Below are 72,089 nucleotides of genomic sequence, written 5' to 3'. Positions count from 1 at the left end.
GGAGCACTGTTATGACTGGGGGGGGGGGGGGGAAGAGGAGGAGGGGGAGGAGAAGGAGGAATTTGGGTAGGAGGATTTACGCTAAGAGGGTTTTATTTTTTTGGGGGGGGGGGGAAGGTTATGCTAGGGGCAAGGATTGGGAGGGGAATAATGGGGAAAAACTTTAGTTGGCTCCTAGAATCAAAGCACATTTGTGGGGCCCCGCAGTATTTCTGTAGCAGTATACGGGGTATATAGAAGAACCTACTGATCGTCGGTCTCGATGGGGCCCCCTCGGCGTGCCTCTCCCTGGATGGACTCCATGGCGGTGGAGTAGAGCGCCTTCTGTGTGATGGGTTTCCGGGAGTCGGCCTGTGTGCCGGCTCCATCCGTTACCGTGTGCTCCCTCTGCGCGTGGTCCATGTTGTGGACGCCGACCAGTAAACTGTAGTCCATGATCTTAAAGCTCTGCAGCACCTGGAGGGGGGACAGACATGGGTCATGTGATTATTGTCAGAAGAGGGGGTGAGGTCACGTGATCACCAAGAGCCAAGGCGGAGAGCCCTCACCAGGCAGTCTCTCTGGATGGTCTTGCACAGGGCGCTGTGCATATCCGGGTCCAGGAAGAGCCCGTCCGGCAGGTCCTGCATGAAGTCCAAGTCCTTGTAGGTGGGGAAGTTTTTCTCCCGCTCCTTTGGCGAGGCACGCCTCTTGTAGGTGGAGCCCTTCAGGTCGTACTTCAGGTGCATCTTCACTGACCTGGGCAGTAAATTGTTCATAACTACGATCCGGATGTTCTTCCCGCCCGCCTGGACGCAGTACAGTCCGAAGAATTTAGGTAGGAGGGTGCGGGGGTTCTGGTTCAGGTTCTAAAACAAAAAAAAGAATCGTGCCATTACCTCCTGCTGACCCTAAATGGGTGTGAGACACACAACTCAGGGTAGTCCCACCCCACATGGTACGACCCAGGGCACATGAGACACGCAGGATACACCGCCCTAAGCAGACATAGTATGGTCCAGGGCATGGGAGAGACAATGCAGGGTGCTCGGCGTACCCACCCAGCACACGTAGTATGACCAGGGCTGTGGAACACATTGCAGGGTAAGGCAAAACCCCTTCCACCCCAGGCACATGGTATGACCTGGGGCATGGGACACAATGCAGGGTACTCTGCATCCCCCAGCACACATGGTGTAACCAGGGGTGTGGGACAACACAGGGTATCCCGTCCTCCACCCCTGAATACATGGTATGACCTGTGCTATGGGTCACACAAGGCAGGGTACTCCATCTCCCCCCCCATACTTGGTATGACCCAGGGTATGAGACACAAAACACAGGATACCCCCCCCCCCCCCCCCCTAGCATATGTGGTATGGACACAGGGCATTGGACACGCAATGCAGGGTACTCTGCTACCACCCCCTATACAGATGGAAAGACCCAAAGGACACACATTACACAATACTTTGCCCCCCCCCCCCAAGTACATGTGGTATGACCCAGAGCTCAGGGTATTCCATCCACCCCATGCACACAATTTGATCTGAGGAATAAGACGCAATTGCAGGGTAGTCCACATCCCCCCCCCCCCCCCAGTACACCTGGTAAGACCCCAGGTATGGGACACACTATATGTAACAATACACCCACCCCCCAGACGCATAGGACACAAGACCCAACCCAGGCCATTTCCCCACCCCCTCCTTCCCAGCACATGTGTAAAGACCCAGAGCATGGGAAACACAGTGCAGAGTACTCCACCCCCCCCCCCCCAGCACATATGGTATGACCCAGGGCATGGGACACACAATTCAGGGTACTCCCAGCACACACAATTTAGGGTACTCCCAGCACACATGGTATGGCCCAGAGCATGGGACACACAATTCCATGTACTCCCAGGGCATGGGACACACAATTCCAGGTACTCCCAGGGCATGGGACACACAATTCCAGGTACTCCCCACTCCCAGCACACATGGTATGACCCAGGGCATGAGACACACAATTCAGGGTACTCCCCACTCCCAGCACACATGGTATGACCCAGGGCATGGTACACACAATTCCAGGTACTCCCCACTCTCAGCACACATGGCATGACCCAGGGCATGGAATAAACAATTCCAGGTACTCCCCACTCTCAGCACACATGGTATGACCCAGGGCATGAGACACACAATTCCAGGTACTCCCCACTCTCAGCACACATGGTATAACCCAGGGCATGGAATACACAATTCCAGGTACTCCCAGCACACATGGTATGACCAAGGGCATGGGATACACAATTCCAGGTACTCCCCACTCTCAGCACACATGGTATGACCCAGAGCATGGGATACACAATTCCAAGTACTCCCCTCTCCCAGCACACATGGTATGACCCAGGGCATGGGACACACAATTCAAGGTACTCCCCTCTCCCAGCACACATGGTATGACCCAGGGCATAGGATATACAATTCCAGATACTCCCCACTCTCAGCACACATGGTATAACCCAGGGCATGGGACGCATAATTCAGGGTACATCCCACTCCCAGCACACATGGTATGACCCAGGGCATAGGATATACAATTCCAGATACTCCCCACTCCCAGCACACATGGTATGACCCAGGGCATGGGACACACAATTCCAGGTACTCCCAGCACACATGGTATAACCCCAGGCGGCACCTACCATGTAATATCCAGGCAGCAGTTTCTGCAGGAACTCCGCCTCCTTGTGTTGAACCGTCTTGATAATAAACTCGTCATCACCGGACACGTAGAAGAGAGAACCGCTGGCCCCGGAATTGGAAAGTTCTATCAGGGGTTCGTTGCACAGAGAATACTGAAAAGAAAAGGAAGAGTCACCTCCTGGCTGCACGCGGCTCTACGCCGTCACTGTGCAACCGATCGATGGATTTACTTACCAAATAATCGTCTGGCCGAATGCCAAAGAGCTCCCGAAAGTAGCGGAACGCCACCGGAGCGTACGTCTTAAATCGGAAGTCATTGTAGTGATGGGCAGGGGTGAGATTACTGCCCTCGCTGCAGGTAAGACAGAGAGAGACCATTAGAGGGCGATGAGGAGGTACCGGGTGAACTGTATGGAACATTAGGGGGCGCTGAGGAAGTGCTGGGTGAACTGTATGGAACATTAGGGGGCACTGAGGAGGTACCGGGTGAACTGTATGGAACATTAGAGGGCGCTGAGGAGGTACCGAGTGAACTGTATGGAACATTAGGGGGCGCTGAGGAGGCACTGGGTGAACTGTATGGAACATTAGGGGGCGCTGAGGAGGCACTGGGTGAACTGTATGGAACATTAGGGGGCGCTGAGGAGGTACCAGGTGAACTGTATGGAACATTAGGGGGCGCTGAGGAGGCACTGGGTGAACTGTATGGAACATTAGGGGGCGCTGAGGAGGTACCGGGTGACATGTATGGAACATTAGGAGGCGCTGAGGAGGTACCGGGTGAATTGTATGGAACATTAGGGGGCGCTGAGGAGGCACTGGGTGAATTGTATGGAACATTAGGGGGCGCTGAGGAGGTACCGGGTGAATTGTATGGAACATTAGGGGGCGCTGAGGAGGTACCGGGTGAATTGTATGGAACATTAGGGGGCGCTGAGGAGGCACTGGGTGAATTGTATGGAACATTAGGGGGGCGCTGAGGAGGCACTGGGTGAACTGTATGGAACATTAGGGGGGCGCTGAGGAGGCACTGGGTGAACTGTATGGAACATTAGGGGGGCGCTGAGGAGGCACTGGGTGAACTGTATGGAACATTAGGGGGCGCTGAGGAGGTACCGGTGAACTGTATGGAACATTAGGGGGCGCTGAGGAGGTACTGGGTGAACTGTATGGAACATTAGGGGGCGCTGAGGAGGCACTGGGTGAACTGTATGGAACATTAGAGGGCGCTGAGGAGGTACCGGGTGAATTGTATGGAACATTAGGGGGTGCTGAGGAGGCACCGGGTGAACTGTATGGAACATTAGGGGGCGCTGAGGAGGCACTGGGTGAACTGTATGGAACATTAGGGGGTGCTGAGGAGGTACCGGGTGAATTGTATGGAACATTAGGGGGCGCTGAGGAGGTACCGGGTGAACTGTATGGAACATTAGGGGACACAGAGTTGGAATGGTGGGAGGGGGAGTCAATGAATAAAGAAGGGGAGGAGCATCAGATGACAATGCTGATTGGATACATACGCAGGGAAGAAGATACTCTCCACCACATAGAAGTCTTGCATTAGGACGTCTCTCTCGGGTTTGGTGCTGAGGCTCCCCACCGTGTGTGTGATGCCGAGTTGGATGGCTCCTTTCAGTGCAGAAGACGTCGTCTATGGAAGGGAGGCGGGGTGAGAGAACCGATCACAATACTCAGCAGCTGATAGGATAAGAGAACGGCACCTACCTTCTTATAGGTTGTCTCCCCTGTAGAGTCCACACTCCGATGTCCAATCTTCTTCATTGTCTGCGTGCCAAACTGGCCGGATGCGCTCGGCATCTACAACAGAACACCGCAAAGACTTCAAGAATAACTCCACCTTACAGACCACGCTACACCAATACTTAGAGTGACTTAACATGGTTGAAGCCGCACCCCCACCAATCAAACGGAGATCCCAAACCTACCAACCACCGAGACCCAAGGCCGCCCAACCACCGAGACCCAAGGCCGCCCAACCACCGAGACCCAAGGCCGCCCAACCACCGAGACCCAAGGCCGCCCAACCACCGAGAACCCAGGCCGCCCAACCACCGAGAACCCAGGCCGCCCAACCACCGAGACCCAAGGCCGCCCAACCACCGAGAACCCAGGCCGCCCAACCACCGAGAACCCAGGCCGCCCAACCACCGAGAACCCAGGCCGCCCAACCACCGAGAACCCAGGCCGCCCAACCACCGAGAACCCAGGCCGCCCAACCACCGAGAACCCAGGCCGCCCAACCACCGAGACCCAAGGCCGCCCAACCACCGAGAACCCAGGCCGCCCAACCACCGAGAACCCAGGCCGCCCAACCACCGAGAACCCAGGCCGCCCAACCACCGAGAACCCAGGCCGCCCAACCACCGAGAACCCAGGCCGCCCAACCACCGAGAACCCAGGCCGCCCAACCACCGAGAACCCAGGCCGCCCAACCACCGAGAACCCAGGCCGCCCAACCACCGAGAACCCAGGCCGCCCAACCACCGAGAACCCAGGCCGCCCAACCACCGAGACCCCAGGCCGCCCAACCACCGAAAACCCAGGCCGCCCAACCACCGAGAACCCAGGCCGCCCAACCACCGAGAACCCAGGCCGCCGCCCAACCATCGAGACCCCAGACCACACATACCGTTCCTGCAGATTCTCCCGGGATGCTCCTCTTCATAGTGGTGGCAGCTCCTGCAGACAATAAAAATGGCACATTGTACAAATTCCTCCATAACACCCTGAGAGCCCCCACCCCACACACTAACACACAGCTTTATGTTTCACACAATTCAAGACCAACCAATCCGCAACTTTATGGTTACAGCTTTAACAGCGCCCCCTACTGGTCAAGATATCATGAAAACTGTCATACAAGAGACCCTCCATGGAGAAGAGACAGTTCAGTGTTTGGTGAATACTAGACAGGTAGCCACCCCCCCTCCCCAACAGTTTATTCTGTGCCCATTATGAGGGGTTCCCACCATCCCTGTGCTGAGTTCCCGACTCTGTACACCCGCTGTGCCCATTATGAGGGGTTCCCACCATCCCTGTGCTGAGTTCCGGGGTCTGTACACCCGCTGTGCCCATTATGAGGGGTTCCCACCATCCCTGTGCTGAGTTCCGGGGTCTGTACCCCCGCTGTGCCCATTATGAGGGGTTCCCACCATCCCTGTGCTGAGTTCCCAGGTCTGCACTGAGGGGTTCCCAGGAGGAACAGAAGCCTCATTGCAGGGCAGCCGTTGTTGAGAATGCTCATTTCCTGGCCTGTCTGGGGTCTGATATGTGGTAAAACCAGAGGACCAGCATGACCCTGGGGGGGGGTATCTGGTATTCTCAGCAATGGCCGCCTCGGCTCCTCTCCTTCCCTTTATTGGAGTCAGGAATGCAGAGCGGAGTCGCAGCAGACCCTCACATGTCGCAGACATTTCCCATCTCCACCTGGAGGGGTTCCGGAACTGCCAGAGACATGCCGGGTCCTGCAGATCTCCCAACCGCAGACCAGCGGATGACTCATCGCAGACGGAGAATCCATTCAGGGGTGGAGCGGAGGCTGACAACAACTCCGTATGCAGTGCTGTCCAAACAGCGGCCCCAGGGCCAAGCCCAGCCTTAGAGAAAAGCTCCGCCCACCGATCTTTCTATTCCAACCCACATCCAGCTCAGTAAAGGAGAAATCCATTCATCTTCCCAGCAACCATTGCAACAGTACAGAGGGGAGCTTTGTACCGTTCACCTGTTCCAGGATCCTGCGGCGGCTGGCCTCTGATTGGTCCCGGCTTCAAATGGTGGCTTGGAGATCGAGGGATACCTCACTGTGCCTAAGCGGAGCTCCCCTGCGCCTTGCAGTGACCCCGGCGCTCCTCTGTGCCGCCGCCTCCTCCCGCCAACCTAGTAACAGCAGGGCAACACTCAACAGTGGCCCCTCAGGGACTCTACCTTTAACCATGACCTCTAGGGACCACCTCAGTCATCCCAATGACCCCGGGTACATCCTCTATTAACTGACCCCAGGGCCTCTTGTAACACCCCGTTTCTAAAGGGGGGCCTCCATTGTCAACCCAATGATTCCCCCTCCTACCTCAGGGGCCTCCACTGTCAATTCAGCGCCCTCTCTGTGAACCCAACAACCCCCCTTCTTCCTCAGGGGCATCCACTGAAAACCCATCGACCCTCCTCCTTCCTCAGGGGCCTCCGCTGTCAACCCAACGACCCCCCCTTCCTCAGGGGCTTCCACTATCAACCCAACAACCCCCCTCCTTCCTCTGGGGCCTCCAGTGTCAACACAACAACCCCCCCTCCTTCCTCTGGGGCCTCCACTGTCAACCCAAACCCCCCCCTCCTTCCTCAGGGACCTCCACTATCAACCCAACAACCCCCCTCCTTCCTCTGGGGCCTCCACTGTCAACCCAAACCCCCCCTCCTTCCTCAGGGACCTCCAATATCAACCCAACAACCCCCCTCCTTCCTCAGGGGCCTCCACTGTCAACACAACCCCCCCCTCCTTCCTCAGGGGCCTCCGCTGTCAACCCAACGACCCCCCCTTCCTCAGGGGCCTCCCCTGTCAACCCAACGACCCCCTCTCCTTCCTCTGGGGCCTCCACTGTCAACCCAGACCCCCCCCCTCCTTCCTCAGGGGCCTCCAGTGTCAACACAACCCCCCCCTCCTTCCTCAGGGGCCTCCACTGTAAACCCAACGAGCCCCCCCTCCTCCTCAGGGGGGCCTCCTGCTCTCAACCCAGCAATCCTCATCCCTGGGGAGGCCTCCTCCCGTCAAACCAGCGACACTCCAGTGGCCTCCACCATCAACCCCCCCCTCCCTAGGGGCCTTTAATGTCAACCCAGTGACCCCCCCCCATCCCTGGGGGGCCCATTTCTGTCAACCCAGGGACCTCCACTGTTAACCCTACGACCCCCCACCTCCAACCCTGGAGGGCCTATTTCTATCAACCCAGCAACCCCCCCCCCCCGGGGCCAACCCAGCAACCGGGGCCTCCTCGTCAACTCCTGTGTCACCCAATGACCCGTTTCTCCTGTGACATCCCCATCCCCCCGCAGCCTCACATACACCCCAGCATCTCCTGCAGTCTCCTTCCTGTGGATGGGGACTCTCATCCCAAATGATGACTCCCCCCCCAGGATCCCTCACCCAATAGAAGCCTAGAAAAGGTGCTGCCAGTGCTGGGGATTCCATTCTCCACAAACTCTGCAGATCCATGACTGAGGCAGCCAGTCAGGTACAGGAGCAGGGGGATGGGGATGAGGATGATGGGGGGGGGGGGGGGGCGTCTCCCGCCTGTTGACATGGCGGCGTGGGCGTGGTATCCCACTCTTCGATGGTTCCAGAAGCGGTCCGGCGCCATCATTCTTTATGATATTAATAGCAGACACAGCAAATATTATAAATCTGGAGAGCGGAATGGAGGCCGGCCCCTGCGGAGCTCCCTTGGTCTCTTTCAGAGGGAGGTCAGCAATGGCGGCCGGCCCCTGCGGAGCTCCCTTGGTCTCTTTCAGAGGGAGGTCAGCAATGGCGGCCTCCATATACAGAACAGAGGATGCAAGCCGCATGCTGCATACACAGGAGGGGGGTACATGCACACGGCACGCCCGGTACCTCTCTGGGACACGCATGTGCCGAGGCCGCAGCACAGGAAGCCCAGCACTGGAGGAGAGAAAGTAGAGAAGGAATTAGGAAGCAGCCGTCTCCCCAGAGGAGCTTGCAATCTAATTCTAATGGACAGTATAGGGGTTCAGTGAGGGGACAGGAGACAAAGTCCGGGGGTCCCCGGGGAATGTGCAGGGGTCACCCCTGGTACAGCACAGTGAGGAAGGGGGAGGGGATTTGTATCTGGGGTACAGCCTTGTCTATAGTCAGAGTTTCCCTTTAATCCAGGAAGAGGCAGTCAGTGTTATACCCATCAGACTGAGGGGGGCGCTGCGGACCACCCGGGGTGTCAGGTGACATCAGACCCGCTAAAAAGAATATCCACCAACCTCACACAGGAGGGGCAGAAAATGGGCAACATGAGGGGAGGGGCAACCAAAACAGGATGGAGGAGTGATAGAGGGGGGGGTCAGCAGTATTCACAGGTAAACTTGGTACACAACAAATGGGGGGGGGGGGTATTCTCCGGTACACACAGGAAGGGGGGGGGGTATTCTCCGGTACACACAGGAAGGGGGGGGGGGTATTCTCCGGTACACACAGGAAGGGGGGGGGGGGTATTCTCCGGTACACACAGGAAGAGGGGGGGGGTATTCCCCGGTACACACAGGAAGGGGGGGGGGGTATTCCCCGGTACACACAGGAAGGGGGGGGGTATTCCCCGGTACACACAGGAAGGGGGGGGGGGTATTCCCCGGTACACACAGGAAGGGGGGGGGGTATTCCCCGGTACACACAGGAAGGGGGGGGGGTATTCCCCGGTACACACAGAAGGGGGGGGTATTCCCTGGTACACACAGGAGGGGGGGGTATTCCCTGGTACACACAGGAAGGGGGGGGTATTCCCTGGTACACACAGGAAGGGGGGGGGGGGGGTTATTCTCTGGTACACACAGGAAGGAGGGGGGGGTATTCCCTGGTACACACAGGAAGGGGGGGTATTCTCTGGTACACACAGGAAGGGGGGGGGGGGGGAAGATTCCCTGGTACACACAGGAAGGGGGGGGGGGTATTCCCTGGTACACACAGGAAGGGGGGGGGGTATTCTCTGGTACACAAAGGGGGGGGTATTCTTTGGTACACACAGGAAGGGGGGGGGGGGTATTCCCCGGTACACACAGGAGGGGGGGGTATTCCCTGGTACACACAGGAAGGGGGGGTATTCCCCGGTACACACAGGAAGGGGGGGGGTATTCCCTGGTACACACAGGAAGGAGGGGGGGGGGGGTTATTCTCTGGTACACACAGGAAGGGGGGGGGTATTCCCTGGTACACACAGGAAGGGGGGGGTATTCCCTGGTACACACAGGAAGGAGGGGGGGGGGTTATTCTCTGGTACACACAGGAAGGAGGGGGGGGTATTCCCTGGTACACACAGGAAGGGGGGGGGGGTATTCCCTGGTACACACAGGAAGGAGGGGGGGGTATTCCCTGGTACACACAGGAAGGGGGGGTATTCTCTGGTACACACAGGAAGGGGGGGGGGGTATTCCCTGGTACACACAGGAAGGGGGGGGGGGTATTCCCTGGTACACACAGGAAGGGGGGGGGGGGGTATTCTCTGGTACACAAAGGGGGGGGGTATTCTCTGGTACACACAGGAAGGGGGGGGGGTATTCCCTGGTACACACGGGGCAGGGGGGGACGGGAAGTGTCTTGCACAGGTAGGACCGGTCGGGTTGCTCGTGTGACGTCATGGCGCCCAGACAATGACAGGAATGCGGTCGGATCGGCATGGTTACCGCCGGCTATGGAAAACATTGCCAGCAGCTGAGTCATGTGATCCGTTCATTCCTACATTCCTCCCCCGCCTGGAGAGGAACAACAAGTCTCAGCATTCCCCCCCCCATTGCACAGACCCCCTCCACCCCCCCAGCTCAGCTCACATTACACAGACAGGAAACTCTTCCCCCCAGACAGCACTGACGTCACTCCAGCTCAGGATCAGCCAACATGCTGGGAGCTGTAGTCCCACAAACTATCCCAGACCAACCAATGAGCCCACCGAACAATGATGGGACTTGTAGTCCCTCAATCTTTGCAGATCGGGGGGGGGGGGGGGAAGCGGGAATCTATGGAAAAACGGGTTCAAATAAACCTACTGCGGGATGCTGGGAGTTGTAGTCTCGCATTGTCCGGTAACTCTGCAATGTTGGGAGTTGTAGTCCAGAGGTCTCAGGGAGGTGTGTGATGTTGGGAGGTGTAGTCCAGTGGTCTCAGGTAGGTGTGTGATGGTGGGAGTTGTAGTCCAGTGGTCTCAGGTAGGTGTGTGATGTTGGGAGTTGTAGTCCAGTGGTCTCAGGTAGGTGTGTTATGTTGGGAGTTGTAGTCCAGTGGTCTCAGGGAGGTGTGTGATGTTGGGAGTTGTAGTCCAGGGGTCTCAGGGAGGTGTGTGATGTTGGGAGTTGTAGTCCAGAGGTCTAAGGGAGGTGTGTGATGGTAGGAGTTGTAGTCCAGCAGACACAGGTAGGTGTGTGATGGTGGGAGTTGTAGTCCAGAGGTCTCAGGGAGATGTGTGATGGTGGGAGTTGTAGTCCAGGGGTCTCAGGGAGGTGTGTGATGTTGGGAGTTGTAGTCCAGAGGTCTAAGGGAGGTGTGTGATGGTAGGAGTTGTAGTCCAGCAGACACAGGTAGGTGTGTGATGGTGGGAGTTGTAGTCCAGAGGTCTCAGGGAGATGTGTGATGGTGGGAGTTGTAGTCCAGAGGTCTCAGGTAGGTGTGTGATGTTGGGAGTTGTAGTTCAGAGGTCTCAGGTAGGTGTGTGATGGTGGGAGTTGTAGTTCAGAGGTCTCAGGTAGGTGTGTGATGTTGGGAGTTGTAGTTCAGAGGTCTCAGGGAGATGTGTGATGGTGGGAGTTGTAGTCCAGAGGTCTCAGGTAGGTGTGTGATGTTGGGAGGTGTAGTCCAGTGGTCTCAGGTAGGTGTGTGATGTTGGGAGTTGTAGTTCAGAGGTCTCAGGGAGGTGTGTGATGGTGGGAGTTGTAGTCCAGAGGTCTCAGGGAGGTGTGCGATGTTGGGAGTTGCAGTCCAGAGGTAATATCCGAGCTGTCTGATGTGTTTACTCCTCTAGCTGTGGGGCGAGTCACCACATTCCAGGTGACGTCACGCCGGTGACAGCTCCGGGTATAATTAGTGTGGATTAGGAATAGGAGTTCCCCTGTGTGACGCGGATCTGAAGGAAATAAAAGTGGGGCCCTATGGGGTCCTCACCTCTGGGGGCCCCTCTGCCCTGTATAAGGTGGGAGGAGGGGAACCTTCAACCCCTAGCTATACAATATGGGGGTGCTCACCCCTATAGAGACTTCCAACTCCCCCATTACAGGATGGCAGATGGGGAACGGGGGGTCTCCAGACGTGCCCCCCCCCCATTCAGCAACTCTGACCCATCACAGGGGGGAGCTCCTCATCTCTGAGGGGCTCCCCCTATACAGGGCACTATGGAGGTCTTACCATGGCAGTATCGGGGGGGAGGTGCCCATCACCAAAGAACCCTCCCCCCGCAAAAGGCAATATTGGAGGAGGGGTCCTTGCTTCTGAGGGGCTCCTCCTCCTCCATCACATGGCCGTACTGGGGGGCTCCTCCCTTCCATACAGGTCAGTATCAGAGGAGGGTCATCCCACAAGGGGGCCCCCCAATATACAGGTCAGTATCAGAGGGGAGTCCTTACCCCCCGGGGCTCCTCCCACTTTACAGGTCAGCATCAGAGGAGAGTCCTTACCCCCCGGGGCTCCTCCCACAAGGGGGCCCCAATATACAGGTCAGCATCAGAGGAGAGTCCTTACCCCCCGGGGCTCCTCCCACAAGGGGGCCCCAATATACAGGTCAGCATCAGAGGAGAGTCCTTACCCCCCGGGGCTCCTCCCACAAGGGGGCCCCAATATACAGGTCAGTATCAGAGGAGAGTCCTTACCCCCCCAGGGGCTCCTCCCACAATGGTCAATGTAGGTTTTTGTGATATCTGGGGGGGGGGGGGGCCTCTCCTCCCCCATACAGCATTATTGGGGGGTCCTTTCCTTCCAGTGTGTTCCTCGGTGCGGCAGTATCAGGGGGGGGGGGGGGTTTCTTACCGTTGAGTGACCCCTCCCCCAGCAATATTGGGGGGGGGGTTCTTACTTCCAAGGGCCCCTCCCCCATTAAAGTATTGTGGGGGAAGGGATTACGGCCGTTTCTCTCACCTGGACTGGAGCCCCCCATGGACTCGGCGGCGGACGCCATCTTGGAGCCTCGCTTTGCGTTGATTGGCCGTCAGGAACCCCAAATCTCAGCGGGGGGAGGGGCGTCTCATGAAGGGTCCTTCGGCTACAAGGAGGGTTCTGGGGGCCCCTATATGAGGTCACATCCCCCGAGAGGGGCCCCGGACAGTGATGGAGGTTCCTCGGGGCGTCTTGGCTTCCTGTGGCCCCTCTGTGATGGGGTTATTGGGGGCCCCTTGGCGGTTCCGGATCCTGAAAGCTTCCTGGGGCCCCTCAATATACTCAGCAAGGCGCGGGGGTCCTCAGGGGCCCCTCACAGTGGCTCTAACACAGGAGTGTCTTCAGGGGGCCCCTAAACGTCTTCACAAGGGGCCCCTGAGTGATATTATCCCAGAGCTGCTCCTTGGGCCCCTCGAATACTTCAGCCAGGGGCCACACACAGGGCGAGGTGGTCAGGGGAGTTCCTGGGGGCCACTCAGGTCCTCCAATAAGGGCCCCAGCGACGTCTCAGCGGTCAGGCGCTCCTCCTCTGTTTATCCGGATCTGACCGCGGGGCAGGCTGGGAGATCTCCCGGTCTCTGGCTCGGTCGCGGCCTCTGGAAGGCGGCGCATGCGCAGACAGCTCTGCCCAGAGGAGGCGGCGCGCGATGACGAACGTTGGCGTGCACCAGAAGCCACGCCCAAAGCGCTCGGGGGCGTCACGTGACACGGAAGTGGCTGCGGGGAAGCCACACGTGGTGCCCGGAATAGGCTCAGCCGCCCCGCCCACTCACTTTAACCAGTTGCTGACCAGGCCTTGTTTCTTGGCACTTTTTGTTTACAAGATGAAATCAGTATTCTTTTTATTGGCAGAAAATTACTTAGAACCCCCCAAACATTATAAATTGGTATTTTTAGCAGAGACCCTGAAGAATAAAATGGCGATTGTTGCAATTCTTGTACGTCACGCGGTATTTACGCAGCAGTTTTTCAAACGCAATAGAAAAAAAAAATAAACTATATATAATAGGAGGTTCTTAATAATTTTCTAGCAAAAAATAGTTTTTTTTTAAATGTCATTTGAAATTTATTACATTTTAAATATTTTTAGCAGAGATCCTAGGGAATAAAATGGCGATGGTTGCAATTCTTGTATGCGACAAGGTATTTGCGCAACAGTTTTTCAAACGCAATAAAAAATAAATAAACTATATATATATATAATGGGAGGTTCTAAGGAATTCTCTAGCAAAAAATCGTTTTTTGTTTTTTTTTAATTGCATCTGAAATTTATTACATTTTAAATATTTTTAGCAGAGACCCTAGGGAATAAAATTGCGATTGCTGCAATTTTTGTACGTCACACGGTATTTGCGCAGCAGTTATTCAAACGCAATAAAAAAAAAATAAACTATATATAATAGGAGGTTCTTAATAATTTTCTAGCAAAAAATAGTTTTTTTTTTAAATGTCATTTGAAATTTATTACATTTTAAATATTTTTTAGCAGAGATCCTAGGGAATAAAATGGCGATCGTTGCAATTTTTGTATGCAACAAGGTATATATATATATATAATGGGAGGTTCTAAGGAATTCTCTAGCAAAAAATCGTTTTTTTTTTTTTTTAATTGCATTTGAAATTTATTACATTTTAAATATTTTTAGCAGAGACCCTAGGGAATAAAATTGCAATTGCTGCAATTTTTGTACGTCACACGGTATTTGCGCAGCAGTTTTTCAAACGCATTTAAAAATAAAAAATAAATAAACTATATATATATATAATGGGAGGTTCTAAATAATTTTCTAGCAAAAAATATATTTATATTTTAAATTGCATTTGAAATTTATTACATTTTAAATATTTTATTAGCAGAGATCCTAGGGAATAAAATGGCGATCGCTGCAATTTTTGTATGTCACAAGGTATCTGCGCAGCCGTTTTTCAAACGCAATTTAAAAATAAATAAATTATATATAATAATGTTTGGGGATTCTTAAGCAATTTTCCAGCAAAAAAAGTTATATATATATATATAAATCGTTTTTTTTTTTTTTAATTGCATCTGAAATGTATTACATTTTAAATATTTTTAGCAGAGACCCTAGGGAATAAAATTGCGATTGCTGCAATTTTTGTACGTCACACGGTAATTGCGCAGCAGTTTTTCAAACGCAGTTAAAAATAAAAAATAAATAAACTAGATATATAATGGGAGGTTCTAAATAATTTTCTAGCAAAAAATAGTTTTTTTTTTTTAAATTGCATTTGAAATGTATTACATTTTAAATATTTTTTTTAGCAGAGACCCTAGGGAATAAAATGGCGATCGTTGCAATTTTTGTATGCAACAAGGTATATATATATAATGGGAGGTTCTAAGGAATTCTCTAGCAAAAAATAGTTTTTTTTTTTTTTTTAATTGCATCTGAAATTTATTACATTTTAAATATTTTTAGCAGAGATCCTAGGGAATAAAATGGCGATCGTTACAATTCTTGTACGTCACACGGTATTTGCGCAGCAGTCTTTCAAACGCATTTAAAAATAAAAAATAAATAAACTATATATATAATGGGAGGTTCTAAGTAATTCTCTAGCAAAAAATTGTTTTTTTTTTTTTTAAATTGCATTTGAAATTTATTACATTTTAAATATTTTTTTTAGCAGAGACCCTAGGGAATAAAATTGCGATTGCTGCAATTTTTGTACGTCACACGGTAATTGCGCAGCAGTTTTTCAAGCGCAATAAAAAATAAATGAACTATATATATATATAATGGGAGGTTCTAAGTAATTCTCTAGCAAAAAATTGTTTTTTTTTTTTTAAATTGCATTTGAAATTTATTACACTTTAAATATTTTTTAGCAGAGATCCCAGGGAATAAAATGGCGATCGTTGCAATTTTTGTATGTCACACGGTATTTGCGCAGCCGTTTTTTAAAGGCAATTTAAAAATAAAATTATATATAATAATGTTTGGGGGTTCCTAAGTAATTTTCCAGCAAAAAAAGTTATATATATTTAGCAGAGACCCCAGAGAATAAAATGGCAGTCGTTGCCATTCTTGTACGTCACACGGTATTTGCGCAGCCATTTTTAAAACGCAATTAAAAAAAATAAATAAACTATATATATATATATATATATATATATATATATATATATATATATATATATATATATATGGGAGGTTCTAAGTAATTCTCTAGCAAAAAATTGTTTTTTTTTTTTTTCAAATTAAATTTAAAATTTATTACATTTTAAATATTTTTTTAGCAGAGATCCTAGGGAATAAAATGGTGATCGCTGCAATTCTTGTATGTCACAAGGTATTTGCGCAGTGTTTTTTTTAACATGCAATTAAAAAAATATATATATTTATATATTAATAATTAATTATATTATATTATATATATATTATATTATATATTATATATATTAATATTTTATATATTATTATATATATATATATATAATTATATTATTATTATTATTAATATAATAAATAATTATATATATTTGGGGGTTTTAAGTATTTTTGTAGCAAAAATTATTTTTTTCTTTTTTTATTTAACCATTTCTGAACCAGAAGATTTTACCTCCTTAATGTCCAGGCTATTTTTTGCGATACGCCACTGCGTTACTTTAACTGACAATTGCGCAGGCATGCGATGCTGCGATTTGACTTCCTGTCTTATAGCCAAAACAGGAAGTGAGTGTCACCAGGACTAGTCGCCCTACTGGGGAGATTTCACTTCCTGTCCCCATTGGGGGTATTTCCCTTCACTTCCTGTCCCATAGCCAAAACAGAAAGTGAGTGCCATCATGACTAGTGTCCCAATTGGGGATCTTTCTTTTCACTTCCTGTCCCATCACCAAAACAGGAAGTGAGTGTCACCAGAACTAGTGTACCCATTGGGGAGATTTAACTTTCTGTCCCCGTTGGGGAGATTTATCTTCACTTCCTGTCACATAGCCAAAACAGGAAGTGAGTGTCACCTAAACTAGTGTCCCCATTGGGGAGATTTCACTTTCTGTCCTCTTTGGTGAGATTTATCTTCACTTCCTGTTACATACCCAAAACAGGAAGTGAGTGTCACCAGAACTAGTGTCCCCTTTGGGGAGATTTCCCTTCCTGTCCCCACTGGGGAGCTTTCCCTTCACTTCCTGTTACATAGCCAAAACAGGAAGTGAGTGTCACCAGAACTAGTGTCCCCAATGGAGAGATTTTTTCTTCACTTCCTGTTACATAGCCAAAACAGGAAGTGAGTGCCACCAGAACCAGTGTCCCCATTGGAAGATTCCCCCTCTATTCCTGTTCTGGTGACAACCCAAAATGTGGGATTTCCTTTCTCTTTGGTTGATAAGAGGACAGATAGGGGGGTGAATCTCCCTCACGGGGACACATACAGCAATAAAAACACAACAGGGGTTCTAACCCCTCCCCCCTCCATCCAAAATATACAGATGGGGAGAAATGCCGTCACTGGCTGCATGCTTGTGCCAGGATAATGCAGAATCATCCTAGAGGTGGGGGTGACGGCTGTATATTCCTCCCATCAATCACTGTGGGGGGTCTTTGAGGAGGGCGGGGGAGGTGCAGCCCCTTTGTCTTTATTGTTGGTCCTCCTGATGATCACAGGGTGGGGGGAGGGGAGTGATTGTCCTCCTTGGTAATATTGGCACTCCTGGTGAGCCGTCACCATGAACAGGGGTAACCCCCCCCCCCCCCCGGGTCACCCCCCCCCCCCCAAATAGATATCTGCACTTCCTTCTCAAACAACATTCCGACAAATGTATTCATTGTTCTGATATTCCGATGTATCCGAATTTCCCAATTGTAACAAATCCAAAATAACCAAACTAAATTCACATTGGATTCGAAAAAATGAATCTGAAATCGAAAACAAGAATAGAATAAAATAGAAAAAAAAAAAAAAAGAATGGAACAGAAAAATAAAGGAATAGAATAGGGAAAAGAAAAGAATAGAAAACCGTAAAATAATAGAATAGAAAAAAATAGAATATAATACAAAAAACAGAATAGAAAAGAGTAAAACGGAACAAAATAGAATAGAAAATACAAGAAAAGAATACAATATAATAGAAAATAAAGGAATCGAATGTATAAGAATAAAACAAGCAAAGAACAGAAAATAACAGAATAGAAAATAAAAGAATAGAAAATAAAAGAATAGAATAGAGAAGAAAAGAATAGAAAATGATAGAATAGAAAATAAAAGAATAGAAAATAAAAGAATAGAATAGAGAAGAAAAGAATAGAAAATAATAGAATAGAAAATAAAAGAATAGAATAGAGAAGAAAAGAATAGAAAATAATAGAATAGAAAATAAAAGAATAGAATAGAGAAGAAAAGAATAGAAAATAATAGAATAGAAAATAAAAGAATAGAGTAAAACAGAACAAAATAGACAAGAAATAAAAAAATGGAATAAAATAGAATAGAAAAAAAAAAAAAGAATAGAACAGAAAATAATAGAATAGAATGGAACAGAAAAATAAAGGAATAGAATAGAAAACCGTGAATTGGAGTAAAATAATAGAATAGAAAATACAAGAAAAGAATACAATATAATAGAAAATAAAAGGAATTGAATGTATAAGAATAAAACAAGCAAAGAACAGAAAAAAATAGAATAGAAAATAACAGAATAGAAAATAAAAGAATAGAATAGAGAAGAAAAGAATAGAAAATAATAGAATAGAAAATAAAAGAATAGAGTAAAACAGAACAAAATAGACAAGAAATTAAAAAATGGAATAAAATAGAATAGAAAAAAAAAAAGAATAGAACAGAAAATAATAGAATAGAATGGAACAGAAAAATAAAGGAATAGAATAGAAAACCGTGAATTGGAGTAAAATAATAGAATAGAAAATACAAGAAAAGAATACAATATAATAGAAAATAAAAGGAATCGAGTGTATAAGAATAAAACAAGCAAAGAACAGAAAATAACAGAATAGAAAATAAAAGAATAGAAAATAAAAGAATAGAATAGAGAAGAAAAGAACAGAAAATAACAGAATAGAAAATAAAAGAATAGAATAGAGAAGAAAAGAATAGAAAATAATAGAATAGAAAATAAAAGAATAGAGTAAAACAGAACAAAATAGACAAGAAATTAAAAAATGGAATAAAATAGAATAGAAAAAAAAAAAAGAATAGAACAGAAAATAATAGAATAGAATGGAACAGAAAAATAAAGGAATAGAATAGAAAACCGTGAATTGGAGTAAAATAATAGAATAGAAAATACAAGAAAAGAATACAATATAATAGAAAATAAAAGGAATCGAATGTATAAGAATAAAACAAGCAAAGAACAGAAAATAATAGAATAGAATAGAAAAGAATAGAGTAAAACAGAACAAAATAGACAAGAAATTAAAAAATGGAATAAAATATGATAGATAGAAAATGGAGGTCTACTCTGGGTAAAGTGAGGGGTCTGAGGGCCCCTTTTATAAGATTACATCCCATGAGAGGGGCCCCCACACCACAATGGGTATCTTTATTTCCTGTGGCCCCTATGGCGTTACCAGGGGCCCCTCATGGTTCCCGATGCAGAGAGCTTCCCGGAGCCCCTCACTATAGTCAGCGCAGTGTGGCGGTCCTTAGGGGCCCCTAATAGAGTCCATATGATGGCTCAGACACAGGAGTGTCTCCAGGGGGCCCCTAAATGTCTTCACAAGGGGCCCCTGAGTGATCTTATTCCAGAGCTGTTACTTGGGCCCTCAAATGCTTCAGCCAGGGGCCACACACAGGGTGAGGTGGTCAGGGGAACTCCTAGGGCCCCTCAGGTGCTTGGATAAGGGTCCCAGTGATGTCCTTAGGGCCCCTGCCATACTTTTTGCTGATTGGCTATAGGGAACCCCAAATTGGAGTCGGGGGAGGAGAGCCGTTGAGGGGTCCTCTCTGGGTACAGTGAGGGTTCTGGGGGCCCCTTTATATGGTCTCATCTCACACCACAATGGAGGTTTCTGGGGTCATACCCATCTTCCTCTAATCCTGGGGGGGGGGGGGGTCATCCTAGTCCCCCTCCCCCGCACAGTATAATGGAATGACCCCCAGTAATCTCAGACAATGTGGGCGGAGTCTGATGAGCGCGGGTCAGCAATTATTCCTATTCATTGGCTCTGGAATTCACCAAGTGCCCCGCCCACACAGGAAACAAAAACTCATCAAATCATTGGAATCATTTATTAGGGGGGAGGGGCCAAGCTGCCAACGCACTACAAGTCCCAGCAGGCACCAGTCCAGAAACGTCACTTTGGGGTGGACTGGCCCTTTAATTAATGGATCAGTACCAGTAATGTATTTATGATCGACGCCCCCCCCAAGCTCCGCCCCATCTGTACACGGGATACAGGAACTCCTCCTCCTACTTGGCTCCTCCCAGCAGCCCGACAGATAATTATTGTAAATTATGTCCGATTTGTCGCAGCGATCGGAGGGCGTTTCCCTGATGATGCTCCGCCTACAAGGCAATGCCACTCCCATGGGCGGGTCACACCTCCGCGGTCAGCTTGCTCCGGATGAAGGCAGTCAGTTGGTGGAGCTGCTCCTCCAGGGCGCTCTGATCGCCGTCATTGGAGATGATCCAATCAAACGTCACGCCGGTGTCCAGACCGCACTCTGACTCCGCCTCATCCACCTCTGCCAAATAGAAAAACAAAACGGCGATTATCTACAGAGAATCAGAGGTGAGTGAATATAGAAGAGGGGGGGCCTGATGTAAGGGGGGACTCTGATGTGGGAGGGGGGGGGACTCTGATGTAGGAGGGGGGGTCTGATGTGGGGGGGTGGGAGTCTGATGTAGGGGGGGGGACTCTGATGGTGGGGGGGATCTGATGGTGGGGGGACTCTGATGTAGGGGGGGAGTCTGATGTATGGGGGGGACTCTGATGTATGGGGGGGACTCTGATGTATGGGGGGGACTCTGATGTGGGGGGGGGAGTCCGATGTAGGGGGGAACTCTGATGGTGGGGGGGATCTGATGGTGGGGGGACTCTGATGTAGGGGGGGGGAGTCTGATGTGGGGGGGGACTCTGATGTAGGGGGGGAGTCTGATGTAGGGGGGGACTCTGATGTAGGGGGGGCTCTGATGTAGGGGGGGGGACTCTGATGTAGGGGGGGACTCTGATGTAGGGGGGGGACTCTGATGTAGGGGGGGGACTCTGATGTAGGGATTGGGGTAGAATGGAGGGGTAAAGTTCCTCACCCGGGGTGTACTCCCACCCTCTGGCTCTCCGGGTTTCGGGTGACGCCTCCACGCGCACGGTCCGTGTTGCGGCGCGGTACGAGGAGAGGAACCATTCCACGTCGGACCGCCTCCGGGCGTCGCTGATGATCTGATTGGAGAGAAGGAAGTGTCAGCAGATTCAGTGGGAGGGCAGTGTGGCCCCTGGTGGGTGGAGCCTATGAAGGATTAATGGGATGGGATAGGTTGCCCTGTGGGCGGAGAATTCGTACCCACACTGGCTGGGTCACGCCCTCCACGATGAGGCGGCAGAAGAAGCCGGGGTCGGAGTTCCTCTTCTCCTCCCCCCAGCGGATCATGGCGGCTCGGTACGTCTCTTTGTATTCACTGGCGTCCAACAGGCGATGGAAGTCCAAACCGCGTTCCTGGAGGGGGGGGGAGGAGAGCGAGATATAGAGGGGGCAGAGTACAGGGCGGGTCCTGATATAGGGGGACATATAGAGGGGGAGGAGCACAGGGCAGGGCCCTTACATAGGGGGACATATAGAGGGGGAGGAGTACAGGGCGGGCCCTTATATAGGGGGACATATAGAGGGGGAGGAGTAGAGGGTGGGGCCCTTATATAGGGGGACATATAGAGGGGGCGGAGTACAGGGCGGGCCCTTATATAGGGGGACATATAGAGGGGGAGGAGTACAGGGCGGGTCCTTATATAGGGGGACATATAGAGGGGGCAGAGTACAGGGTGGGCCCTTATATAGGGGGACATATAGAGGGGGTGGAGTACAGGGCGGGCCCTTATATAGGGGGACATATAGAGGGGGTGGAGTACAGGGCGGGTCCTTATATAGGGGGACATATAGAGGGGGAGGAGTACAGGGCGGGCCCTTATATAGGGGGACATATTAAGGGGGCAGAGTACAAGGCGGGGCCCTTATAGAAAGGGACATATAGAGGGGGCAGAGCACAGGGCGGGCCCTTATATAGGGGGACATATAGAGGGGGCGGAGTACAAGGCGGGGCCCTTATAGAGAGGGACATATAGAGGGGGCGGAGTACAGGGCGGGCCCTTATATAGGGGGACATATAGAGGGGGAGGAGTAGAGGGTGGGGCCCTTATATAGGGGGACATATAGAGGGGGCGGAGTACAGGGCGGGCCCTTATATAGGGGGACATATAGAGGGGGAGGAGCACAGGGTGGGCCCTTATATAGGGGGACATATAGAGGGGGCAGAGCACAGGGCGGGCCCTTATATAGGGGGACATTTAGAGGGGGCGGAGTACAGGGCGGGGCCCTTATATAGGGGGACATATAGAGGGGGAGGAGTACAGGGCGGGTCCTTATATAGGGGGACATATAGAGGGGGTGGAGTAAAGGGTGGGCCCTTATATAGGGGGACATATAGAGGGGGTGGAGTACAGGGCGGGCACTTATATAGGGGGACATATAGAGGGGGTGGAGTACAGGGCGGGTCCTTATATAGGGGGACATATAGAGGGGGAGGAGTACAGGGCGGACCCTTATATAGGGGGACATATTAAGGGGGCAGAGTACAAGGCGGGGCCCTTATAGAGAGGGACATATAGAGGGGGAGGAGTACAGGGCGTGTCCTTATATAGGGGGACATATAGAGGGGGCGGAGTACAGGGCGGGGACCTTATATAGGGGGACATATAGAGGGGTGGAGTACAGGGCGGGGCCCTTATATAGGGGGACATATAGAGGGGGTGGAGTACAGGGCGGGGCCCTTATATAGGGGGACATATAGAGGGGGTGGAGTACAGGGCGGGTCCTTATATAGGGGGACATATAGAGGGGGCGGAGTACAGGGCGGGGCCCTTATATAGGGGGACATATAGAGGGGGCGGAGTACAGGGCGGGCCCTTATATAGGGGGACATATAGAGGGGGCGGAGTACAGGGCGGGGCCCTTATATAGGGGGACATATAGAGGGGCGGAGTACAGGGCGGGGCCCTTATATAGGGGGACATATAGAGGGGGCGGAGTACAGGGCGGGGCCCTTATATAGGGGGACATATAGAGGGGCGGAGTACAGGGCGGGGCCCTTATATAGGGGGACATCCCGGCACTTACCTCAGCAAACTGCTTCTTCAGGGGCCCCGAGAGACGCAGGATGGCGCACGTGTCACCGCCGAGGCTGGAAGATAGAACAGGGGAGGGGTCAGACACATGATATGGGAGGAGATAGAGACATGGGGGAGGGGGTCAAAGACATAATGAGGGAGGGGCCAGAGACATAATAGGGGAGGGGTCAGAGACATAATGGGGAAAGAACCAGACATAATGGGGAGGAGTCAAAGATATAATAGAGGAGGGGTCAGATATAATGGGGGAGGGGTCAGATATAATGGGGGAGGGGTCAGAGATATAATAGGGAGGGGTCAGAGACATAATAGAGGAGGGGTCAGATATAATGGGGGAAGGGTCAGATATAATGGGGGAGGGTTCAGAGATATAATAGAGGAGGGGTCAGAGATATAATAGGGGAGGAGTCAGAGATATAAATGGGGAGGGGTCAGAGATATAATGGGGGAGGGTTCAGAGATATAATAGAGGAGGGGTCAGAGATATAATAGGGGAGGAGTCAGAGATATAATAGAGGAGGGGTCAGAGATATAATAGGGGAGGAGTCAGAGATATAAATGGGGAGGGGTCAGAGATATAATGGGGGAGGGTTCAGAGATATAATAGAGGAGGGGTCAGAGATATAATAGAGGAGGGGTCAGAGATATAATAGAGGAGGGGTTGGAGATATAACAGAGGAGGAGTCAGAGATATAAATGGGGAGGGGTCAGAGATATAATGGGGGAGGGGTCAGAGATATAATGGGGGAGGGGTCAGAGATATAATGGGGAGGGGTCAGAGATATAATAGGGGAGGGGTCAGAGATATAATAGGGGAGGGGTCGGAGATATAATAGAGGAGGGGTTGGAGATATAACAGAGGAGGAGTCAGAGATATAAATGGGGAGGGGTCAGAGATATAATGGGGGAGGGGTCAGAGATATAATGGGGGAGGGGTCAGAGATATAATGGGGGAGGGGTCAGAGATATAATGGGGAGGGGTCAGAGATATAATAGGGGAGGGGTCAGAGATATAATAGGGGAGGGGTCAGAGATATAATAGAGGAGGGGTTGGAGATATAACAGAGGAGGAGTCAGAGATATAAATGGGGAGGGGTCAGAGATATAATGGGGGAGGGGTCAGAGATATAATAGGGAAGGGGTCAGAGATATAATAGAGGAGGGGTCAGAGATATAATAGGGGAGGGGTCAGAGATATAATGGGGGAGGGGTCAGAGATATAATAGAGGAGGGGTCAGAGATATAATAGGGGAGGGGTCAGAGATATAATAGGGGAGGGGTCAGAGATATAATAGGGGAGGGGTCAGAGATATAATGGGGGAGGGGTCATAGAAATTGGTTAGACATGGGGGAGGGGTAAGAGGCGTGTCCTAATATCTGTCATCCCAAAAGCTTTAGTCCCCCCTCCCCCCTCAGTCTCCGGGGGGCGGAACCTCTCTTGTAGTCGGTCGGTGATGAAATCTTTCCCGGATTTTCTCTTCCCGCTGAACACCAAAATCAACCGAGGAGCCGCCATCTCCTCCACACCGGAGCCCCGCCCACCACCTCTCCGCTCCACCCTTCAAGGCAATCATGCCATCAGGCCCCGCCCACATCGCAGGACGCCATTCGTCCGGCAACGCCCCTGACATCACACAGCTTTCATGCTCCGCCCACCTATAAATCTCATGTCCGTCTGCCCCGCCCTCTCACTCCACGTGCACCCCTCCCCTCCGATCCCTGAGCCAATCAACCCCCGAGGGGGCAATTCACACCCCTCCCCCATCTGACCCCCCCCTATAAGGGGGATACGATGTATTTGCATTTCGTTGATGTTGAGGGTGTTCTACCCCTCCCCCCCCGGGGTCAGAGGTCAGGGAGGATTTAGGGTCACTGATAACTGTGACCCCACTGCAATCATTCACCCCAAAGATGGGGGAGGGGACATTCTACCCCCCCCATGTATCATCCTCAATGTAGTGTCACCTCCACCCCCTCCTCATTCATCACCTCCCCCTCCTCACTCATCACCTCCTCATTCACCTCCCCCTCCTCATTCATCGCCTCCCCCTCCTCATTCATCACCTCCTCATTCATCGCCTCCCCCTCCTCATTCATCACCTCCTCATTCATCGCCTCCCCCTCCTCATTCATCGCCTCCCCCTCCTCATTCATTACCTCCTCATTCATCGCCTCCCCCTCCTCATTCATCACCTCCTCATTCATCACCTCCCCCTCCTCATTCATCACCTCCCCCTCCTCATTCATCGCCTCCCCCTCCTCATTCATCACCTCCTCATTCATCGCCTCCCCCTCCTCACTCATCACCTCCTCATTCACCTCCCCCTCCTCATTCATCGCCTCCCCCTCCTCATTCATCACCTCCTCATTCATCACCTCCTCATTCATCGCCTCCCCCTCCTCATTCATCACCTCCTCATTCATCACCTCCCCCTCCTCATTCATCACCTCCCCCTCCTCATTCATCGCCTCCCCCTCCTCATTCATCACCTCCTCATTCATCGCCTCCCCCTCCTCATTCATCACCTCCTCATTCATCACCTCCCCCTCCTCATTCATCGCCTCCCCCTCCTCATTCATCACCTCCTCATTCATCGCCTCCCCCTCCTCACTCATCACCTCCTCATTCACCTCCCCCTCCTCATTCATCGCCTCCCCCTCCTCATTCATCACCTCCTCATTCATCACCTCCTCATTCATCGCCTCCCCCTCCTCATTCATCACCTCCTCATTCATCACCTCCCCCTCCTCATTCATCACCTCCCCCTCCTCATTCATCGCCTCCCCCTCCTCATTCATCACCTCCTCATTCATCGCCTCCCCCTCCTCATTCATCACCTCCTCATTCATCGCCTCCCCCTCCTCATTCATCACCTCCTCATTCATCACCTCCCCCTCCTCATTCATCGCCTCCCCCTCCTCATTCATCACCTCCTCATTCATCGCCTCCCCCTCCTCACTCATCACCTCCTCATTCACCTCCCCCTCCTCATTCATCGCCTCCCCCTCCTCATTCATCACCTCCTCATTCATCACCTCCTCATTCATCACCTCCTCATTCATCGCCTCCCCCTCCTCATTCATCACCTCCTCATTCATCACCTCCCCCTCCTCATTCATCACCTCCCCCTCCTCATTCATCGCCTCCCCCTCCTCATTCATCACCTCCTCATTCATCACCTCCCCCTCCTCATTCATCGCCTCCCCCTCCTCACTCATCACCTCCTCATTCACCTCCCCCTCCTCATTCATCGCCTCCCCCTCCTCATTCATCACCTCCTCATTCATCGCCTCCCCCTCCTCATTCATCACCTCCCCCTCCTCATTCATCACCTCCTCATTCATCGCCTCCCCCTCCTCATTCATCACCTCCTCATTCATCACCTCCCCCTCCTCATTTATCGCCTCCCCCTCCTCATTCATCACCTCCTCATTCATCGCCTCCCCCTCCTCATTCATCACCTCCTCATTCATCACCTCCCCCTCCTCATTCATCACCTCCCCCTCCTCATTCATCGCCTCCCCCTCCTCATTCATCACCTCCTCATTCATCGCCTCCCCCTCCTCACTCATCACCTCCTCATTCACCTCCCCCTCCTCATTCATCGCCTCCCCCTCCTCATTCATCACCTCCTCATTCATCACCTCCTCATTCATCGCCTCCCCCTCCTAACTCATCACCTCCCCCTCCTCATTCATCGCCTCCCCCTCCTCATTCATCACCTCCTCATTCATCGCCTCCCCCTCCTCATTCATCACCTCCTCATTCATCACCTCCCCCTCCTCATTCATCGCCTCCCCCTCCTCATTCATCACCTCCTCATTCATCGCCTCCCCCTCCTCATTCATCACCTCCTCATTCATCACCTCCCCCTCCTCATTCATCACCTCCCCCTCCTCATTCATCGCCTCCCCCTCCTCATTCATCACCTCCTCATTCATCACCTCCCCCTCCTCATTCATCGCCTCCCCCTCCTCACTCATCACCTCCTCATTCACCTCCCCCTCCTCATTCATCGCCTCCCCCTCCTCATTCATCACCTCCTCATTCATCGCCTCCCCCTCCTCATTCATCACCTCCCCCTCCTCATTCATCACCTCCTCATTCATCGCCTCCCCCTCCTCATTCATCACCTCCTCATTCATCGCCTCCCCCTCCTCATTCATCACCTCCTCATTCATCGCCTCCCCCTCCTCATTCATCGCCTCCCCCTCCTCATTCATTACCTCCTCATTCATCGCCTCCCCCTCCTCATTCATCACCTCCTCATTCATCACCTCCCCCTCCTCATTCATCACCTCCCCCTCCTCATTCATCGCCTCCCCCTCCTCATTCATCACCTCCTCATTCATCGCCTCCCCCTCCTCACTCATCACCTCCTCATTCACCTCCCCCTCCTCATTCATCGCCTCCCCCTCCTCATTCATCACCTCCTCATTCATCACCTCCTCATTCATCGCCTCCCCCTCCTCATTCATCACCTCCTCATTCATCACCTCCCCCTCCTCATTCATCACCTCCCCCTCCTCATTCATCGCCTCCCCCTCCTCATTCATCACCTCCTCATTCATCGCCTCCCCCTCCTCATTCATCACCTCCTCATTCATCGCCTCCCCCTCCTCATTCATCACCTCCTCATTCATCACCTCCCCCTCCTCATTCATCGCCTCCCCCTCCTCATTCATCACCTCCTCATTCATCGCCTCCCCCTCCTCACTCATCACCTCCTCATTCACCTCCCCCTCCTCATTCATCGCCTCCCCCTCCTCATTCATCACCTCCTCATTCATCACCTCCTCATTCATCACCTCCTCATTCATCGCCTCCCCCTCCTCATTCATCACCTCCTCATTCATCACCTCCCCCTCCTCATTCATCACCTCCCCCTCCTCATTCATCGCCTCCCCCTCCTCATTCATCACCTCCTCATTCATCACCTCCCCCTCCTCATTCATCGCCTCCCCCTCCTCACTCATCACCTCCTCATTCACCTCCCCCTCCTCATTCATCGCCTCCCCCTCCTCATTCATCACCTCCTCATTCATCGCCTCCCCCTCCTCATTCATCACCTCCCCCTCCTCATTCATCACCTCCTCATTCATCGCCTCCCCCTCCTCATTCATCACCTCCTCATTCATCACCTCCCCCTCCTCATTTATCGCCTCCCCCTCCTCATTCATCACCTCCTCATTCATCGCCTCCCCCTCCTCATTCATCACCTCCTCATTCATCACCTCCCCCTCCTCATTCATCACCTCCCCCTCCTCATTCATCGCCTCCCCCTCCTCATTCATCACCTCCTCATTCATCGCCTCCCCCTCCTCACTCATCACCTCCTCATTCACCTCCCCCTCCTCATTCATCGCCTCCCCCTCCTCATTCATCACCTCCTCATTCATCACCTCCTCATTCATCGCCTCCCCCTCCTCACTCATCACCTCCCCCTCCTCATTCATCGCCTCCCCCTCCTCATTCATCACCTCATTCATCGCCTCCCCCTCCTCATTCATCACCTCCTCATTCATCACCTCCCCCTCCTCATTCATCGCCTCCCCCTCCTCATTCATCACCTCCTCATTCATCGCCTCCCCCTCCTCATTCATCACCTCCTCATTCATCACCTCCCCCTCCTCATTCATCACCTCCCCCTCCTCATTCATCGCCTCCCCCTCCTCATTCATCACCTCCTCATTCATCACCTCCCCCTCCTCATTCATCGCCTCCCCCTCCTCACTCATCACCTCCTCATTCACCTCCCCCTCCTCATTCATCGCCTCCCCCTCCTCATTCATCACCTCCTCATTCATCGCCTCCCCCTCCTCATTCATCACCTCCCCCTCCTCATTCATCACCTCCTCATTCATCGCCTCCCCCTCCTCATTCATCGCCTCCCCCTCCTCATTCATCACCTCCTCATTCATCGCCTCCCCCTCCTCATTCATCGCCTCCCCCTCCTCATTCATCACTTCCCCCTCCTCATTCATCGCCTCCCCCTCCTCATTCATCACCTCCTCATTCATCGCCTCCCCCTCCTCATTCATCACCTCCCCCTCCTCATTCATCACCTCCCCCTCCTCATTCATCGCCTCCCCCTCCTCATTCATCACCTCCTCATTCATCGCCTCCCCCTCCTCACTCATCACCTCCTCATTCACCTCCCCCTCCTCATTCATCGCCTCCCCCTCCTCATTCATCACCTCCTCATTCATCACCTCCTCATTCATCGCCTCCCCCTCCTCACTCATCACCTCCCCCTCCTCATTCATCGCCTCCCCCTCCTCATTCATCACCTCCTCATTCATCGCCTCCCCCTCCTCATTCATCACCTCCTCATTCATCGCCTCCCCCTCCTCATTCATCACCTCCTCATTCATCACCTCCCCCTCCTCATTCATCACCTCCCCCTCCTCATTCATCGCCTCCCCCTCCTCATTCATCACCTCCTCATTCATCACCTCCCCCTCCTCATTCATCGCCTCCCCCTCCTCACTCATCACCTCCTCATTCACCTCCCCCTCCTCATTCATCGCCTCCCCCTCCTCATTCATCACCTCCTCATTCATCGCCTCCCCCTCCTCATTCATCACCTCCCCCTCCTCATTCATCACCTCCTCATTCATCGCCTCCCCCTCCTCATTCATCGCCTCCCCCTCCTCATTCATCACCTCCTCATTCATCGCCTCCCCCTCCTCAGTCATCACCTCCTCATTCACCTCCCCCTCCTCATTCATCGCCTCCCCCTCTTCATTCATCACCTCCTCACTCATCACCTCCTCATTCACCTCCCCCTCCTCATTCATCGCCTCCCCCTCCTCATTCATCACCTCCTCATTCATCGCCTCCCCCTCCTCATTCATCACCTCCCCCTCCTCATTCATCGCCTCCCCCTCCTCATTCATCACCTCCTCATTCATCGCCTCCCCCTCCTCATTCATCACCTCCTCATTCATCACCTCCCCCTCCTCATTCATCACCTCCCCCTCCTCATTCATCGCCTCCCCCTACTCATTCATCACCTCCTCATTCATCGCCTCCCCCTCCTCACCTCCTCATTCACCTCCCCCTCCTCATTCATCGCCTCCCCCTCCTCATTCATCACCTCCTCATTCATCGCCTCCCCCTCCTCACTCATCACCTCCCCCTCCTCATTCATCGCCTCCCCCTCCTCATTCATCACCTCCTCATTCATCGCCTCCCCCTCCTCATTCATCACCTCCTCATTCATCACCTCCCCCTCCTCATTCATCGCCTCCCCCTCCTCATTCATCACCTCCTCATTCATCGCCTCCCCCTCCTCATTCATCACCTCCTCATTCATCACCTCCCCCTCCTCATTCATCACCTCCCCCTCCTCATTCATCGCCTCCCCCTCCTCATTCATCACCTCCTCATTCATCACCTCCCCCTCCTCATTCATCGCCTCCCCCTCCTCACTCATCACCTCCTCATTCACCTCCCCCTCCTCATTCATCGCCTCCCCCTCCTCATTCATCACCTCCTCATTCATCGCCTCCCCCTCCTCATTCATCACCTCCCCCTCCTCATTCATCGCCTCCCCCTCCTCATTCATCACCTCCTCATTCATCGCCTCCCCCTCCTCATTCATCACCTCCTCATTCATCACCTCCCCCTCCTCTTTCATCACCTCCCCCTCCTCATTCATCGCCTCCCCCTCCTCATTCATCACCTCCTCATTCATCGCCTCCCCCTCCTCACTCATCACCTCCTCATTCACCTCCCCCTCCTCATTCATCGCCTCCCCCTCCTCATTCATCACCTCCTCATTCATCACCTCCTCATTCATCGCCTCCCCCTCCTCACTCATCACCTCCCCCTCCTCATTCATCGCCTCCCCCTCCTCATTCATCACCTCCTCATTCATCACCTCCCCCTCCTCATTCATCGCGTCCCCCTCCTCATTCATCACCTCCTCATTCATCGCCTCCCCCTCCTCATTCATCACCTCCCCCTCCTCATTCATCACCTCCCCCTCCTCATTCATCGCCTCCCCCTCCTCACTCATCACCTCCTCATTCACCTCCCCCTCCTCATTCATCGCCTCCCCCTCCTCATTCATCACCTCCTCATTCATCACCTCCTCATTCATCGCCTCCCCCTCCTCACTCATCACCTCCCCCTCCTCATTCATCGCCTCCCCCTCCTCATTCATCACCTCCTCATTCATCACCTCCCCCTCCTCATTCATCGCGTCCCCCTCCTCATTCATCACCTCCTCATTCATCGCCTCCCCCTCCTCATTCATCACCTCCTCATTCATCACCTCCCCCTCCTCATTCATCACCTCCCCCTCCTCATTCATCGCCTCCCCCTCCTCATTCATCGCCTCCTCATTCATCGCCTCCCCCTCCTCACTCATCACCTCCTCATTCACCTCCCCCTCCTCATTCATCGCCTCCCCCTCCTCATTCATCACCTCCTCATTCATCGCCTCCCCTTCCTCACTCATCACCTCCCCCTCCTCATTCATCGCCTCCCCCTCCTCATTCATCACCTCCTCATTCATCGCCTCCCCCTCCTCATTCATCACCTCCTCATTCATCACCTCCCCCTCCTCATTCATCGCCTCCCCCTCCTCATTCATCACCTCCTCATTCATCGCCTCCCCCTCCTCATTCATCACCTCCCCCTCCTCATTCATCACCTCCCCCTCCTCATTCATCGCCTCCCCCTCCTCATTCATCACCTCCTCATTCATCACCTCCCCCTCCTCATTCATCGCCTCCCCCTCCTCACTCATCACCTCCTCATTCACCTCCCCCTCCTCATTCATCGCCTCCCCCTCCTCATTCATCACCTCCTCATTCATCGCCTCCCCCTCCTCATTCATCACCTCCTCATTCATCACCTCCCCCTCCTCATTCATCACCTCCTCATTCATCGCCTCCCCCTCCTCATTCATCACCTCTTCATTCATCACCTCCTCATTCATCGCCTCCCCCTCCTCACTCATCACCTCCCCCTCCTCATTCATCGCCTCCCCCTCCTCATTCATCACCTCCTCATTCATCGCCTCCCCCTCCTCATTCATCGCCTCCCCCTCCTCATTCATCACCTCCTCATTCATCGCCTCCCCCTCCTCATTCATCACCTCCTCATTCATCGCCTCCCCCTCCTCATTCATCACCTCCTCATTCATCGCCTCCCCCTCCTCATTCATCACCTCCCCCTCCTCATTCATCGCCTCCCCCTCCTCATTCATCACCTCCTCATTCATCACCTCCCCCTCCTCATTCATCGCCTCCCCCTCCTCACTCATCACCTCCTCATTCACCTCCCCCTCCTCATTCATCGCCTCCCCCTCCTCATTCATCACCTCCTCATTCATCGCCTCCCCCTCCTCATTCATCACCTCCCCCTCCTCATTCATCACCTCCTCATTCATCGCCTCCCCCTCCTCATTCATCGCCTCCCCCTCCTCATTCATCACCTCCTCATTCATCGCCTCCCCCTCCTCACTCATCACCTCCTCATTCACCTCCCCCTCCTCATTCATCACCTCCCCCTCCTCATTCATCACCTCCTCATTCATTGCCTCCCCCTCCTCATTCATCGCCTCCCCCTCCTCATTCATCACCTCCCCCTCCTCATTCACCTTCCCCCTCCTCATTCACCTTCCCCCTCCTCATTCACCTTCCCCTGTCACCTCCCCCTCCTCATTCACCTTCCCCTGTCACCTCCCCCTCCTCATCCATCTCCTCATTCACCTTCCCCTGTCACCTCCCCCTCCTCATTCATCACCTCCTCATTCACCTTCCCCTGTCACATCCCCCTCCATCTCCTCCTCATTCACCTTCCCCTGTCACCGCCCCCTCCTCATTCATCACCTCCCCCTCCACCTGTCACCTCCCCCTCCTCATCCATCTCCTCCTCATTCACCTCCCCCTGTCACCTCCCCCTCCTCATTCCTCACTTCCCCCTCCTCACTCACCCTCCCCTGTCATCTCCCCCTCCTCATTCATCATCTCCTCCTCATTCACCTTCTCTCCTCATTCACCACCTCCCCCTCCATCACTTCCCCCTCCTCACTCACATTCCCCTGTCACCTCCCTCTCCTCATTTACCTTCCCCTGTCACATCTTCATTCATCACCTCTTCATCACTGCCCCCTCCTTATTCTTTACCTCCTCTTTATTATACAAGCACCTCCCCCCATCACCCCCCCCCTCATTCATCACTTCTCCCCCCCCCCTTTTCCTCATTCCACATCTCCTTACCCCTCCCCCTTGCACTGTGGGCCAAATATGTTTGAGTCACTTTAATGCCCCCCTCCTCCTCCTCCATTCAGCACCTCAGCATTGGGCCAATCACTGTGCACCAGCACTGTCACATGGGAGGGTCCCCCCCCCCCCCCCGATACCTGGAATTACCCCAATCACAAGGAGGAGGAGTACAGTGCCTTGCGAAAGTATTCGGCCCCCTTGAACTTTTCGACCTTTTGCCACATTTCAGGCTTCAAACATAAAGATATAAAACTGTAATTTTTTGTGAAGAATTGACAACAAGTGGGACACAATCATGAAGTGGAACGAAATTTATTGGATATTTCAAACTTTTTAACAAATAAAAAACTGAAAAATTATTCAGCCCCTTTACTTTCAGTGCAGCAAACTCTCTCCAGAAGTTCAGTGAGGATCTCTGAATGATCCAATGTTGACCTAAATGACTAATGATGATAAATAGAATCCACCTGTGTGTAATCAAGTCTCTGTATAAATGCACCTGCACTGTGATAGTCTCAGAGGTCCGTTTAAAGCGCAGAGAGCATCATGAAGAACAAGGATTGAATTAAAAAATAAGAATCCAGTAAAGTTAGCCCAATTTTTTTTCCATAATATGAAAGATAATGTTACGCCGAGTAAACAGATACCCAACATGCCACGCTTCAAAATTGCGCACACTCGCGGAATGGCGACGAACTTTGGTACTTAAAAATCCCCATAGGCGACACTTTAACCACTTTACCACCGGAGGATTTTGCTGTCTTACGTCTGGGCCACTTTTTGCGATTCGGCGCTGTGCGACTTTAACTGACAATTGCGCGGTCGTGCGACGCCGTACCCAAACGAAATTTACGTCCTTTTTTTTCCCACAAACAGAGCTTTCTTTTGGTGGTATTTGATCACCTGTGCGATTTTTACTTTTTGCGCTATAAACAAAAAAAGAGCGTTTAGTTTGAAAAAATAACAATATTTTTAACATTTTTTTATATGAAATTCCCCCCAAAAAATTTAAAAATCTAAATTTTTTTAAATTTTTGGCCAATTTGTTTTCTGCTACATATGTTTGGTAAAAAAAATCATAATAAGCGTATTTTGATTGGTTTGCGCAAAAGTTATTGCGTTTACTAACTAAGGGAAAGATTTCTGTCATTTTTGGTGTTTTTTTTTTAACGCGTAATGGCGGCGATCTGCGATTTTTTTTGCGGGACTGCGACATTGCGGCGGACAGATCGGACACTTGACTGACATTTTTGACACTTTTGGGGGTACCAGTGACATTACTGCAGTAATCAGTGCTATATATATGCACTGTTACTGTAAAAATGACACTGGCAGGGAAGGGGTTAATTTTATTGGAGAGGGAGGGGTTAATGTATGCCTGGTGCTTACTGACATGTGGGGGGGGAGGTGACTGAGTGACACAGGGACAGATCGGATGTTCAGCTATGCTGAACCCTGCAATCTGTCACTCCTTGTCACCGAGGAGATCCACCCGCTCTGTTTACACAGGCGGGCGGATCTCCAAACTAGATTCCCCGACGATCGGGGAAGAGCAGCAGCGATCGCCGCCGCTCCTCCCCTGGCCCGACTCCCGCTGTGACTGAAAACAGCGGGAGCGCGCCTCCGGCGGCGCACGCGCGCTGCCCACAAGAGGCGGAGTCCAGCGACGTCGTTGGGCGATAACGAGCCACATTGCTGCAGTAGCAGCAATGTGAGCGGAGGTAAAGAGGTTAAAAATTTCTACGGGTTGCCATCTTAGAGTTACAGAGGAGGGCTCAAATTATTGCTCTCACTCTAACGATCGCGGCGATACCTCACATGTGTGGTTTGAACACCGTTTACATATGTGCGCGGGGTTTCCGTGTACGTTCGCTTCTGCGCGCGAGCTAACGGGCACAGGACGCTTTAATTTTTTTTTTTTTTTTACTATTTATTTTATTTATTATTTTTTATTTTCACACCGTTTTTTAAAAAAAAACAAAAATTGATCATTTTTATTTCTAATACAAGGAATGTAAAAATGTAAAAAAAAACAAAAATTGATCATTTTTATTTCTAATACAAGGAATGTAAACATTCCTTGTAATAGAAATAGGCACGACAGGACCTCTTTTTTGTGAGATCTGGGGGTCAAAAAGTCCTCAGATCTCACAAGTACACTAATAAAGATAGAAAGGAAAAAAAAAAAAAAAAATGACAAAAAAAAAAAAAAGGGACCTTTAAGCCGGTTGCTCGGCAACGACGTTTGCCGTCGCTCCGGTCCTCCAAGACAATAGAGTCGAGTGAGGGCAAGCTTGCCCTCACTCTACATCCTGTCTGTGAGGATCCGGGACCCGATCGTTTTCCCCACTGCCGGCGGGTCCGGTAAGCGGGGAAAAGGACCGAGACGCGGCGGGAGGGGGGGGGGGGGGCACCCCTTCCGCCATCCCGGAGGGTGATCTCGCGGCAAATCCGCCGCTGGGACCACCCTTATCGGAAAGCCGATCGCCTGCAGTTTAAAAAAATACCAGGGTTATGGCAGCTATCTGCTGCCATAACACCGGTATTTAGCTTTAAACTCAGGACGTATATATACTATGGGCCGGTATTGAGGTGGTTTTTAAAGATATCCATAAAAAGTGTCATTTAAAGTTTCCCACAAGCCACCTGGGAGACACCAAACATGTGGAAGAAGGGGCTCTGCTCAGATGAAACCAAAATCAAACTTTTTGGCAACAATGCAAAATGTTATGTTTGGTGTAAAAGCAACACAGCTCATCACCCTGAACACACCATCCCCACTGTGAAACATGGTGGTGGCAGCATCATGGTTTGGGCCTGCTTTTCTTCAGCAGGGACAGGATGGTTAAAATTGATGGGAAGATGGATGGAGCCAAATACAGGACCATTCTGGAAGAAAATCTGATGGAGTCTGCAAAAGACCTGAGACTGGGACGGAGATTTGTCTTCCAACAAGACAATGATCCAAAACATAAAGCAAAATCTACAATGGAATGGTTCACAAATAAACATATCCAGGTGTTAGAATGGCCAAGTCAAAGTCCAGACCTGAATCCAATCGAGAATCTGTGGAAAGAACTGAAAACTGCTGTTCACAAACGCTCTCCATCCAACCTCACTGAGCTCCAGCTGTTTTGCAAGGAGGAATGGGCAAAAATTTCAGTCTCTCGATGTGCAAAACTGATAGAGACATACCCCAAGCGACTTACAGCTGTAATCGCAGCAAAAGGTGGCGCTACAAAGTATTAACTTAAGGGGGCTGAATAATTTTGCACGCTCAATTTTTCAGTTTTTCATTTGTTAAAAAAGTTTGAAATATCCAATAAATTTCATTCCACTTCATGATTGTGTCCCACTTGTTGTTGATTCTTCACAAAAAATTACAGTTTTATATCTTTATGTTTGAAGCCTGAAATGTGGCAAAAGGTCGCAAAGTTCAAGGGGGCCGAATACTTTCTCCAAGCACAGTATATGCAGCGTATGAAATCTGATTCCCCACCGCTGTGTATATATATATATACTGTATATAGACCCCGCCCCCCAGGGGGTGGAGCCGGTGATGTCTGTGTCCTCCTGCGGAAATCTCTCCCCGGTTGTCAGGTGTCCCCGATGGATGATTTCTCCTCTTTCCTCACTCCGGTGACAACTGTACAACATTCTCGCCACTTCCGGTCTTCGGTGACAACTGCCATCTGGGCTAGAAATAAAAACCTGACCCTTCCCCCACCCGAACCACTTCATTTAAAGGCACAGTCCACCTTTGGGTAATATTCTCCAATCACCCCTCCCCCCGCTTATCTAAATCATTGGGTGCTTCCACCCCGCAGCATTCTGTGTATTTGGTGTAGCTCCGCCCCCTCCCCTACTTATCTGAATCAGAGAGGGGGGGGGGGGTTCCGCCCACAACATTCTGTGTTAGTATTTGGCTTAGCTCCAACCCCTCCCCCACTTATCTAATTCAGAGGGGGGGGGGGGGTTCCGCCCATAGCATTCTGTGTTAGTATTTGGTGTAGCTCCGCCCCTCCCCCATTTATCTAAATTCATAGGGGGGTGGTTCCGCCCCCAGGATTTTGGGTTAGTATTTGACGTAGCTCCACCCCCTCCCCTACTTATCTAAATCAGAGGGGGGGTTCCACCCGCAGCATTTTGTGTTAGAATTTGGCATAGCTCCGCCCCCTCCCCACTGGGTCATCCAATGACAGCTCTATGAATAGAAAGACTACAAGTCCCATCTTCCCATTGACACTTCCTCCAACCACACAAGGACCGGAGCCTGGGGGAGGAGCCTGTGAGCGCATTTCTCCATTCGTATTTAAAAGGTGGACTGCCCCTTTAAATGACAATCTCCGCCCCTAAACGCAATAAAGACACCAGAATTTTTTTGTTATTTTTTTTTTATTTGTCAAAGTGCGTTAGTCCAACGGCAGTTGGGATTAAATTAAACAGCAAACGGTGGGCGCGCCCCGCCCCCGAGCGTGCGCTGTACTCGGGGCGCGGCGGCGTGCAAAGCTACAAAAAACAAAAACACGTCAAATCATTAGCTGCAAAAATAAAAGTGTCACAAAAAACATTCCAAAAACATCGCACACAAATAATCTGAGCAAATCCAAGCCGATCGGGAGCCCCGCCCACTGCGTCCCACCGCCAAGGGGAACCTCCTCCTCATCATCATACATTCATTTCAGGGCGGAGCCACCATTGGTAGGAGGGGCTTCCATACAGAAAAAGGGCTAAAAAAGAAAAAAGGCTGCGGTCACCATCGGAGGAGCGCGTGGGCGCGGTCCCGTGAGTTTCCACGCGACACAAAAAAAAAAAAGCAGTGCGGGAACGTTTTTCGAAGCGATTTGAAGAGTTCTATTCCCGGGAATGGGGGGTAAAATGGCAGGACAAGTGGCAGCGGAGTAGGCGGAGTCGCGCGTCACTCTCTCTGGATTCCAATCTGTGACAACGTTTATAAACAAAAATCCCAGAGGAAATAAAAGAGATATTTTGTATCCGGAGAAGATTGGGAGGAAGGCGGAGTTATTCGCCTTCCTCACAAGGCCCGCACGCCAAGGAGACCGCAATACAAGGCGACTCCTAAACGCGGGGGAGGGGCCCGGAGTGTACCATACCAGAGTATAGGGGTGCTGGGAGTTAAAGGGGAACTCCACTTTTCATCTCTCCTCAATCTGGAGTGTTAGGGACCGCCCACCAGAAATGTCATTTCCTGCTTCTCATTGGCTCACTGATTTTCTCAGAAGTCAGATTTTAGGCATCCCCTGCAAAAGGAATTTCAGTTTTCAATGAGATGCCCCTCAAGGGTTAAATACTTCTAAAGGGATGCAGACCCTGCAACTTTCCTGATCAGAACACAGAGTGCACCACACATTCCCATACACAGGCCTCAGACCCCACCCACTCAGGAACCAGACCCCTCCCATTCACAAACCTCAGACCCTTCCCACTCAGGAACAAGACCCCTCCCATTCACAAACCTCAGACCCCTCCCACTCAGGAACAAGACCCCTCCCATTCACAAATAAGACACCCCTTCCATTCACAAACCTCAGACCCCTCTCATTCATAAACCTCAGACTCCTCCCATTCACAAACCTCAGACTCCTCCCATTCACAAACCTCAGACCCCTCCCATTCATAAACCTCAGACTCCTCCCATTCACAAACCTCAGACTCCTTCCATTCACAAACCTCAGACTCCTCCCATTCACAAACCTCAGACTCCTCCCATTCAGGAACCAAACCCTCCCACTATAGAATCAGAACCCTCCCAATCACCAACCTCAGACTCCTCCCATTTTTAAAACCTCAGAACCCTCCCCTGCAGGAACCAGACCCTCCCATTCACTAACCTCAGACCCCTCCCATTCACAGACCTCAGACACTCCCATTCAGATACCACACCCTCCCCTTCACAAATTTACAGACTCCTCCCATTCATAAACCTCAGACTCTCCCATTCAGACACCACACCCTCCCATTCACAAATTTACAGACTCCTCCCATTCATAAACCTCAGACCCTCCCATTCAGGAACTAGACCCCCCCTATAAATAAATCACAGACCCATCCCATTCACAAAACTTAGAACCCTCCCATTCAGGAACTAGACCCTCCTATTCCGAAATCACACACTCCCTCCATTTACAAACCTCAGCTCAGACCACTCCCATTCAGGAACCACGCCCCCTCCCATTCACAAATCACACACTCCTTCCGTTCACAAATCTCAGACCCCTCCCATTCAGGAACCACGCCCCCTCCCATTCACAAATCACACACTCCTTCCGTTCACAAATCTCAGACCCCTCCCATTCAGGAAATACACCCCCTCCCATTCACAAATCACACACTCCTTCCATTCACAAATCTCAGACCCCTCCCATTCACAAACCTCAGACCCCTCCCATTCAGGAACTAGACCCTCCCATTCACAAATCAGACACTCCTTATACCCCTCCCATTCAGGAACCACACCCCCTCCCATTTAGAATCAGTCTACACAGGACCTGGGGAAACTAACAGATATTTCTTCTTCCGCCCCCTGCAATGTCCGTCCATCCCCCAGAGGGGGTGCGGTCTCCTCAATAAAAGTGGAGTTACCCTTTAGGGATGGATTCCCTGCTTTGCGTTTTTTTTTTTGCGTGAAGCGTTTTCCATTTAACTCAATGGAGACGGTCAGCGAATGGAAAGAAGTCACAGGTGGGAATCCAGACTATGGAGGACGTTCGTTGTTCAGCCTAAGCGATCTCCACAGACAGTTATCAAGACGAAGAAAAAAATATAGAATTTGTTAGAAAAATCTGGAACATCAATTATTCGGCGGATCGGAATTTTGTTACTAAAAGTTTCAGGAGGTTTCATAGATTTTCTTTATCGGCTGGTTTGGAGGTCTCCATGGTTAAGGCACTTAGTGGTTAAGGCAGGAGACTGTCCAACAAAAGGGACCAGGGACGGGGAGGAGACAATGGGAGGAGCTTCACAAAGAGCAGTCCTACTACCAATCAGGTAACAGTGATGGTCAGTGACCAGGGAAACATTCATGAGCCGGTGCCTGGGAGAGTGCAAACGTCTATAGGGGGGTGGGAGAGTGCAAACGTCTATAGGGGGGTGGAAGGCGGACCACCGCTAGCTTGATGGCCTGTAAACAACACACGTTCCCTAACTGATCACATAACATAGATCTGGGGTAATCTGGGGTAACCTGGGGTAATCTGGGGTAACCTGGGGTAATCTGTGGTAATCTGGGGTAACGGGGACCTTCTACCAACATTTTCTGCTTAAGGTGGGTTTGGTGCAAAGTCAAGGCAGGGAAAGGTTTGCGTCTTTTTGGTGGACACCTCAGGTCCTCGCAAAGCTTCCAGGAGGTCCATTTGGACGGCCATTGAGTAGACATTGATCACAAGTCCATGAGGTTCACAAGGGAGGTTCATTGCTAAGAGTGTGAAGATAAGTAAGTGCTCCTTGTGGTTGGGGTGATGGATGTAGAAGGGTTCATACTGGTTTTCAGCATCTTCATGTATACGGTGATGAGAACTATTACTTCTCATTTTCTCCATGGTCATTGTGGTCGGATCTGGAATTAGGATCATTGTCATCGTACTTCTTATGGTGGGATTGAGGTTTGTTGTCTTTGAACTTAACCTTGTAGGGTTTCTGCTTGTGGTCATCTTGCTTGTCTTTGAAGGGTTTCTGTCTGTGGTCACCTTCCTTCCATGACTTGTGTTTACGACGGTCACCATCATCATCATCATCATTCTTCCATGACTTCTGTTTACGACGGTCATCATCATCATCCTTCCATGACTTTGGTTTACGACGGTCATCATCATCATCATCATCATTCTTCCATGACTTGTGTTTATGACGGTCACCATCATCATCATTCTTCCATGACTTGTGTTTATGATGGCCACCATCATCATCCTTCCATGACTTGTGTTTACGACGGTCACCATCACCATCATCATCATCCTTCCATGACTTGTGTTTATGACGGTCATCATCATCATTTTTCCATGACTTGTGTTTACGACGGTCATCATCATCCTTCCATGACTTTTGTTTAGGACGGTCATCATCATCATCATCCTTCCATGACTTGTGTTTATGACGGTCACCATCATCATCATCCTTCCATGACTTGTGTTTATGACGGTCACCATCATCATCATTCTTCCATGACTTGGGTTTATGATGGCCACCATCATCATCCTTCCATAACTTGTGTTTATGACGGTCATCATCACCATCATCATCCTTCCATGACTTGTGTTTATGACGGTCATCATCATCATCCTTCCATGACTTGTGTTTATGATGGCCACCATCATCATCCTTCCATGACTTGTGTTTATGACGGTCACCATCATCATTCTTCCATGACTTGTGTTTATGACGGTCATCATCATCATCCTTCCATGACTTGTGTTTATGATGGCCACCATCATCATCCTTCCATGACTTGTGTTTATGACGGTCATCATCATCATCCTTCCATGACTTCTGTTTATGACGGTCATCATCATCATCCTTCCATGACTTGTGTTTATGACGGTCACCGTCATCATCATCATCCTTCCATGACTTGTGTTTATGACGGTCACCGTCATCATCATCATCCTTCCATGACTTGTGTTTATTATGGTCACCATTCCTCCATGGTTTGTGTTCGTGATGATCACCATGATCTTTATTCCATGGCTTGTGTTCATGGTGGTGATCCTCACCCTCCTTCCTAGACTTGTGTTCATGGTGGTGACCCTCACCTTCCTTCCTTGGCTTGTGTTCATGGTGGTGACCCTCACCTTCCTTCCTTGGCTTGTGTTCATGGTGGTGACCCTCACCTTCCTTCCTTGGCTTGTGTTCATGGTGGTGACCCTCACTCCCCTTCCTTGGCTTGTGTTCATGGTGGTGACCCTCACCCTCCTTCCTTGGCTTGTGTTCATGGTGGTGACCCTCACTTTCCTTTTTTGGCTTGTGTTCATGGTGGTCACCATGATCTTTTTTCCATGGCTTGTTTTCATGGTGGTGACCCTCACTTTCCTTCCTTGGCTTGTGTTCATGGTGGTCACCATGATCTTTTTTCCATGGCTTGTGTTCATGGTGGTGACCCTCACCTTCCTTCATTGGCTTGTTTTCATGGTGGTGACCCTCACTCCCCTTCCTTGGGTTGTTGTCATGGTGATGGTGCTCATGTTTGTCATACTGTGGAGGAGATGATCGATAATACTCATTAATGGCATCTTTATCCTCTTTCTTCCAGTGTTTATGTTGATGGTGAAATGGCTGTCCCGTCTCGTCATCGTAGTCCATAAAAGATGGGTTGTATTTCTGTCTGTCCTTTCTATGTGGATGTTCATGGTCTTCTTTATTGAGCTTATTCTTGGGATAGTGGTGTTCTTGCTTGTCCTTGTAGTCCCCATTGAAATGTCCACCATCTTTGTTTTTGTCATGGTGGTCTTCACGATAGGATCTGTAACCATGGTTGTGATCCTTCTCATTGGACTTGGGCCACTCTCCCTGCTCATAAAGGAAATTCCTGGTCTGGTTGAAGTAAGGTCCCGTTGTCTCAGGATGGTCCTTCTGAAGGTATTTTGCATTTTTCTCATACTTTTTATGTTTCGATCCATGATCATTTTTGTCTTCGTTATTATGGTGGCTCAGAAATTCGTGCTTTTCAAGGTCACCCTTGTTATCTTTCCCCTTGTAGGGTTTGTAGTGAGGAGGATCTGCATCTACTTTGAAGTCTTTCTTGTTTGTATATTTCGGGTTGGTTTGGTTGAGGTCGGATTCAGGGGCCTCCTCCGGTTTTCTGGGATCGTGTTGGCGGTCAGATTTGTAGCTCTTTCGGTGGCCATCTTTCTTGTGAGATCTAGAAAAGGAATTCATGGAGACCTGCACATGTTATTAGAGGAAGCGCCACCAGTCAGACAGACACAGAACTGCTATAAATACACCTGAATGATAAATCCGATCTGGATCAATTCCTGGCTCCCAGAACACAGACTGGTTATGTAACACCGGGGCTGGAACTATTTAGCTACGTTGTGGAAGATGTCAGCCCCGGGGGTTGGGGGAATAGCAGATTCTACGTGTAGTAAATATCTGATTATGACTGACACCATACACCTGAGACTTTGGCCATAATTGTATGAGAAGGTTCTATTCCTTCCAGTGACCCCAACGATGGGGCACTATTCCTCCCACTGACACCAACCATGGGGTCCCATTCCTTCCACTGACACCTACGATGGGACACTATTCTTCCCTCTGGCACCAATGATGGGGCACTATTCCTCCCACTGACACCAATGATGGGGCACTATTCCTCCCACTGACACCAATGATGGGGCACTATTCCTCCCACTGATAGCAATGATGGGGCACTATTCCTCCCACTGACACCAATGATGGGGCACTATTCCTCCCACTGACACCAAGGATGGGACACTATTCCTCCCACTGACACCAAGGATGGGACACTATTCCTCCTTCTGACACCAATAATGGGACACTATTCCTCCCACTGACACCAATGATGGGACACTATTCCTCCCACTGACACCAATGATGGGGCACTATTCCTCCCACTGATACCAATGATGGGGCACTATTCATCCCACTGACACCAATGATGGGGCACTATTCATCCCACTGACACCAATGATGGGGCACTATTCCTCCAACTGACACCAATGATGGGACACTATTCCTCCCACTGACACCAATGATGGGACACTATTCCTCCCACTGACACCAATGATGGGGCACTATTCCTCCCACAGACACCAATGATGGGGCACTATTCGTCCCACTGACACCAATGATGGGGCACTATTCCTACCACTGACACCAATGATGGGACACTATTCCTTCCACTGACACCAATGATGGGACACTATTCCTTCCACTGACACCAATGACGAGGCACTATTCCTCCCACTGACACCAATGATGGGGCACTATTCCTCCCACCAACATCCGGCACCCCTGAAGTCTGAGGAACAGTAAACTGGTCCTTTGTTTAAAAAGACCCCTGTCCTAGATGATAGAGATGATCGAGGGACTCTCTGGTCCTCAGCCATCTCTATGATAACCCACTAAATCAGATACTGGGCTCCCCGATCACACCGATCGGGCTCCCCGATCACACTGGACTAGAATTGCTTTTAGATAAAAAAGCATCACCGGCTAAAAAATAAAATAAAAAGTACCGGGGTCTTGGCATAGAGGCGCAGCCATAACCGCGGTAGAACCACTTGAAGCCGATCTGGTACATGTACGTGATTTGGCATCAAGTAGTAAAATAATGACCTTACTGGCTGGGGACCAATTATCCGCCAACCCTAAATAAAGGGTGACTGCAATGTTATTCTGGGTATCTCAATAATCTTGAAGGCATAGAAGGAGCTTGGTTGTCCTGTTCATGTATGAACCCATCTACAGCTCATTAGAGCCAGCGAAGTCCGATAAGGAGCCACTCACCTTTTCTTAATGGCGGCATCTCCAAAGAAGTCGGTGTAGACAAATCTCTCAAAATCGTCCACAAGGTCATCACTCCCTGTCTCCTTCTTCGCCAAGTCTTCCAGGAAGTCTTCCACATCATCCACAAAGTCCTTAAAGCGGATTTTCTGATGGGCGAAATAGGGCCCCTCAAAGAAGCCATCAAGGAGAGGTACTAGCTCGGGAAGGTGTTTGGAGAGATCAGACTTGGTCAAGTAGTTCTGCAGGATCTCTTCGAACCGTTTCCTCTCAACCGGTTTAAGGTCTACGTTGAAAAGGTCAATGCCGTCCTTTCGGGCGCAGTCTTCCAGGCCTGAGCATCCTTCGGGAACCCGGTACTGGTGGTTGGAGAGCTTCTTCCAGAACTTGTTATGGTCGTGGTGTCGGTGGGCTTTGTCTCCATGTTCCTTTCTCTTGTCTTCCCCGTGTTTGTGGGCTTCGGAAAAGTCTCTCTGGCCTTTGCGAGGATGGAAACCATCTCCCGCTTCTCCGTGTTGATGGCGAGAGGGTTTGTCCTTCCATGTTTTCTCGTTGTCAGGATGGTGAGAAGAGTCCTTCCAGGGTCTCTCATTGTCAGGATGGTGAGAGGAGTCCTTCCAGGGTCTCTCATTGTCAGGATGGTGAGAGGAGTCCTTCCACCGGTTCTCTTTGCCTTTGTCCTTCCAGTTTTCGGACTCGCGTGGATGGCGCTCTTTATCTTCAGTCTCGGTTTTCTCCCCCTCCCAGTGCCGATGCTTCTTTTCCCGCCACTGCTGCTTATCTTCGTACTTCTTACCCTTCCATTCTTCATGCTGGGATTCCGGTTGTCCATCTTCCTTCCATCTTTTTCCATGTTCTTTGCCATGTTTGAAATGTGGCTTCCTGACCTGTTCCCCTTGGGTGGCCGAATGTGAACCTTTACCCCACTTATCTCCTTTCTTCCACTCTTTACGACCATGGGGCTTCTGCTCTTCCCCGACCAGCTCTTTCCTTTTCTGTGCATGCTCCACATACTTCTTCTCCCACGTCTCGGACCTCTGAGCTTCCATCGCCAACCTGCTGCCCATCTCCGAGATCTGGCCTTTCAAACCTTTCTCCCCCTCCCCCTCGCTGGTATTGGACGTCATGCCCTCCAGATCCTGTCTGAGGGAGACCACCAACGACCGCTGTTTGTCCAACTCCCGGCGGAGCATCTGAGATTCTGCCACCAGGGTCTCCTTCTGGATCAGGAATCCCTCGATCTGGCTCTTGGCGGCCTCCAGGTCGGCTTTTAGCTGGGCGTTTTCAGAGGTCAGGACCTCCTTATCTCCACTGTCGGCCTCCAAGGTCTCCACCTTCTCCTGTAGGGTCTGCAGTTCCTCCTTGGCGAAGAGGTGACCAGTCTCTTCTCGGAGAAGAGCATCTTTCAGCCTCACATTCTCTTCCGTCAATCTAAACTCTTGTGCCTCTAAAGTGGATTTGTCCCCGCCATGCACCAGCGCTTCTAGCTCCTCCTTCTGAGCCTGAAATAAATATATTCAGGTCAATAATTTAATGGAACTTTCGTAATTCGGTGTCATTAATAAAATGGTGAGGCACTATTCCTCCCACTGACACCAATGATGGGACACTATTCCTCCCACTGACACCAATGATGGGACACTATTCTTCCCACTGACACCAATGATGAGGCACTATTCCTCCCACTGACACCAATGATGGGACACTATTCCTCCCACTGACACCAATGATGGGACACTATTTCTCCCACTGACACCAATGATGGGACACTATTCTTCCCACTGACACCAATGATGAGGCACTATTCCTCCCACTGACACCAATGATGGGGCACTATTCCTCCCACTGACACCAATGATGGGACACTATTCCTCCCACTGACACCAATGATGGGACACTATTCCTCCCACTGACACCAATGATGGGACACTATTTCTCCCACTGACACCAATGATGGGGCACTATTCCTCCCACTGACACCAATGATGGGGCACTATTCCTCCCACTGACACCAATGATGGGGCACTATTCCCCCCACTGACACCAATGATGGGGGAGGGGCTATTCCTCCCACTGACACCAATTGCCTCATAATGCCCTATTACCCCATGACTCCATTCATTGAGCCAATCATGTTCACACCGCTACTTTGGGTGTCCTCTAAGAGAAGGATGGAAGTACCTGAAGTTTGGCCTGAATGTGCCGAATCTCTTGGTTTTCTTTGGCAACTTTATCCAGAAGGTCGTTCATAACCTGAAGGCTGTCCGGGTCCCCGGTGAACTGGTCGGCATGTTGATGGAGCCACTCCTGGAAGGATAAAAGGAAGGACAACGTGTGACACAAATATGGAAGGAGTCCCAGTGATGACATCACCAGGTCTAGAATGAGGGATGTAATGAAAACGGAAAAACTTTATTTAAAAATGACATTATGATGTTGATGAGGGCGGCCCAGTGGTACAGGATCCGGAGGTTTAGGGTCTGGAGGTACAGGATCCGGAGGTGTAGGGTCTGGGGGTACAGGATCCGGAGGTGTAGGGTCTGGGGGTACAGGATCCGGAGGTGTAGGGTCTGGAGGTACAGGATCCGGAGGTGTAGGGTGTGGAGGTACAGGATCCGGAGGTGTAGGGTGTGGAGGTACAGGATCCGGAGGTGTAGGGTCTGGGGGTACAGGATCCGGAGGTGTAGGTTCTGGGGGTACAGGATCTAGGGGAACAGGGACTGGAGTGCAGGGTCTTTAGGTACAAGGTTCTGGAGGTACAGGGTCTGGAGGTACATAATGTAGATGTATAGGATATGGAGGTGCAGGGTCTGGGGGTACATAATGTAGATGGGATGTAATGAAAACGGAAAAACTTTATTTAAAAATGACATTATGATGTTGATGAGGGCGGCCCAGTGGTACAGGATCCGGAGGTTTAGGGTCTGGGGGTACAGGATCCAGAGGTGTAGGGTCTGGGGGTACAGGATCCGGAGGTGTAGGGTCTGGGGGTACAGGATCCGGAGGTGTAGGGTCTGGAGGTACAGGATCCGGAGGTGTAGGGTCTGGGGGTACAGGATCCGGAGGTGTAGGGTCTGGAGGTACAGGATCCGGAGGTGTAGGGTGTGGAGGTACAGGATCCGGAGGTGTAGGGTCTGGGGGTACAGGATCCGGAGGTGTAGGTTTTGGGGGTACAGGATCTAGGGGAACAGGGACTGGAGTGCAGGGTCTTTAGGTACAAGGTTCTGGAGGTACAGGGTCTGGGGGTACAGGATCTGGAGGTACATAATGTAGATGTATAGGATCTGGAGGTGCAGGGTCTGGGGGTACATAATGTAGATGTATAGGGTATGGAGGTGCAGTGTTCTGGGGTGCAGGGTCTGGGGGTACATAATGTAGATGTACAGGATATGGAGGTGCAGGGTCTGGAGGCACAGGTTCTGGGGGTGCAGGCTTCTGGGGGTACAAGGTTTTGAGGTACAGGGTTCTGGGGGTACTGGGTCTGGGGGTACAGGGTCTGGGGGTGCAGGGTTCTGGAGGCACAGGGTCTGGGGGTGCAGGGTTCTGGGGGTGCAGGCTTCTGGGGGTACTGGGTCTGGGGGTACTGGGTCTGGAGGTACAGGGTTCTGGGGGTGCAGGGTCTGGATGTACAGGGTTCTGGGGGTACAGGGTTCTGGGGGTGCAGGGTTCTGGGGGTACTGGGTCTGGGGGTGCAGGGTCTGGAGGTACAGGGTTCTGGGGGTACAGGGTTCTGGGGGTGCAGGGTTCTGGGGGTACTGGGTCTGGGGGTACTGGGTCTGGGGGTACAGGGTTCTGGGGGTGCAGGGTCTGGAGGTGCAGGGTTCTGGGGTGCAGGGTTCTGGGGGTGCAGGGTTCTGGGGGTACAGGGTTCTGGGTCTGGGGGTGCAGGCATCTGGGGGTACAGGGTTCTGGGGGTGCAGGGTCTGGAGGTACAGGGTTCTGGGGGTGCAGGGTTCTGGGGGTGCAGGGTTCTGGGGGTACTGGGTCTGGAGGTACAGGGTTCTGGGGGTGCAGGGTCTGGAGGTACAGGGTTCTGGGGGTACTGGGTCTGGAGGTACAGGGTTCTGGGGGTGCAGGGTTCTGGGGGCACTGGGTCTGGGGGGTAAAGGGTTCTGGGGGTACTGGGTCTGGGGGTGCAGGCTTCTGGGGGTACAAGGTTTTGAGGTACAGGGTTCTGGGTCTGGAGGTGTAGGGTCTGGGGGTACAGGGTTCTGGGGGTACAGGGTTCTGGGGGTACTGGGTCTGGAGGTACAGGGTTCTGGGGGTGCAGGGTCTGGAGGTACAGGGTTCTGGGGGTGCAGGGTTCTGGGGGTGCAGGGTTCTGGGGGTACTGGGTCTGGAAGTACAGGGTTCTGGGGGTGCAGGGTTTGAGGTACAGGATCTGGAAGTACCGATGAAAGTGGATCACAGAGCACCAAAGAATTCGGACTCCTCCAATGGGAGTGGTGTAGGCGGAGTCTCACACCTACCTGGATGTCGGCGATGGTGTGCGGCGCCTCATCTCCTCCTCTTGCGCTGCGTGGGACGACGGTCTGAGGAAGATCTACAGAAGACGAGGAACGTACAGTGAGTGCGGCGCCATCCTCAGAATATTCACCGAACGTCCTCCCATCCCCCACACAGACTCCACCCCCAAATCCCAGCATTCAGCAGAGTGGCCCCTGGACCGGCCCCGGGTCTCCAATGCCTTCCATAGCCTGACAGACCCCCCCCCTCCCCCCAGTGCAGGGATTGGGGGCCGTGGTGCACATGCTGGGTCCTGGCTGGAAGGGGAGGGGGAGGGGGGGGTGCAGAACCAATCAGTGACGTCCTCAGAGGTGGGGGTTGTAGGAAGGACTCACCTTCATCTGATCCCAGGCCACCTATAGGGGGAGAAGGAAGATATTAATGACTGGAGAGGCAGAACATCAACCCCTCCCCCACCTATAATATATGACTGATGGGGGAGGGGAGGTATATATGACCAGAGGTGGGGGAGGGGAGGTATATATGAAGAGAGGTTGGGGGAGGGGAGGTATATATGAAGAGAGGTTGGGGAGGGGAGGTATATATGACCAGAGGTGGGGGAGGGGAGGTATATATGAAGAGAGGTTGGGGGAGGGGAGGTATATATGAAGAGAGGTTGGGGAGGGGAGGTATATATGACCAGAGGTGGGGGAGGGGAGGTATATATGACCAGAGGTGGGGGAGGGGAGGTATATATGAATAGAGGTGGGGGAGGGGAGGTATATATGAATAGAGGTGGGGGAGGGGAGGTATATATGAATAGAGGTTGGGGGAGGGGAGGTATATATGAAGAGAGGTTGGGGAGGGGAGGTATATATGAAGAGAGGTGGGGGGAGGGGAGGTATATATGAAGAGAGGTTGGGGGAGGGGAGGTATATATGAAGAGAGGTTGGGGAGGGGAGGTATATATGAAGAGAGGTGGGGGGAGGGGAGGTATATATGAAGAGAGGTTGGGGGAGGGGAGGTATATATGAAGAGAGGTTGGGGGAGGGGAGGTATATATGAAGAGAGGTTGGGGAGGGGAGGTATATATGAAGAGAGGTGGGGGGAGGGGAGGTATATATGAAGAGAGGTTGGGGGAGGGGAGGTATATATGAAGAGAGGTGGGGGGAGGGGAGGTATATATGAAGAGAGGTTGGGGGAGGGGAGGTATATATGAAGAGAGGTGGGGGGAGGGGAGGTATATATGAAGAGAGGTTGGGGGAGGGGAGGTATATATGAAGAGAGGTTGGGGAGGGGAGGTATATATGACCAGAGGTGGGGGAGGGGAGGTATATATGAATAGAGGTGGGGGGAGGGGAGGTATATATGAAGAGAGGTTGGGGGAGGGGAGGTATATATGAAGAGAGGTTGGGGAGGGGAGGTATATATGACCAGAGGTGGGGGAGGGGAGGTATATATGACCAGAGGTGGGGGAGGGGAGGTATATATGACCAGAGGTGGGGGAGGGGAGGTATATATGAATAGAGGTGGGGGGAGGGGAGGTATATATGATGTTGGAAGTGGGAATGGTATACCATACATGCTGCAGCCAGCAGGGGGCGCCCCACCCCCTCCTCACCTGTGAAGATCAGGACAGCGAGAGCCACCAGAGCCACAGCGGCGATAATACATTTATTGAGGGTGAGTGAGAGCCCGGCGTCCGCTTCCTCTTGGATGGCCTCTCTGGGGGCGGGTCCTACGCTGGTGGGCGGAGCTCCTTTGGCAGCACGTTTCCGGAGACCCTCCACATCATCCTCACTGCTGGAGCAGCTGACTTCCTCCAGATCTCCTCCTACAGAGCAACAGGGGAGGCGGTGAGAGGGGAACCTCAGGGGAGGAACCAATACAGGAGTCACAGGGTGGGAGGAGCATCCACCCACAGGGGCCGACCCCACAGAACATCACACACAACAAAGGGTCACTCTGCAATTCCTGGACTGACTTACAATTTTTGTTAGGTATTTACTTTGGTCTCTGACCCAATCAGGGACCCTGTGACACCAGAAGAAGATATAAGGGGTTCCCACCACCCCTGTGCCCATTATGAGGGGTTCCCTCCATCCCTGTGCCCATTATGAGGGGTTCCCTCCATCCCTATGCCCATTATGAGGGGTTCCCACCACCCCTGTGCCCATTATGAGGAGTTCCCTCCATCCCTATGCCCATTATGAGGGGTTCCCACCACCCCTGTGCCCATTATGAGGGGTTCCCTCCATCCCTGTACCCATTATGAGGGGTTCCCTCCATCCCTGTGCCCATTATGAGGAGTTCCCTCCATCCCTGTGCCCATTATGAGGGGTTCCCTCCATCCCTGTGCCCATTATGAGGAGTTCCCTCCATCCCTGTGCCCATTATGAGGGGTTCCCTCCATCCTTGTGCCCATTATGAGGGGTTCCCACCACCCCTGTGCCCATTATGAGGAGTTCCCCCCATCCCTGTGCCCATTATGAGGGGTTCCCCCCATCCCTGTGCCCATTATGAGGGTTCCCACCACCCCTGTGCCCATTATGAGGGTTCCCACCACCCCTGTGCCCATTATGAGGGGTTCCCTCCATCCCTGTGCCCATTATGAGGGGTTCCCTCCATCCCTGTGCCCATTATGAGGGGTTCCCTCCATCCCTGTGCCCATTATGAGGGGTTCCCTCCATCCCTGTATCCATTATGAGGGGTTCCCTCCATCCCTGTGCCCATTATGAGGGGTTCCCTCCATCCCTGTGCCCATTATGAGGGGTTCCCTCCATCCCTGTGCCCATTATGAGGGGTTCCCACCACCCCTGTGCCTATTATGAGGAGTTCCCTCCATCCCTGTGCCCATTATGAGGGGTTCCCTCCATCCCTGTGCCCATTATGAGGAGTTCCCTCCATCCCTGTGCCCATTATGAGGGGTTCCCACCATCCCTGTGCCCATTATGAGGGATTCCCACCATCCCTGTGCCCATTATGAGGGGTTCCCTCCATTCCTGTGCCCATTATGAGGAGTTCCCTCCATCCCTGTGCCCATTATGAGGGGTTCCCACCATCCCTGTGCCCATTATGAGGGGTTCCCTCCATCCCTGTGCCCATTATGAGGAGTTCCCTCCATCCCTGTGCCCATTATGAGGGGTTCCCTCCATCCCTGTGCCCATTATGAGGGGTTCCCACCATCCCTGTGCCCATTATGAGGGGTTCCCTCCATCCCTGTGCCCATTATGAGGGGTTCCCCCCATCCCTGTGCCCATTATGAGGGGTTCCCCCCATCCCTGTGCCCATTATGAGGAGTTCCCACCATCCCTGTGCCCATTATGAGGGGTTCCCACCATCCCTGTGCCCATTATGAGGGGTTCCCTCCATCCCTGTGCCCATTATGAGGAGTTCCCACCATCCCTGTGCCCATTATGAGGGGTTCCCTCCATCCCTGTGCCCATTATGAGGGGTTCTCACCATCCCTGTGCCCATTATGAGGGGTTCTCACCATCCCTGTGCCCATTATGAGGGGTTCCCTCCATCCCTGTGCCCATTATGAGGGGTTCCCACCATCCCTGTGCCCATTATGAGGAGTTCCCTCCATCCCTGTGCACATTATGAGGGGTTCCCTCCATCCCTGTGCCCATTATGAGGAGTTCCCTCCATCCCTGTGCCCATTATGAGGGGTTCCCTCCATCCTTGTGCCCATTATGAGGGGTTCCCTCCATCCCTGTGCCCATTATGAGGAGTTCCCTCCATCCCTGTGCCCATTATGAGGGGTTCCCTCCATACCTGTGCCCATTATGAGGAGTTCCCTCCATCCCTGTGCCCATTATGAGGAGTTCCCTCCATCCCTGTGCCCATTATGAGGGGTTCCCTCCATCCCTGTGCCCATTATGAGGGGTTCCCTCCATCCCTATGCCCATTATGAGGGGTTCCCACCACCCCTGTGCCCATTATGAGGAGTTCCCTCCATCCCTATGCCCATTATGAGGGGTTCCCACCACCCCTGTGCCCATTATGAGGGGTTCCCTCCATCCCTGTGCCCATTATGAGGGGTTCCCTCCATCCCTGTGCCCATTATGAGGAGTTCCCTCCATCCCTGTGCCCATTATGAGGGGTTCCCTCCATCCCTGTGCCCATTATGAGGGGTTCTCACCATCCCTGTGCCCATTATGAGGAGTTCCCTCCATCCCTGTGCCCATTATGAGGGGTTCCCTCCATCCCTGTGCCCATTATGAGGAGTTCCCTCCATCCCTGTGCCCATTATGAGGGGTTCCCTCCATCCTTGTGCCCATTATGAGGGGTTCCCACCACCCCTGTGCCCATTATGAGGAGTTCCCCCCATCCCTGTGCCCATTATGAGGGGTTCCCCCCATCCCTGTGCCCATTATGAGGGTTCCCACCACCCCTGTGCCCATTATGAGGGGTTCCCCCCATCCCTGTGCCCATTATGAGGGTTCCCACCACCCCTGTGCCCATTATGAGGGTTCCCTCCATCCCTGTGCCCATTATGAGGGGTTCCCTCCATCCCTGTGCCCATTATGAGGGGTTCCCTCCATCCCTGTGCCCATTATGAGGGGTTCCCTCCATCCCTGTATCCATTATGAGGGGTTCCCTCCATCCCTGTGCCCATTATGAGGGGTTCCCTCCATCCCTGTGCCCATTATGAGGGGTTCCCCCCATCCCTGTGCCCATTATGAGGGGTTCCCCCCATCCCTGTGCCCATTATGAGGGTTCCCACCACCCCTGTGCCCATTATGAGGGGTTCCCTCCATCCCTGTGCCCATTATGAGGGGTTCTCACCATCCCTGTGCCCATTATGAGGGGTTCTCACCATCCCTGTGCCCATTATGAGGGGTTCCCCCCATCCCTGTGCCCATTATGAGGGGTTCCCTCCATCCCTGTGCCCATTATGAGGGGTTCCCTCCATCCCTGTGCCCATTATGAGGGGTTCCCTCCATCCCTGTATCCATTATGAGGGGTTCCCTCCATCCCTGTGCCCATTATGAGGGGTTCCCTCCATCCCTGTGCCCATTATGAGGGGTTCCCCCCATCCCTGTGCCCATTATGAGGGGTTCCCCCCATCCCTGTGCCCATTATGAGGGTTCCCACCACCCCTGTGCCCATTATGAGGGGTTCCCTCCATCCCTGTGCCCATTATGAGGGGTTCTCACCATCCCTGTGCCCATTATGAGGGGTTCTCACCATCCCTGTGCCCATTATGAGGGGTTCCCCCCATCCCTGTGCCCATTATGAGGGGTTCCCTCCATCCCTGTGCCCATTATGAGGAGTTCCCTCCATCACTGTGCCCATTATGAGGGGTTCTCACCATCCCTGTGCCCATTATGAGGGGTTCCCACCATCCCTGTTCCCATTATGAGGGGTTCCCTCCATCCCTGCTCCCCTTAAAGGGACAGAGCACATTCCATTATGCATTTCATGCAGCAAGCAGGTCGCTCATCACACACCATGCGTCACATGCAGCACCTGTTCCGCTCGCAGAGCGCCGCCCCCTGCTCCTGAGTCCGCCCAGTGGGAGGGAATCGGGGAGGAACTGCGCTAACTTCTCAATGTAACGCGCTTCAAGACAAGAAGAGAGGGGGAGGGGAGGTTATACGGAGCTGGATGCGGTACAAAGCGCGCTCACCGGCGGGAGAGGTGATATGAGCGCAGCTGACACGCCCCTCCCCCTCAGATGCTGACACGCCCCCCCCCCGCAGGATGGAATTAGCACTCACCCAATCTTCTGCGCAGTCCTGACTCCTCCCCCAGTTTAAGTGGCTCCTCCTCTGGGGGAATTTCAAACTGTTCCTGGTGTGGCGGGATCTCGGTGGTGGTGGGAGGAGACTCCGGCCCCTGAGGAGAAGACTCCGGCCCCTGAGGAAGACAATAAGTGAAAGACAAATGAAAGGGCCGACACTGCTTAGTGACTGCGCTCCGCTATTCCTCTACAACCCGCCCAATGAGAATCTGCGGATCCATACAGAGACAGACATGAAATATGGAACAGCAAATACGTGGCAAAGTCACAATCAATAATTCCTTCCAGGTAATACAATCCGAACTTATCACTGACTCAGTGACCCCGCCTCCGAGGATCCGCTCATCCCACCTCTTACCTTCACCTCCTGCACTCCCGCCTCCTCTCTCTCGGGAATGGCGGTCGGTTCTGGACCTGAAATCAGACAGAGAGCCGGGTGAGACTCTGGACTGAGGTACGAGGAGCAGCAAAGATTAAAGAGGAACTCCGAATTATCTGATCTATGAGGCCTCTACTCTGCCCACACCTCACTACTCCATCCTGGAGTTCTCTATCACACTGACAGACATTTCTTCATAATAGCGCCCCATGAGGCCAGGATCCAAATTACAACCGAGCCATCCCAGAGATTATTGTATCAATATCGATGGTGCCAGATGGTCAACTAATGTGATTGGAGGGTCAGGATTAGAGGATTGGGGTTAAAGGGATAGGATTAGAGTGTCTCCAGTAACCCCAGTAACCCCAGTGTCTCAAAAAACCTCCCCAGAGTCTCCAGCACTCCAGTTTCTTCAGCACTCCAGTGTCTCCAGTAACCCCAGTGTCATCTGTGACCCATGTGTCTCCAGTAACCCCAGCACTCCAATGTCTCCAGTAACCCCAGTGTCATCTGTGACCCATGTGTCTCCAGTAACCCCAGCACTCCAATGTCTCCAGTAACCCCAGTGTCTCCAGTAACCCCAGTGTCTCCAGTAACCCCAGTGTCTCCAGTGTCTCCAGTAACCCCAGTGTCTCCAGTGACTCCAGTAACCCCAGCACTCCAATGTCTCCAGTAACCCCAGTGTCTCCAGTGACTCCAGTAAGCCCAGCACTCCAGCGTCTCCAGTAAGCCCAGCACTCCAGCGTCTCCAGTAACCCCAGCACTCCCGTGTCTCCAGTAAGCCCAGCACTCCAGCGTCTCCAGTAAGCCCAGCACTCCAGCGTCTCCAGTAACCCCAGCACTCCAGTGTCTCCAGTAAGCCCAGCACTCCCGCGTCTCCAGTAACCCCAGCACTCCCGTGTCTCCAGTAAGCCCAGCACTCCCGTGTCTCCAGTAAGCCCAGCACTCCCGCGTCTCCAGTAAGCCCAGCACTCCCGTGTCTCCAGTAACCCCAGCACTCCAATGTCTCCAGTAACCCCAGTGTCATCTGTGACCCATGTGTCTCCAGTAACCCCAGCACTCCAATGTCTCCAGTAACCCCAGTGTCTCCAGTAACCCCAGTGTCTCCAGTAACCCCAGTGTCTCCAGTGTCTCCAGTAACCCCAGTGTCTCCAGTGACTCCAGTAACCCCAGCACTCCAATGTCTCCAGTAACCCCAGTGTCTCCAGTGACTCCAGTAAGCCCAGCACTCCAGCGTCTCCAGTAAGCCCAGCACTCCAGCGTCTCCAGTAACCCCAGCACTCCCGTGTCTCCAGTAAGCCCAGCACTCCAGCGTCTCCAGTAAGCCCAGCACTCCAGCGTCTCCAGTAACCCCAGCACTCCAGTGTCTCCAGTAAGCCCAGCACTCCCGCGTCTCCAGTAACCCCAGCACTCCCGTGTCTCCAGTAAGCCCAGCACTCCCGTGTCTCCAGTAAGCCCAGCACTCCCGCGTCTCCAGTAAGCCCAGCACTCCCGTGTCTCCAGTAAGCCCAGCACTCCCATGTCTCCAGTAAGCCCAGTGTCTCCAGTGACCCCAGCACTCCAGTGTCTCCAGTAAGCCCAGTAACCCCAGCACTCCAGTGTCTCCAGTAAGCCCAGTGACCCCAGCACTCCAGTGTCTCCAGTGACCCCAGCACTCCAGTTTCTCCAGTAAGCCCAGCACTCCCGCGTCTCCAGTAACCCCAGCACTCCAGTGTCTCCAGTAACCCCAGCACTCCAGTGTCTCCAGTAACCCCAGCACTCCAGTGTCTCCAGTAAGCCCAGCACTCCCGCGTCTCCAGTAAGCCCAGCACTCCCGCGTCTCCAGTAAGCCCAGCACTCCCGTGTCTCCAGTAAGCCCAGCACTCCTGTGTCTCCAGTAAGCCCAGCACTCCCATGTCTCCAGTAAGCCCAGTGTCTCCAGTGACCCCAGCACTCCAGTGTCTCCAGTAAGCCCAGTAACCCCAGCACTCCAGTGTCTCCAGTAAGCCCAGTGACCCCAGCACTCCAGTGTCTCCAGTGACCCCAGCACTCCAGTTTCTCCAGTAAGCCCAGCACTCCCGCGTCTCCAGTAACCCCAGCACTCCAGTGTCTCCAGTAACCCCAGCACTCCAGTGTCTCCAGTAACCCCAGCACTCCAGTGTCTTCAGTAAGCCCAGCACTCCAGTGTCTCCAGTAAGCCCAGTGTCTCCAGTAAGCCCAGCACTCCAGTGTCTCCAGTAAGCCCAGCACTCCCGCGTCTCCAGTAAGCCCAGCACTCCCGCGTCTCCAGTAAGCCCAGCACTCCTGTGTCTCCAGTAACCCCAGCACTCCTGTGTCTCCAGTAAGCCCAGCACTCCTGTGTCTCCAGTAAGCCCAGCACTCCTGTGTCTCCAGTAAGCCCAGCACTCCCGCGTCTCCAGTAACCCCAGCACTCCCGCGTCTCCAGTAACCCCAGCACTCCAGTGTCTCCAGTAACCCCAGCACTCCTGTGTCTCCAGTAACCCCAGCACTCCCGCGTCTCCAGTAACCCCAGCACTCCAGTGTCTCCAGTAACCCCAGCACTCCAGTGTCTCCAGTAACCCCAGCACTCCCGTGTCTCCAGTAACCCCAGCACTCCAGTGTCTCCAGTAAGCCCAGTGACCCCAGCCCTCCAGTGTCTCCAGTGACCCCAGCACTCCAGTGTCTCCAGTAAGCCCAGTGACCCCAGGTTCGAGAATCTCTTCTCCTCATTGGTGCTAACAAGGTCAGGTGACACACTGTTCAGCGTCTGAGTAACTCATCACTCTGCCTAAGCCGCGCCCGCCCCCCACTGCCCCCTGTTTTATAGCCCCCTGTGAAGGAACGGACGATTCCCCGGTGTCTGCGCTCAGTAACCGGTTGGAGAAGCCAGAATAGCCAATCACCGGATCGGATCTCTTACCTGCAGGTTTAACCTCTTCATGGCTGGGCAGCGGTTCGCCATGCTCGTACCCCACTGTCTCCACCGGGAGGCCCTGAGAATGAAGGTCAGAATCAGAATAAACGTCAATCATCTCCACCATTAAAAACCAAACGACCTCAGTAACCCAAATGCTTTGACACCGATCATAAACCCCGCCCCCTCCTGTCCTCACCCTATAGATGGATAAGCCCCTCCCACCATTTCTGGTGGAGTCCTGGCTAAGGCGAATATGAAGTCAGGTCATCATCTGGGACAACAAATGCCGCAGTCAGAAACCTACACACCCAGCAATGGTATTTCTGTCCATCCAGCCCTCAGATTTACCCAGCTCTGCCACACAGTACAGTCCTGTCTAGCCGGGGGGGGGGGGGGGGGGCTGACTTTTCTCTGCTGCAGTTCAGTAATACATACAGGTCTTGTCCCTCCCCCAGCCTGTAATTGGGCAGTGAAAGAAGAAGCAGCTCAGTGATGAGCTCATCTCTCTGCACTCTGCTCTCTCCTCCTATCAGCATGCTTCGTGTTAACACATGAACTAATAGTCAGCGTCATTCCACCCACTTCCTCCGAGCTCAGGTCATCCCAGATGAGCCCCCAGTTTGTGATCGTACAGTGAAAGGAGAAGCAGCACAGTGATGAGCTCCTATTTCTGCACTCTTCTCTCTCCTCCTATCAGCATGCTTCGTGTTAACACATGAACTGATAGCATCATTCCACCCACTTCCTCTGAGCTCAGGTCATCCCGGACGAGCCCCCAGCCTGTGATCGTACAGTGAAAGGAGAAGCAGCACAGTGATAAGCTTATCTTTCTGCACTCTGCTCTCTCCTCCTATCAGAATGCTTCGTGTTAACACATGAACTAATAGTCAGCGTCATTCCACCCACTTCCTCCGAGCTCAGGTCATCCCGGACGAGCCCCCAGCTTGTGATCGTACAGTGAAAGGAGAAGCAGCACAGTGATGAGCTTCTATTTCTGCACTCTTCTCTCTCCTCCTGTCAGCATGCTTCTTGTTAACACATGAACTGATAGTCAGCATCATTCTGCTCACTTCCTCCGAGCTCAGGTAATCCCGGACATGCCCCCGGCCTGTGATTGGAGAGTGAAAGGAGCAGAGGTGATGAGCTTGTCTCTCTGTCACTCTGCTCTCTACTCCTATCAGCATGCTTCTGGTGAGTGCATGAACTGAATGGCTCATGGTGCTGCTTCTCCCTCCTTCAGTCTAAGCTCTGCTGTACATGGACTGTTCAGGCGGATGCCAGGCCTGGAATATTACAGTAAATCCATGTAATGATGTATTCAGCTTTCAGAGTTGCATCCATTTCAGGATGGATTTTTGTCTTCTACATCTCCTCGGAGTTCAGCTTTAAAAGGAATATTGGATGGGGGATGGGCAGCAAGGGCTCCACTGACATACACAACCGCAGCCAATCAGATGGCAGCTTTCCTTTCAGTAGGATGACAGGCTACGTTCTGATTGGCTGCTCCTGATCTCCCCCAGTCCTCGGTACAGGTTGGGGGACTCTCAGGCTGAGTAGATTGTGTGATCTGGAGGGACGCCGCGCCGACTTATCTTACTCACCGCTATAAATAGAGCCAGTCAGCGTGTCACCAACCCCCCTCCCCCAGCCAAAAGTGAGAGCCACAGAGCACATGACCAGCTATACAGGGGCCACAACGATCACATGGGGGATATAATGATCACATAGGGGCCACAATTATCCCATAGGGGCCACAATGATCACATGGGGGATATAATGGTCAAATAGGGGCCACAATGATCACATAGGGGCCACAAAAAGTACACAGGGGCCACAACGTTCACATGGGTGCCAGGATGAGTACACAGGGGCCACAACGAACACATGGGGGCCAGGGTAAGAACATAAGGACCACAATGATCACACAGGGGCCACAACAATCACATGGGGGCCAGAATGATCACACAGGGGCCAGAATAAGTAGACAAGGGCCACAAAGATCACATGGGGGCCAGAATGGGTACACAAGGGGCCACAAGGATCCCATGGGGGGCATGTAATGTACACAGGGGCCACAACGATTACATGGGGGCAAGGTAATGTACACAGGGGGCCACAACGATTACATGGGGGGAGAGGTAATGTACACAGGGGCCACAAGGATCACATGGGGGCCAGGATGAGTACACAGGAGCCACAGTGATCACTCAGGGGCCACAATGAGTACACAGGGGCAACAACGATCACATGGGGGCCAGAACAATCACATGGGGCCAGGATGAGTACACAGGGGCCACAATGAGTACACAGGGGCCACAACGATCACATGGAGGCCACAACGATCACATGGGAGAAATAATGATCACTTGGGGGCCAGAATGATCACACAGGGGACACAAGGATCACACAGCGGCCAGAATAAGTAGACAGGGGCCACAAAGATCACATGGGGGCCAGAATGGGTACACAAGGGGCCACAACGATTACATGTGCGCCAGAATGATCCCACAGGGGGCCACAAGGATTACATGGGGGCCAAGTAATGTACACAGGGGCCACAACGATTACATAGGGGCCACAAGGATCGCATGGGGGCCACAAGGATCACATGGGGGCCAGGATGAGTACACAGGGGTTACAGCGATCACATGTTGGCCACAACAATCACATGGGGGCCAGAATGAGTACACAGGGGCCACAATGATCACTTAGGGGCCACAATGAGTACACAGGGGCCACAACAATCACATGGGGGCCAGGATGAGTACACAGGAGTCACAATGATCACTCAGGGGCCACAATGATGACATGGGGGCAAGGATGAGTACACAGGGGCCACAATGATCACTCAGGGGCCACACTGATGACATGGGGGCCACAATGATCACTCAGGGACCACAATGATGACATGGGGGCCAGGATGATCACTCAGGGGCCACAATGATGACATGGGGGCCAGGATGATCACTCAGGGGCCACAATGATGACATGGGGGCCAGGATGATCACTCAGGGGCCACAATGATGACATGGGGGCCAGGATGATCACTAAGGGGCCACAATGATGACATGGGGGCCAGGATGATCACTCAGGGGCCACAATGATGACATGGGGGCCAGGATGATCACTTAGGGGCCACAATGATGACATGGGGGCCAGGATGATTACTCAGGGGCCACAATGATGACATGGGGGCCAGGATGATCACTCAGGGGCCACAATGATGACATGGGGGCCAGGATGATCACTCAGGGGCCACAATGATGACATGGGGGCCAGGATGATCACTCAGGGGCCACAATGATGACATGGGGGCAAGGATGAGTACACAGGAGTCACAATGATCACTCAGGGGCCACAATGATGACATGGGGGCAAGGATGAGTACACAGGGGCCACAATGATCACTCAGGGGCCACAATGATGACATGGGGGCCAGGATGATCACTCAGGGGACACAAAGATGACATGGGGGCCACAATGATGACATGGGGGCCACAATGATCACTCAGGGGCCACAATGATGACATGGGGGCCAGGATGATCACTCAGGGGCCACAATGATGACATGGGGGCCAGGATGATCACTCAGGGGCCACAATGATGACATGGGGGCCAGGATGATCACTCAGGGGCCACAATGATGACATGGGGGCCAGGATGATCACTCAGGGGCCACAATGATGACATGGGGGCCAGGATGATCACTCAGGGGCCACAATGATGACATGGGGGCCAGGATGATCACTCAGGGGCCACCATGATGACATGGGGGCAAGGATGAGTACACAGGAGTCACAATGATCACTCAGGGGCCACAATGATGACATGGGGGCAAGGATGAGTACACAGGGGCCACAATGATCACTCAGGGGCCACAATGATGACATGGGGGCCAGGATGATCACTCAGGGGACACAAAGATGACATGGGGGCCACAATGATGACATGGGGGCCACAATGATCACTCAGGGGCCACAATGATGACATGGGGGCCAGGATGATCACTCAGGGGCCACAATGATGACATGGGGGCCAGGATGATCACTCAGGGGCCACAATGATGACATGGGGGCCAGGATGATCACTCAGGGGCCACAATGATGACATGGGGGCCAGGATGATCACTCAGGGGCCACAATGATGACATGAGGGCCAGGATGATCACTCAGGGGCCACAATGATGACATGGGGGCCAGGATGATCACTCAGGGGCCACAATGATGACATGGGGGCCAGGATGATCACTCAGGGGCCACAATGATGACATGGGGGCCAGGATGATCACTCAGGGGCCACAATGATGACATGGGGGCCAGGATGATCACTAAGGGGCCACAATGATGACATGGGGGCCAGGATGATCACTCAGGGGCCACAATGATGACATGGGGGCCAGGATGATCACTTAGGGGCCACAATGATGACATGGGGGCCAGGATGATCACTCAGGGGCCACAATGATGACATGGGGGCCAGGATGATCACTCAGGGGCCACAATGATGACATGGGGGCCAGGATGATCACTAAGGGGCCACAATGATGACATGGGGGCCAGGATGATCACTCAGGGGCCACAATGATGACATGGGGGCCAGGATGATCACTTAGGGGCCACAATGATGACATGGGGGCCAGGATGATTACTCAGGGGCCACAATGATGACATGGGGGCCAGGATGATCACTCAGGGGCCACAATGATGACATGGGGGCCAGGATGATCACTCAGGGGCCACAATGATGACATGGGGGCCAGGATGATCACTCAGGGGCCACAATGATGACATGGGGGCCAGGATGATCACTCAGGGGCCACAATGATGACATGGGGGCAAGGATGAGTACACAGGAGTCACAATGATCACTCAGGGGCCACAATGATGACATGGGGGCCAGGATGATCACTCAGGGGCCACAATGATGACATGGGGGCCAGGATGATCACTCAGGGGCCACAATGATGACATGGGGGCCAGGATGATCACTCAGGGGCCACAATGATGACATGGGGGCCAGGATGATCACTCAGGGGCCACAATGATGACATGAGGGCCAGGATGATCACTCAGGGGCCACAATGATGACATGGGGGCCAGGATGATCACTCAGGGGCCACAATGATGACATGGGGGCCAGGATGATCACTCAGGGGCCACAATGATGACATGGGGGCCAGGATGATCACTCAGGGGCCACAATGATGACATGGGGGCCAGGATGATCACTAAGGGGCCACAATGATGACATGGGGGCCAGGATGATCACTCAGGGGCCACAATGATGACATGGGGGCCAGGATGATCACTTAGGGGCCACAATGATGACATGGGGGCCAGGATGATCACTCAGGGGCCACAATGATGACATGGGGGCCAGGATGATCACTCAGGGGCCACAATGATGACATGGGGGCCAGGATGATCACTAAGGGGCCACAATGATGACATGGGGGCCAGGATGATCACTCAGGGGCCACAATGATGACATGGGGGCCAGGATGATCACTTAGGGGCCACAATGATGACATGGGGGCCAGGATGATTACTCAGGGGCCACAATGATGACATGGGGGCCAGGATGATCACTCAGGGGCCACAATGATGACATGGGGGCCAGGATGATCACTCAGGGGCCACAATGATGAAATGGGGGCCAGGATGATCACTCAGGGGCCACAATGATGACATGGGGGCCAGGATGATCACTCAGGGGCCACAATGATGACATGGGGGCAAGGATGAGTACACAGGAGTCACAATGATCACTCAGGGGCCACAATGATGACATGGGGGCCAGGATGATCACTCAGGGGCCACAATGATGACATGGGGGCCAGGATGATCACTCAGGGGCCACAATGATGACATGGGGGCCAGGATGATCACTCAGGGGCCACAATGATGACATGGGGGCCAGGATGACTGCGGTAAAGTTAAAGTGAGAAAAAAGTTTTTAAGGGATTTTTTTTTTCAGAAACACAAATTTTAAGATTGAAGCAAAGCGAAAGTGTAAGCGCCCCCCTCCCCTCCCCCCCCCCCCGTACCTCGGTGTTGGGGATCACCCAGTTATTGTCGGTGTCTCGGGGTTCTCCGCTCTCTGCCATCCCCTCTCCGGGAACCTGAAAACAAAGGAAACATTACCAGGGGATCACCTGGAAGGGGGCGGGGCCATGTGATTTGTTTATCGGTCACCTGTCATGCAAAGCGTCCCCGACACACAATGAGAGACTGTGCACCCCTCCCCCCAATCCCTGCAAGAGGAAGTCTCTGAATCCTCCGACTGGGGTCACTTCCTCCTCCGCACATAATGAGAACCTTCCTCGCTCTGCTCCTGCATGAGACTCCGCCCCCATCCTGACACCTCCCCTATGGAGGAGTAACCTGTGACTGCGCTCCTCCAATCACATCGCTGAAAGGACAGGGAAGGAGGCGTGGCCAAGCCGCAGCTCCCAGATATTAGAATTCTTCCACACGTGTGCCACTGTCAGTAGGGGCCCCAATCTTGGCACAGGGAAGTCGGGGAGAAGAGTCGCCGGACGCAGGGAAGTCGGGGAGAAAAGTCGCCGGACGCACGGAAGTCGGGGAGAAGAGTCTCTGGAAGCACGGAAGTCGGGGAGAAGAGTCGCCGGACGCACGGAAGTCGGGGAGAAGAGTCGCCGGACGCACGGAAGTCGGGGAGAAGAGTCGCCGGAAGCACGGAAGTTGGGGAGAAGAGTCGCCGGACGCACGGAAGTTGGGGAGAAGAGTCGCCGGACGCACGGAAGTCGGGGAGAAGAGTTGCAGGACGCACAGAAGTCGGGGAGAAGAGTCGCCGGACGCAGGGAAGTCGGGGAGAAAAGTCGCCGGACGCACGGAAGTCGGGGAGAAGAGTCGCCGGACGCACGGAAGTCGGGGAGAAGAGTCGCCGGACGCACGGAAGTTGGGGAGAAGAGTCGCCGGACGCACGGAAGTCGGGGAGAAGAGTTGCCGGACGCACAGAAGTCGGGGAGAAGAGTCGCCGGACGCACGGAAGTCGGGGAGAAGAGTCGCCGGACGCATGGAAGTCGGGGAGAAGAGTCGCCGGACGCAGGGAAGTCGGGGAGAAGAGTCGCCGGACGCAGGGAAGTCGGGGAGAAGAGTCGCCGGATGCAGGGAAGTCGGGGAGAAGAGTCGCCGGACGCAGGGAAGTCGGGGAGAAAAGTCGCCGGACGCACGGAAGTCGGGGAGAAGAGTCGCCGGACGCACGGAAGTCGGGGAGAAGAGTCGCCGGACGCACGGAAGTCGGGGAGAAGAGTCGCCGGACGCACGGAAGTTGGGGAGAAGAGTCGCCGGACGCACGGAAGTCGGGGAGAAGAGTTGCCGGACGCACAGAAGTCGGGGAGAAGAGTCGCCGGATGCACGGAAGTCGGGGAGAAGAGTCGCCGGACGCATGGAAGTCGGGGAGAAGAGTCGCCGGACGCAGGGAAGTCGGGGAGAAGAGTCGCCGGACGCAGGGAAGTCGGGGAGAAGAGTCGCCGGACGCAGGGAAGTCGGGGAGAAGAGTCGCCGGACGCAGGGAAGTCGGGGAGAAGAGTCGCCGGACGCACGGAAGTCGGGGAGAAGAGTCGCCGGACGCACGGAAGTCGGGGAGAAGAGTCGCCGGACGTACGGAAGTCGGGGAGAAGAGTCGCCGGAAGCACGGAAGTTGGGGAGAAGAGTCGCCGGACGCACGGAAGTCGGGGAGAAGAGTTGCCGGACGCACAGAAGTCGGGGAGAAGAGTCGCCGGACGCACGGAAGTCGGGGAGAAGAGTCGCCGGACTCACGGAAGTCGGGGAGAAGAATCGTCGGACGCACGGAAGTTGGGGAGAAGAGTCGCCGGACGCACGGAAGTCGGGGAGAAGAGTCGCCGGACGCACGGAAGTCGGGGAGAAGAATCGTTGGACGCACGGAAGTCGGGGAGAAGAGTCGCCGGACGCACGGAAGTCGGGGAGAAGAGTCGTCGGACGCACGGAAGTTGGGGAGAAGAGTCGCCGGACGCACGGAAGTCGGGGAGAAGAGTCGCCGGACGCACGGAAGTCGGGGAGAAGAGGGGAGATTCGGATACCGGCAGCTTGTATGAATGGAAGCGTCCGATGGAACGCCGCGTCCCGTCTGCCATGCGATTCGTCATCTGCCGGTTATAAAAAGGATTCCGCCGACGTCGCCAAATTCCCGCAGCAGCTGTCCCCTCACCCGCTCCTCACAATAACTGCCCGGGGGAGGGGGGGGCGCTGCGACAGCTGGGAGGTGACTCAGTGAGGAACGCCGGACAACGCTCAACCACACAGGGCTACAGGGGGTCACAGGATGACACTGGGGGGGGGGGGGGGGGCTCTGAGGTCTGAAAACGACACTGGGGGGACTCTGGGGTCACAGGACGACACTGGGGGGGGGGGTCACAGGACGACACTGGGGGGGGGGGGGGGTCACAGGACGATCTCATTTTTCCCCCCATCCAAAACTAAAAAAAGTTAAAGATACACTTTAAGGCGTTAAGTAACACCCCCCCCCTCCTCACTTCCTTCCTCTCTCTCCTCCATCGGTGACACCATACTTCCTGTGTGCAGCAATGACAGCACAGCGCTGCAGAATGATTGTTGTATCGGATATCCTCCAATCAGAGGTCACATGACCCGCAGTGCTGGGCGTCCAATAGCAGAACGGAGACATGAATGGAAACCGCAAACAAATCCCACCTCCATTCATCTCTCCCATCCCCCACTGCGTGTTCATTATAGTGGGAGGAGCTCAGGGGCCCCACCCACAGGACAGAGCATGTACTACTAGAGGGTCCCAGAATCACACATCACCCCCCCACATTACAGACCACTCCCCTCCCCCACACATCACACATCAACCCCCCCACATCACAGACCACTCCCCTCCCCCCCACATCACACATCAACCCCCCCACATCACAGACCACTCCCCTCCCCCACACATCACCCCTCCCCCTCACAACCCCCCCCCCACATCACAGATCACTCCCTATATTACACATCACTCCCCATCACACATCGACCCCCCCCCACATCACACATCACTCCCCCCATCACACATCAACCCCCCCACCCCCACATCAACCCCCCCACATCACAGATCACTCCCTATATTACACATCACTCCCCCCCATCACACATCACTCCCCCCATCACACATCACTCCCCCATCACACATCACCCCCTCATCACACATCACCCCCCCCCATCACACATCACCCCCCCATCACACATCACTCCCCCATCACACATCACCCCCTCATCACACATCACCCCCCCCCATCACACATCACCCCCCCATCACACATCACTCCCCCCCATCACACATCACTCCCCTCATCACACATCACCCCCCCCATCACACATCACCCCCCCCACCCCCACATCAACCCCCCCACATCACAGATCACTCCCTATATTACACATCACTCCCCCCCATCACACATCACTCCCCCCATCACACATCACTCCCCCATCACACATCACTCCCCCCATCACACATCACCCCCCCATCACACATCACTCCCCCCATCACACATCACTCCCCTCATCACACATCACCCCCCCCATCACACATCACCCCCCCATCACACATCAACCCCCCCACCCCCACATCAACCCCCCCACATCACAGATCACTCCCTATATTACACATCACTCCCCCCCATCACACATCACTCCCCCCATCACACATCACCCCCCCATCACACATCACTCCCCCCCATCACACATCACTCCCCTCATCACACATCACCCCCCCCATCACACATCACCCCCCCATCACACATCAACCCCCCCACCCCCACATCAACCCCCCCACATCACAGATCACTCCCTATATTACACATCACTCCCCCCATCACACATCACTCCCCCCATCACACATCACTCCCCCCATCACACATCACCCCCCCATCACACATCACCCCCCCATCACACATCACCCCCTCATCACACATCACCCCCCCATCACACATCACTCCCCCCCATCACACATCACCCCCTCATCACACATCACTCCCCCCATCACACATCACCCCCCCCCCATCACACATCACCCCCCCATCACACATCAACCCCCCCACCCCCACATCAACCCCCCCACATCACAGATCACTCCCTATATTACACATCACTCCCCCCCATCACACATCACTCCCCCCATCACACATCACTCCCCCCATCACACATCACTCCCCCCATCACACATCACCCCCCCATCACACATCACTCCCCTCATCACACATCACCCCCCCCATCACACATCACCCCCCCATCACACATCACCCCCTCATCACACATCACCCCCCCATCACACATCACTCCCCCCCATCACACATCACTCCCCCCATCACACATCACTCCCCCCATCACACATCACTCCCCCCATCACACATCACCCCCCATCACACATCACACCCCTCATCACACATCACCCCCCCATCACACATCACTCCCCCCCATCACACATCACCCCCTCATCACACATCACTCCCCCATCACACATCACCCCCTCATCACACATCACTCCCCCCATCACACATCACCCCCCCCCCATCACACATCACCCCCCCATCACACATCAACCCCCCCACCCCCACATCAACCCCCCCACATCACAGATCACTCCCTATATTACACATCACTCCCCCCCATCACACATCACTCCCCCCATCACACATCACCCCCCCATCACACATCACTCCCCCCCATCACACATCACTCCCCTCATCACACATCACCCCCCCCATCACACATCACCCCCCCATCACACATCAACCCCCCCACCCCCACATCAACCCCCCCACATCACAGATCACTCCCTATATTACACATCACTCCCCCCCATCACACATCACTCCCCCCATCACACATCACTCCCCCCATCACACATCACCCCCCCATCACACATCACCCCCCCATCACACATCACCCCCTCATCACACATCACCCCCCCATCACACATCACTCCCCCCCATCACACATCACCCCCTCATCACACATCACTCCCCCCATCACACATCACCCCCCCCCCATCACACATCACCCCCCCATCACACATCAACCCCCCCACCCCCACATCAACCCCCCCACATCACAGATCACTCCCTATATTACACATCACTCCCCCCCATCACACATCACTCCCCCCCATCACACATCACTCCCCCCATCACACATCACTCCCCCCATCACACATCACCCCCCCATCACACATCACCCCCCCCATCACACATCACCCCCCCCATCACACATCACTCCCCCCATCACACATCACCCCCCCCATCACACATCACCCCCCCATCACACATCACCCCCCCATCACACATCACCCCCTCATCACACATCACCCCCCCATCACACATCACTCCCCCCCATCACACATCACTCCCCCCATCACACATCACTCCCCCCATCACACATCACCCCCCCATCACACATCACCCCCCCATCACACATCACCCCCTCATCACACATCACCCCCCCATCACACATCACTCCCCCCCATCACACATCACCCCCCCCATCACACATCACCCCCCCATCACACATCACCCCCCCATCACACATCACCCCCTCATCACACATCACCCCCCCATCACACATCACTCCCCCCCATCACACATCACTCCCCCCATCACACATCACTCCCCCCATCACACATCACTCCCCCCATCACACATCACCCCCCCATCACACATCACCCCCTCATCACACATCACCCCCCCATCACACATCACTCCCCCCCATCACACATCACCCCCTCATCACACATCACTCCCCCCATCACACATCACCCCCCCCCCCCATCACACATCACCCCCCCATCACACATCAACCCCCCCACCCCCACATCAACCCCCCCACATCACAGATCACTCCCTATATTACACATCACTCCCCCCCATCACACATCACTCCCCCCATCACACATCACTCCCCCCATCACACATCACTCCCCCCATCACACATCACCCCCCATCACACATCACTCCCCCCATCACACATCACCCCCCCATCACACATCACCCCCCCATCACACATCACTCCCCCCATCACACATCACCCCCCATCACACATCACTCCCCTCATCACACATCACTCCCCCCATCACACATCACCCCCCATCACACATCACTCCCTCATCACACATCACTCCCCCCATCACACATCACCCCCTCATCACACATCACCCCCCCATCACACATCACTCCCCCCCATCACACATCACCCCCTCATCACACATCACTCCCCCCATCACACATCACTCCCCCCATCACACATCACTCCCCCCATCACACATCACCCCCCCCATCACACATCACCCCCCCCATCACACATCACTCCCCCCATCACACATCACTCCCCCCATCACACATCACCCCCCCATCACACATCACTCCCCCCATCACACATCACTCCCCTCATCACACATCACTCCCCCATCACACATCACTCCCCCCATCACACATCACCCCCCCCCCCCATCACACATCACCCCCCATCACTCCCCCACATCACAGACCACTCCCCTCCCCCACACATCACCCCTCCCCCTCACAACCCCCCCCACATCACAGATCACTCCCTATATTACACATCACTCCCCCATCACACATCACCCCCCCATCACACATCACCCCCCCATCACACATCACCCCCCCCCATCACACATCACCCCCCCATCACACATCACCCCCCCATCACACATCACCCCCCCATCACACATCACCCCCCCCCCCATCACACATCACTCCCCCATCACACATCACTCCCCCATCACACATCACCCCCCCATCACACATCACTCCTCCCATCACACATCACCCCCCCCCCCATTACACATCACCCCCCCATCACACATCACTCCCTCATCACACATCACCCCCCCCCCCATCACACATCACTCCCCCCATCACACATCCTTCCCCTATCACACATCACTCCCCCCTCATCACACATCACTCCCCCCATCACACATCACTCCCCCATCACACATCACTCCTCATCACACATCACTCCCCAATCACACATCACCCCCCCATCACACATCACCCCCCCCATCACACATCACTCCCCCATCACACATCACCCCCCCATCACACATCACCCCCCCATCACACATCACTCCCCCCATCACACATCACTCCCCCCATCACACATCACTCCCCCATCACACATCACTCCCCCCATCACACATCACCCCCTCATCACACATCACTCCCCCATCACACATCACCCCCCCATCACACATCACCCCCCCCCATCACACATCACTCCCCCATCACACATCACCCCCCCATCACACATCACTCCCCCCATCACACATCACTCCCCATCACACATCACTCCCCCCATCACACATCACCCCCCATCACACATCACTCCCCCATCACACATCACTCCCCCCATCACACATCACCCCCCATCACACATCACTCCCTCATCACACATCACCCCCCCATCACACATCACTCCCTCATCACACATCACTCCCCCATCACACATCACCCCCTCATCACACATCACCCCCCCATCACACATCACTCCCCCCCATCACACATCACCCCCTCATCACACATCACTCCCCCCCATCCATCATCACTCCCCCATCACACATCACCCCCCCATCACACATCACTCCTCCCATCACACATCACCCCCCCCATCACCCCCTCATCACACATCACTCCCCCATCACACATCACCCCCCCCCCATCACACATCACTCCCCCCCATCACACATCACTCCCCCATCACACATCACCCCCCATCACACATCACCCCCCCATCACACATCACTCCCCCTATCACACATCACTCCCCCATCACACATCACTCCCCCATCACACATCACCCCCCATCACACATCACTCCCCCCATCACCCCCCCATCACACATCACTCCCCCCATCACACATCACTCCCCCTATCACACATCACTCCCCCCATCACACATCACTCCCCCCATCACACATCACTCCCCCCATCACACATCACCCCCCCCCATCACACATCACCCCCCATCACACATCACT

At 53.1% G+C, this 72,089-nt stretch overlaps 3 protein-coding genes across 4 annotated transcripts in view; all 3 read right to left on the bottom strand.

The window, feature by feature from the left end:
• PIP5K1A (phosphatidylinositol-4-phosphate 5-kinase type 1 alpha) overlaps window positions 1-13,169 on the bottom strand; it is a 21,285-nt gene extending 8,116 nt beyond the window's left edge. For both annotated transcript variants that reach the window (XM_082275746.1, XM_082275745.1), the window contains exons 1-8: window positions 12,520-13,169; window positions 5,323-5,372; window positions 4,398-4,490; window positions 4,193-4,323; window positions 2,907-3,024; window positions 2,672-2,824; window positions 549-848; window positions 248-456 (exon numbers count right to left, since the gene is read on the bottom strand). In XM_082275746.1, coding sequence (XP_082131872.1) covers window positions 248-456; window positions 549-848; window positions 2,672-2,824; window positions 2,907-3,024; window positions 4,193-4,323; window positions 4,398-4,490; window positions 5,323-5,372; window positions 12,520-12,559 — 1,094 coding nt within the window. In that variant the 5' untranslated portion in view covers window positions 12,560-13,169. The remainder of the gene's footprint in view (window positions 1-247; window positions 457-548; window positions 849-2,671; window positions 2,825-2,906; window positions 3,025-4,192; window positions 4,324-4,397; window positions 4,491-5,322; window positions 5,373-12,519) is intronic.
• Window positions 13,170-19,930: 6,761 nt separating this feature from the next.
• On the bottom strand, window positions 19,931-24,441 carry PMVK (phosphomevalonate kinase). The gene is made up of 5 exons (XM_082242927.1): window positions 24,290-24,441; window positions 22,846-22,909; window positions 21,022-21,174; window positions 20,771-20,900; window positions 19,931-20,205 (listed from the first exon to the last, which is right to left on the bottom strand). Exons 1-5 carry the CDS (start codon window positions 24,370-24,372, stop codon window positions 20,057-20,059), a joined length of 579 nt encoding a protein of 192 aa, XP_082099053.1. The 5' UTR covers window positions 24,373-24,441; the 3' UTR covers window positions 19,931-20,056.
• Window positions 24,442-40,570: 16,129 nt separating this feature from the next.
• On the bottom strand, window positions 40,571-64,176 carry PBXIP1 (PBX homeobox interacting protein 1). Its single transcript, XM_082275163.1, has 11 exons — window positions 64,099-64,176; window positions 58,056-58,128; window positions 55,136-55,191; window positions 54,755-54,893; window positions 54,504-54,596; window positions 50,650-50,862; window positions 49,424-49,444; window positions 49,052-49,125; window positions 46,764-46,889; window positions 44,586-46,084; window positions 40,571-42,972 (listed from the first exon to the last, which is right to left on the bottom strand). The coding sequence occupies exons 1-11, from the start codon at window positions 64,156-64,158 to the stop codon at window positions 40,638-40,640; spliced, it is 4,689 nt and encodes a 1,562-aa protein (XP_082131289.1). The 5' UTR covers window positions 64,159-64,176; the 3' UTR covers window positions 40,571-40,637.
• Window positions 64,177-72,089: the final 7,913 nt, after the last annotated feature.

This window comes from Pelophylax lessonae (assembly GCF_965119305.1).
Source record: "Pelophylax lessonae genome assembly, chromosome: 13".
Classification (NCBI taxonomy): Eukaryota; Metazoa; Chordata; class Amphibia; order Anura; family Ranidae; genus Pelophylax; species Pelophylax lessonae.
Note: the sequence above shows the minus strand (reverse complement) of the source record. Positions and strands in the feature narration are given on the sequence as shown.

Bases quoted from the DNA above. Each gene is read 5' to 3' on its own strand.
- PMVK (XM_082242927.1), bottom strand. From the start codon at position 24,372: ATGGCGGCTCCTCGGTTGATTTTGGTGTTCAGCGGGAAGAGAAAATCC. The intron at 22,910-24,289 runs GTTCCGCCCCCC...TCTATCTTCCAG, and splicing joins ACCGACCGACTACAAGAGAG to CCTCGGCGGTGACACGTGCG. The intron at 20,901-21,021 runs GTACGAATTCTC...CTCTCCAATCAG, and splicing joins GCGTGACCCAGCCAGTGTGG to ATCATCAGCGACGCCCGGAG.
- PBXIP1 (XM_082275163.1), bottom strand. From the start codon at position 64,158: ATGGCAGAGAGCGGAGAACCCCGAGACACCGACAATAACTGGGTGATC. The intron at 58,129-64,098 runs GTACGGGGGGGG...CTTCATTCTCAG, and splicing joins GGGTGATCCCCAACACCGAG to GGCCTCCCGGTGGAGACAGT. The intron at 50,863-54,503 runs GTGCTGCATGTG...GTTGCTCTGTAG, and splicing joins GCGCTCTGCGAGCGGAACAG to GAGGAGATCTGGAGGAAGTC.